Raw genomic sequence first — 71,889 nt, 5'->3', positions numbered from 1 at the left:
CTAGCGGATTCAACCTCTTCAGATTTTGAAAATCGAGCCACACTGATAGGAACAAAGGTAAGTCAGAGAGATCAAGGTCATTCATTTATCAAAGGATTGAAAATATAGATTGCTGAATCCTAATGTTTTTTGTATACAAATGTCTTAACATATCTACATAATATTCTAGCCTTCCTTTAATTTAATTCATGATGAACAACAAGCATTTTTGTGAGCTTCAATTAAGGGATTTCAGTGTTAACAACCATGGTATTACCTAATTACCGTATTACTTAATTATTATCACACTATTATGCCCCTATATTACCATATTACCATGTTGTTACTGAGCTGTAATGTAAAGTGCTACCCAGATTCCAATCCAGCTTGCAATATAGCGTGCACCCTCTGGGCTATATTGTTTGGCAAAAACTATTAGCGAGACATCTTCAATATATTCAGGTTTCCGAATGCCCTTTTTCCCCCACAGTCTAATTCCATTGTACCATTCTTATTATTGTAGGTAGTCTTAGACTTGATCTTTTCAGTATGTTTTAATGGGGCACTAGGGGTAGGCTACTTCACAATGCTGGATCATACAGTGGAATACCAGTGTATCATGGGATGACATTTATTTGATTCCAGTTGCTGGGGGTTCAAAGAAAAAATAAATAACAATCATTCCTCCATCAGTATAAGCATTGCATGCAGCTAATGGGGATTCTAATAAACTAAATTAAACTAAAAAGTAAACTAAATATAAAAGGACAAAGATACACTCTCAGTGCACTTTTACTGTGGTAATCAATAAAGAACTAAAGAAAATTACAGTATGAAAAGGAAATGAATAGTGTAATTCAACAATGTGAAAATTAAATGGTATAATTAGACTTGGAAATTAAAAAGACTAAGGTAAAAAACATTAAGATATAACCAATATGCTGCAACCTGCCTTTATTCCTGCAGCTTGAGCCTTTTTACAGAGCAGAGTTCCCCTCCTTCAGCTCCTTGACAGTGATATCATTCAGGTAATTTGTTTATGTTCAGCTTTGCTAGAATGAATGAATAATGGTCAGGAAGTCATGATGATTGAAGTAATTTTTTTTTCTGTAAATCCATTTGCAGTTCTGGATCGATCATCAATAACTTCGGAGTTAGTTTCGCGGACTCATCTATATCTACGACCCAGATTGGAAATGTTTTGATCAATGCAGCTTCAAGCATTACAACCTTTGACATTGACACCAGCACTGTTTCTGTGGATGGCACACTTGTCACTACAGCTGCTCCCAGTACAATTCCACCCCAAGGTATGCGACTCCTCAGGAGACTATACTTTTGATTCTCTTTTGGATTTTAGTTGGGCTATCTATCATTGATATACTTGGAAAACATAACAAGCCTTGCAAATGGGCGAAAGTAAGCCAAGAAAGTTCAACATAGTTTGGTCATGGGGTGTTTGTAGAGTGATTACTAGGGACATGTCACCATGTTGGACAACACTAAAAGGAAAATAGTGTTATCATGATGTTTTCCTCCCTGAACCTTTGCCCTCTTATGTGCCATCGCACAAAAATGTTGAATTTTATTTAGTCATGTATAATTTCATGGGGATGTTGTGTACAGCATGATGCAAGTCTGAGGCATCCTAGATTTGTGTTTAAAAAAGAATTCTCATAAGTTTTAGATGCTTGTTTTCTGCATTAGTGTGTGCATTAGCAACACGTTCTCACTCCGAGCACGTAGCATATTGACGCTTTGTCCCGTCCCTTATGCGCCACTTGTTACTAACATGGTACCCTTGAGCGACCCATGAAACGACTTGGGCTTTCCGACTAAACTCAATGCAAACCCATAGAAGTCATCTTTGACGCTTATGGCAACTGCTCCCCCATCAGCCTAACTGCTCGCCCATTAGTCAACTGCTCGCCCATTAGCGTCTGGGGGGAGGTTAGGTTTAGGCGTGGGGGGTGGGAGAGGTTAGGTTTAGGGTCTGGGGGAGGTTAGGTTTAGGCATGGGGGTGGGAGAGGTTAGGGTTAGGGTTAGGGTCTGGGGGAGGTTAGGTTTAGGCATGGGGGGTGGGAGAGGTTAGGTTTAGGGTTAGGGTCTGGGAGAGGTTAGTTCCTCCAGACCCTAATGGGGGAGCACTTGACTAACGGGGGAGCAGTTAGGCTAATGGGAGAGCAGTTAGGCTAATGGGGGAGCAGTTGCCATAAGCGTCAAAGATTACTTCCATGGGTTTGCATTGAGTTTAGTCGGAAAGCCCAAGTCGTTTCATGTGTCGCTCAAGGGTACCATGTTAGTAACAAGCGACGCACAAGGGACGGGACAAAGCGTCAATATGCTACGCGCTCGGAGTGAGAACGGGTTGCAGACAGCTGTTTATTGTAAAATTTTTATTTGAAACTTTTTTTCATCATTGTGTATGCGTGGCTTGTTCACAGATATGTTGCCTGATATCCAAATTGCTGCTATAAAAGTCTAATTGTTGAAGTTCCAAGTTGCTTGCTAAAACAGTAAAGTTCCAGAGCCAGTCCAAGAGGGCAAGGACAAAAAAATGATATATGTGTGTATGTATACCGTATGTATATATATGTATGTATATATATATATATATATATATATATATATATATATATCAATCATGAGAGACCGGTCGGTAAGGTTTAACAAGATACTTTATTTAGCAAGTGGCGTGCATGGCAAGTACTTTGGCGTATGACTCCATTGTAAGATGGCGCTCCTCTTTAGGTGAGAGGGCGGCATCTATTTGGGCTAGAGAGAACCCCCCCCCCCCCCCCCCCCCCGGGATTCTCCGGGAGTCAAGACTCGTTGGTGGTGGACTGGGGAGGTGGGTGGGGTGAAATGATGGCTTCAGAGGATGGTTTCAGGGGGAATGAGAAGCCGCGATGCCGGCTGCTGCTATGATCCGCCAGAGTGGGGGGTGATGTAGAACCCTCGCTATATATACTAGGGAGGACTGACGTCATGCTTGGGCTTGACTGACGTCACAGGCTGATCAGGTAATACAGATATGACGGCCTCTCTCTCAGCTTGAAATTTGGTATGGAAACCTCACATATATTTGTTTTCAACAACAGTAATGACCAATTTGGATTCAAACATCAAGTCTGGCATGATGGATGACTGATAAATCTCTGTGGGTTCAGATAATGACTGTAAACACAGCCATTCTTCTCATACACCTTGTTTAGTGCTTGTTTCCTTGTTTTACTAGGAAACTTGCCAAGTAAACTCTACTCCGCTCCAGGAGCAGAGTGAAGCATGTACTGTAACAGTTTTGTTTGAGCACACTAGAGATGGCAGCAAAATACCAGGAAATAAGTGTGATTAAGTGTTTTTTTTGCTATTTGTCTTGTTACTTATTGGCATTTGTAATGTTTTACTTTTAACCCTACAGGCCCGTCAGTTCTGGCATATCTACAGATCAAGATGACTTCTCATGGTGAGGTCAGCAATGGAACCATCATTGAGCTTATTGAACAGGTAAGTGAGAGAGACTGGTGTACAGGAAAGAGATGTTTGTGAGTGATCTTTATCTTCCATTTTCAAAGATAACTCAATGGAACATGCGAGGATACCGGATAACTCAATTTAACCTGATCTGCCTACTGCATATGTCTTCACACTGGGAGGCCGAACTGAGCTCATTGACTGATGCCCTCTGTGTGGTCTCTCTTTCCAGTTCATCAGAGACCAGCTCCTGAATGGAACAGTCCACACAGTGAAAGTGATCAGCATTCAAAGAGAGGTTCAAAAAGAGAGCGACCCCTAGAGGTGAACGAATAGAATGAACAGAAACATGTACTACAGTAGTCCGTTAAAGGATCAGGACTGCAGGTGAAGGGTAGTCATTTATGCTGGGGACATTGTTTTAACGGTTTAAACATGGAGGCCGATACAAGATCAGAATCTAAAGCTGACGTGGTCTGCTCTTTTGTCATATTAAATCCATAATAATCTGTAAATAGATCAAAAACAATAACTGATATTTCCAACATTACACTATGGGCTGTACCAGGAAGACGCTACATGCATTAGTCTGTCAAATCACTTCTACTATACAATGGGAAATTCCAGCCAATCTGATGGAATGAAGTGTTGTTCAAGCAATGCGGTTTATTTGTATGCTTATAATAACAGGATTAGCTGCTATGCTGGCAAATCTGGCAACCAGGAAGCTCTTTGTGCAAATCGCCTCATACCCAGATGAAGCGCCAAGGTTGCCAAGGATATCATTCCATGTGCAACTGTGCATGACTGCCACACCTTGAACATCCACCTACACTAAATGAGAATCTAGTTTCTCCCACAATATCAATATTGGATATATTCAGCTTGTATACTATCTAATTTATTGTCCTTGTGGACACTAGACTTTGTTAAATGGACGTTTAGTGTGTCAATTTGTCTGCAGTGTCTTTCAGTTGAGGTCGGGCCACTTCAGAACTGTCAAGGCCAACCTCCCACCTGTAAATAGTATAATCTGAATGTACATGAAGGATTTTCACATGCTGAAGGAGAGTAGCAGTCTGCATGGGATGCCCCTTACAGTATATCTAATATCTATAACAGGCTAGACAGTGACGTGTGTGTTTTATGTTTCCATGATGGAAGATGCACTGAACAACTGGGCATGTCTGTTTACTGCTCACTCTTGTGAACATTTAACATAATCAAAAAATAAGTAAATCAATAAAAAAAAGCTTTATTCAGTATGATTTCAAGGCATAATATGCAACGACAGGTAAAATTTTAAAATGTGATTCATTTTCTGCCTAAAAATTGTTTCATGAAAATACAAACAATGAAGATACAAAGTGAAATTGTTACTGTTAAATAATGCAAAACATTTCTTCAATAAATTAATGTAGGTGAACAGAAAGCCTGTTTGTGTGCGTGTGAATATTAAGCTTCAATAAACGCAAACACGGATCCAAACATTGATCAAGGTTCTCCAATCGTCACATGACCGTATGTAACTACACTCTTGACGTCAGAAACAAACCACTCACAGACCTGGTGGCACTTCAGCAGTCAGCTAGTTGGAACCAACTGTGATGTTGTCATCTTCTCTCAGTCACATTGTTAATATCCTGCAGGAACCACACAGTCCCCTTTAATGTCACTTCACTTCCGAGCAGCCGTCGTCTCCGTCTCCCTCGGTCTGGATGCGTGTGAAGCCCAGGGCCTCGTGCACGGCTCTGCTCAGCAGCGTGCACAGGCCCGCGGTGCTGCCCGCCCCCCTCGGCAGGTACAGCTCCAGAGTGCACGTGGAGGCGTGGGGCAGACGTGTACATGATGTGTTCCTGTCCTGGAAAAGCGGATTCAAGCCATTATTGCCCCCAGCATGGGAAGTGTTGCCATTTGACATAATTGTAGAGTTAGGGGGCGATCACACAAAACTACAGGTGCATCCGACTCAAAAATGCCTCGACAGATTGTGTTTGGACGAAACAGCTTGGTGCACATGTGGACAGGGCTGCATGTGCAAGCTGGTTAAACACCGTTAATATCAGCTTTTCATGTGTTTTCCTCTGTCCCTTCGATCCTACCACATCAAACGGCATCAAAACAGGAAGGAAAGCCCGCCTTCTGCTTGATTTGATTGGCTGCCCGGCCCAAGTGAGACATTGACAAGCGGTGCTACTCGGCTCATTGCGCTGAAAAGTTGAAACTATGTCAACTTTTATGCACGACTAAAACGGCCAGAAAATCACAACACGAGTTATAGTCCATGGGCCAGACCAGATATCAATCTGAGCGGGCAAAATTGTTTATAGGGTCAATATAAGTAAATTAATATGATTGCCTTCCGGTATCACTATAATGTTTAGTAGCAAGTAATTTATAAGCTATTAATGATTTTTTTCATTTACTAATGATTTGCTCATCATTTGTTCATGATTAACAAATGTGTATAGAGACAGGTTGGAATATAAAAACTTTGAATGACTTACAACTTAATAATCTACAAATGTTCCTTTCTTTTCCTGTGTCTGAGCTTGTTAGTTTGTTTTGTTCATATTGCTAAAACTGAAAATAAAAAAAATAATCTACAAATGTATATTAATGTTTTGTAAATGATTAGTCCATCATTAGTTCATCATTAACTAATAGCTTATAAATGACTTAGACCTACTACTGAACATTATAAAGTGTTACCAGCAAAGTGTTTTTTTGTTCATTTTCCCCTATTAACACCTGTAGGAGATTGTTGATGCTATTCTTGTCTCCTCCCCTATATAAATCTCAATATAATATAAAAGGGTAACTCGTTTTCATTATCCGGCAGTTATTACAGTATAACTTGCCACACGGCTCCACAAGGGGGAGCCAGAGACCGTATCTGACTGACCTGAGCAAAATCACAAGTGCCAAAAACGTGAGAAAGACACATCGCCCCTGCTTGCCCCATGCAGAGCTTATAGCAGTTTTCTCTCCTACTGGTGAAAAGATGGGGATGGCTCTCCCTGTACAGTAGTATTTTAAAGTGATGTGGCAACTTCAATTATTCCATTAGCCTCAAGTGAGAGGTCTGTGTCACATGACCTGAGTACAGACCTGGCAGTAGAAACGCAGAGTGATGGATCTGGGGAAGCCGAGAGGAGGAAGGTGATCGGCTCCGGTGATGAAGGCGAGGAGATCTTCAAAGGAAAAATCTGTCTGGCCGTCTGATTAAACAAGGAGGAAGATGTCGTTATTATTGGCATAAAACTTCTCACAGTAGGGGAAAGCAGGGCACATGGCATACTTCCATTATTCATTATTTACTTGCAGGTATGCAAATTGCTGACTGAATGTTTGAGTTGAGTGTTTTGACTTTTGTATTCAACATAGGTAACCTCTTAATAAGAACGGACACATTTTCGTGATTGGACCTTAGCCTCTAAAACAGTGGTCCTCAAAACTTTTCACATCACGGGCACTGAAGTACACAAATTAGACCCTGCACCCCAATTGAATCAAGATTGTGTCCCAGAGTCCCCCACAAGCTTTTTGCTGTTAAATGTTTATTACAGAAAGTGTATGAAGCCCATGACCAAAATACCGTAGTCATACATTCTGTCATTGTGTTACTTGGAATTATATTGAAAATAAATGATCCCCTTCTTTGCTGGGGACCCCCTGTAACCCCCTCAATGACCCCTGGGGGTCCCTGGACCCCACTTTCAGAACTACTGCTCTACAATAGTTTGTTTAAGAAATAAAGCCACAGACAAGTTACCCTATTCTCCCCTACCATTACTACTGGTGATAAGGACTAAAACATTTGCTGCGTCTCCATGTCACACAATCTTGAATCTTTCCTCTCCCTCCGGTGTATGTCGAGAGCTACAAGACTCTCTCTCTCTTCCTCCACCCCACCACCATCTCTTCTTACCATGGACTGAGATGAGGACTCGTTCCCAGTGTGCGGCTGTGGTCTCCTCGGCCTGTCTGAGCGGGCTGTCTGGGCCGCTGTAGCAGACGGTGAAGAGCTGCGTGAACTCTTCCAGGGTGAGAGGCCGCCGCCCAGCGCTCGTCATCACCGGCACAAACGCCTCCCAGTGGGACCGCACCGTATCCCACAACCCACCGCAGCTGTCCAGCCCCTGGGTGAACTGGGCCACCATACTGGCCACCCTGAAGGAGCGCAGACGGGCCGAGTGCATTGTATAGTACTTTTAGGTCGATTGCCTTTTTGTATGGTACTTTACTGCATGGCACACCCAACACATTGTCTTGTCATCATTACTTTTGCATCTGTGATTGATTGTTTTTGTCTTTGACCTTTGACCTATTTGTTCGTATCGTTACCCATTTGCTCACACAAAAATGCTGCACTGCCTTAACATATTCTGTATTCTAGTCTGAAGTATTGTGTTTATTTGTTTTTCAGTCAAAAAAAAAATCAATACTAAATTTTACAATTAAAAACCAACACAAAAGGCAACTCCAGCCTGCCACAGCTTTGATTTCCACTATAAGTGATAATGAGCAACAGTGTGTGAATGCGTGTGTGTGTGTGAGTGAGTGTGTGTGAGTGTGAGTGTGAGTGCGAGTGTGTGTGTGTGTGTGTGTGAGTGTGAGTGTGAGTGTGAGTGTGTGAGTGTGAGTGTGAGTGTGTGTGTGTGTGTGTGTGTGAGACCTGTGGTAGATGTAGTGTTTGACCAGGCGGGTGTAGATGGCTGGCAGGTCAGCAGAGCGGGCAGAGTAGACCGCAGGGATCCCACAGCTCGCCACCCAGTCACACAGACTGGGACTCAGCAGCCCAGCATTGGTGCACCTTTGCAGCTAAGAGGGGGCAAGAGTGTCATTTTTGTTAATCGTTTGTGTGTGTGTGTGTGTGTGCGTGCGTGTGCGTGCGTGTGCTATATAGGCTGGGGTCCGGTCAGATATATACAGCTAAATTGGGAGTGCATGTGTGTATGAGAGAGGACTGAGGAGTGAGAATGAGTCTGTATACAAGAGAGTGAAATTGTGGGCAAATTCTAAATATACATTTGTTGCCTTCTTTATTCAACATTTAAAAATGGAAGAAATAGACCTCTTACTAGCACTTTTAGTACAGGTGTGTGTGCACACGCGCGCATTTGTCACCTGTTTAAATCTGATCTGTGCATCAACACCAACCACGTCTCTCCAGCTGAAGTCTTCCAGAGAGGGACTCCGGCCACACATCAACTGTGACAATACAACAGAGCAGATTCATATCCAATTCTCCCCATACTGCTAAACCAGTCAAACCAAGTCTCAAACAGAAACTGTACCTGGTAGAGTGCAGGGTGCAGACACCGAGGGCCGGGCCCGCCCTGAGCCAGCGACCAGCCAATCAGAGCGCCCGCATAGTAGTACTTCCTGTCTTCCAGAGCTGTGAGGTCATAGGTCAAGAACAGCCGCCCTTGAGGACCCTCAAAGACAGAAGTCTGCTGCAGCTCCAGCAGAGCCAGCCTGGAGAAGGGGGAGGGGGGGGGGGGCGGGGGGGAGTGGAAACCCTTAGCTCAGTGACTCATAATTTATGGGTTGGGAGGCCAAGCGAGGGTTTGATCAACCCTGGCTGGGCCTAAGTACATATTTAGCACCTTTCAACAGTATTATATTATTTATTTAACATTTAATCATGTTAAATACTGTAGATACTGAGTTAGCTATACATGAGTAGAGTAGAATTTAGTTTATGCATTCAAAAATACAAAAAAATACAAGTCCAAACTGCTCGTTTAGAGGCTGGCTTTTCTAATATGGATTGTGTGGATTTAGTTGGGGACCGTGCGTTTTGATTTGTTTCACCATGTTTAGATAGACCATCCAACTCCATTAGAATCAAGGTGAGGGAAATGCTGTTTTACCCCATATGGGACCTTTAAGACACACAATTGAAATCACCTAAGGAACCAGGCTGCATGCTCTTCAGCTCTAAGACAAGGGATATAACTAACCTGAAGAACTCTCTTAGAGGTCCCTGGTGGCCGTCAGCCTGCTCTCCACTGAAGCAGAAGACGGGTGTGGTCCTGAAGCAGAAGCCGGGCCTCCTCAGTGCCTTCACAGCGCTGTGCAGTGGCTCCCTCCTCCTCACCTGGACCTGGGTCTCTGCCTCACCATCCACATTCTCTTGTCTGAACCCACGCAGAACCGTGTCCAGGTCCAGGGTGACCTACAGGGCAGAGAGAGACAAGAGTTGAAAATGCATTTCAGATGTTACTACAGGACTTCTTATCTTGAGAATAAGGGACTAAGCTGACCTCCTCGGTGGTCCTGCAGACACGAGCCTGGCTCTCTCCGCCCAGCTGGTTCTCCTCCTCGGAGCAGCTCTCTGTGCTGGCCTCCAGACAAAAGTCCTTCCTGAGAGCAGACAGCCTTTCAAATAGCCTTTAGAGTAGACCACATAATACTAGAACTCTCCATTAAGACAGATGCTCTTCAGAGAGATCTAGGAAGTCCGTACCTGCTGCGGTGAAGTTTTTAATGAACGTTGACGATCTGGTGTTGAGATTGTTGATATACCAAGGCCTTTTGTAAATGTTGCCATACATAATTATGTATAGCCTTGATGTTATATGGCATTGCTTCTTAAACTGGAGTCTGCAGATCACTTTTTACAGATAAGTTTTTTCATATACACATTAACCCTGAGGAGTAACCCGATTGTGCCAATTTTTGGAAATATCGCAATATTTGGGAAATATCAAAACATTTCTTTCAGAGGCTGCAGCAGGCTCAGTTTTAAGCCAGAGTGAAGTTGCTGGTATATGAAACGAGAAGAGCTAAGCTAGTAGCCTTACATTGTTATTGAACCTTTTTGCTGCTATTGCATAAATCCGAAATTAGTATTTTATGGGGAGGGGGGGGGGGTTGGTATACGCAGTGGAAGTGGTCCCTGGAAAATTTGGTTTGGTACATAGTGGTACTTGGTCGGAAAAGTTTGGGAACCCTTGTTATATGGGGGCTGTGCTCTCCCCTTATTCTGTGCAGAGCTACGCCTCCGGCATCTTGGCCCCCAAGGAGACTAGTTAAACCCGTCTTGTCTATGGTAAAAACAGCATCCAGTAAAACACCCCGCATACAAAAGCATCTCTGCCAGTTGAACAATGAATAAATATAATAAATATGCATACTATTCTAACTATTTATTCAATCTATGAAAGAATCAAAGCAGAAACATGTAGACTATAATGTGTTTGTAAACTTTTCATTCTGAATTTCATTTATTAAATAACAAATACAGCAATTTGAAATCATGGGTTCAGATTTACAAATTAAATTTACAGATTAATTTATTTATTTTGAAAGAAAACATACATTTATTGATGAAAGCTTGGATCCAAGTGTCCTTATATAAAGCTGCATTACAGTTGCTGTAAAAATTCACTCACTACAACAGTGTATCCAGACCATTTCTAGAATCGAAAAAACAAAAATATCAATGTAGAATTTGCAATCATGTATAATTCTACCCATAACAAACATTCAAGTAAATGTAAATTAATGTAAAAATGTAGCGGATACAGGCCTGGAGAAACTGAACCTGGATAGAAAGTTTTGTGATTCTAATTTGAGTTTAGTGGTTCTCAAACCTTTTTGGCTTCAGTAAGCCCTTTCCCCGATTTCTGAATCCAAGTAACCTGTTTACCCAACTACCAAATTGTGCTTAGAAAACTACAAGAAAAAACTATAGCATTATGATGCAATGAACCTTTTGAAGAATACAACATTAATAACATTACAAAATCAGAAATGGGAGTGAAAGAGTTGCAATTAGTGCCCCCTGACCAGATTCAACATTTCATTTATTTTCATGATTTCTTCTTACATTTTTCCATTTTCCAAGTACCCCCTGTACTACCGACATGTACCCATAGGGGTATAGTTTGGGAACCACTGATCTAGCCTATATATTTTATAGTCTGTTAAACAGTGAAATTCCTTGTGTCCTCTCAGTCTGCATTGTGCTGCTGTTGTTGACGGAAGGGAGGCTGATTTTAGGGGCCAATATGGCGGCGGGTCCGCTTTGGCGCTACCGTAGCGTCTCTATAGTGTCCGTTTCCAAAAATTAATCAAGAGTGTCGGCTTTTCCTACAAAATCTGACACTGGGACAACTGTCGCCAAGAGACTCATTCTGCAGGAATGGAAGTCCTCCTCTTCACCTTCTTTTCAAGTAAGACTGATGGACATGGTCTCCGTTCTACAGATGGAGAGACTCAGGTCCCTGAGAACCAACTCACTTAAAAGGTTCTCAACTATCTGGGACCCATTTTTGGCCTACTTTGATGAGATCAAGAATGACAAGTGACTGATGGCTCGCCTGGCTAGTGTCTCATGGACCCCTTACGTGGGATCCCATCCTATACAAACACGTTGTCTCTTGTGAACACATGGACACTTTGTGCGCCTGGTAGCACATGTATGTTTGTTTTTGGTTTCATTTTCATTTCCTGTGTCCGAGCTGGTTTGTCTGTTTGTATATTGTTCTGTGTTATGTAAAAAAATTAAAATTAAATATATATTTAAAAAAAAAAAAGTGTCAGCTTTTCCTCCCACGCTCTTTGGTATGCTAATGCACACAATAGGGAAACACTGCTGTACTGCTTGCTTACTTGTTCACCGCTGGTGTCTTGCTTGCTGACCAATCAGATTCTGCCTGCCAAGAGAAGATTTAGGTGTCAATGATCAAAGTTTCACAGACATTTTAACATCAACTAAAAATAAAGGCTACTGGATCATGATCTACCCCAGACAAGATCCACTGTAGAAGAAACCAGAACAAAAGAAAGGGCATAATGTACCAGTAAGACCAAAAAGGTAACATTCAATATTGGAGAGATGGAAAGGGAGTCCGACTAACTTCAACTCAAATTTACCTCGAAACCATTGTGTTTTGTTTTGCGTTTCTGGTCAATTTGTATAGTTGTAGATTCCTGAAGAGTGGGACTAGATGAAAAAAAGTTTATCCCAATGAAACTCTTGACAGTCATCATCCATGTGCTTTACATCCAAGTTGTACCTACTCCAAATACATACAACTCAATTTGTCAGCAAAAAAACACAGCAGAACCCCACATTGTGTTTGAAAGCCTAGCTCCTGCTGTTCACCTGGAGGTCATCCTGGTGGCTGAGGATATACAGCGGTCCGAGTCCGGCAATCCTGAGCACCTGTTCTCCAGTCCAGCCCTCAGCAGGGGGGTCTGGGACCAACAGCACCCTGGAGCCCACACACTGCACACCAAGACATGTACACAACATGCAAATAGAGACACAGAGTATTTTTATAATCACATCCTCTCAGCTCCTACAAGTGGTACAAGACATACAAAAGTAAAACACACACACACACACACACCTGTAGATACGTGAAGGAGAACCTTTGTCCCGGCTGTCTCAAGAACCGCTCCCGGAAGTGCACTGCCAGCCTGCTCTGCATCTGATTGGCTGACCAGCCATGGTCGATGCTGATCCGAGCAGTCATTCCCATGGCGACCAGAGCTACTCTATCGTTGCCTCGTGGAACATTATGTCTGGAGAGAGCGAGAGCACATTTTGTTTGTTTCTATACGTCTTATGTCATCAACTACAACTTCTAAAGACCACTGTCGTCACGGGAGGCCCATTGTGCTTACAATTAGTTCAGTAAAGTCTCAATTTACCTCGTTTATTGTAAGATAGGCAAAAGGTAACGAGAAAGTGAGTTACGTTGTTTACATCACTTTGGAAAATATAACATACAAACAGATTACTTTTCAGGTTGGACTGACATGGTTGAAAAAATTGGCTAATGGCTAACGTTATGGACAAACCATAAACAGGTTACCTACATCACACATACGCAAGATCAGCCAATATCCGATTGTGCCCGCAATCTCATGCTTTTAACCAGTAGATGTCAGTCAAACCTGAGAAGTAGTCCTTGTGTGGTTTCCCTTTAAAGTGAGAGAAATTCAACAACTGAAGACATCTCCAGTGGTTAAGTAGCATTTCATATACTCTAATCAGGTGGGAGACATAAACCAGCTGAAAACACACACAGGCATTGCATAGTTAGTTTCAAGGGGGTAGACTTGTCTCCCTGAGGTACATATATTATAATGTCAATTAAATCTTCAAAGACAGTTACCGACAGGCAAACACAGCTCCAAAACACACACACACACACACACACACACACACACACACACACACACACACACACACACACACACACACCCATCTAGCTGTGCCAGGTAGTATCCTCTGGGTAGACAGACAATGTCTTTGACCACCAGCCCTGTCCTCTGTGGAGCCAGCCTCCTCCACTTGAGACGCCCAGGTCTGCTTGGGGAATCCGCCTGAGACCGCTGCAGCACACAATACGACACGTTGGATTAGAGAGGATTCACTTGTAAAATCAGCTGATAAGACAGATCAGTAGATGTGGGGCTGTCCGATTCCTTGGGCCCAGCAGCCCTAGAGCACACACAGGAGAGACTGGTGGACTGATTGATTGGACTGCTCTTTGGGACAGACTGAAACACACACCATGGACAATAGAGGCAAACAGAAGGCAGAGAATGTGTCATGTGACAAGGCTAAACGGCAAATTCCAACACTTACTGGGGTCATTATGGAGGGATGTTCCGACTTTATCTCCACTAGCTCACTCTCCAACACCCTGAAGGGAGGAAACACCTGAAGGCACAGAGGGAGAGAAAGGAAAAAAGAAAAAAAAAAGGGGAAAAGGAAGTTAACCCACAAGGCACCAGAATAACATTTTTAATTTAGCCCCTTAGATTTTTCGGTTTTATTTTGGCACATTGGGTCTTCCACATCCACCTACCTGCATTTCGATCTGCATTTCCTCCATCCAGACTGGGACAGCAGGGTAGTCTGCGTGCTCTGCCCAGCTGTTGCAGGACACCGTGCTGGCCATGGCTTGCTTCCCGCGATGGTTCTGGACCTGCGGCTCTGGCTCCTCCTCCTCAGTGTCAGGGACCAGGTACCAGGTAGGTCCCAGGTACCTCTGGGTACACAGGGCACAGGGGGTTCAGTTCATGGACAAAGTGATATTTGGACTTTTACTAAAACACAAGCTACTGACTATTTCAAACATCTCTCCCAAACACACACACACCTGGCAAAAGCCATGCTCCTGCTCTATCTCCTGTGTTGATATTAGCATGCAGGACTCCTCTGAATTCAACAGTTCCATCTCAATGTTTTCTGTGAGGAAAAGCAACGCCGGCCTCCTCTCCCCAAACTTCATCTTCTCCACTATGATGAAAACCTTTTATTCTAACCCCAGCAATCCCAACAGCTGGGACTCTTATTAGCTCAAGCTGAGCTGTTTTGGGTTGTAAAGCTCCGATTGGTTCAGAGGCGGGTTCTAAAGCTCTGATTGGTTCAGAGGCGGGTTCTAAAGCTCTGATTGGTTCAGAGGTGTGTTCTAAAGCTCTCATTGGTTCAGCTGTGTTGACAGATTCTCATTGGTTGAGAGGTGATAAAACAGGAGCAGACTTACAGCCTCACATGCTACGGATTCATTCACAAGACTGAAAAGACAGACAATAGACAACTAACACCACTAATCATCCCTTCCCTCAGCCTTCTGATGATTATTATCTGATGGTTTGTAATTAATTGATCAGTGACCATTTCACTCTAAACAAAAACATAGTCCTCAAAAGAAGAATGATTTCATAAAATATTCTAAATTTCACCTATTCTGATGAAATTCAACATTATTCTAAAGTAAACACTAAAAACTGGAGAATGTGTAGTGAAGCTAGGTTACATAGTATGGAAATGTTCATTTATACAGTATTCATTTACGATTTCTTTCCCCAAGGCCCTTCAACATGCTGCTACCGTCAAGGGCCTTGGAAAAAAATCATCAGAACCACTGATTAAATAGGTTTTGACTTCTATTTTTACAGTCTTGTTGTATTTAGCTATCTACACCAGTGAACAGTTCCATCTCAATGTTTTCTGTGAGGAAAAGCCGGCCTCCTCTCCTCAAACTTTATCCTCTCTGGCATGATGAAAACCTTTTCTTTCTTTTTGTAGCTTGATCATTGCTGCCCTTTATCGCAACAATCTACTTTTCTTTTACCTTGGTCTCCTTCTTTCACTGTCCTGTGTCTCCTTGTTGCTTTTCCTTCGATTTCCTTTCTAGTTTATTAAAACAGTACATCCAATATTCCAAAAATGAGGGTGGCCCTCTAACCCCTAACCCCAGAAATCGAAACAGCTGGGACTCTTATTAGCTCAAGCTGAGCTCTTTTGGGTTCTAAAGCTCTGATTGGTTCAGAGGTGTGTTCTAAAGTTCTGATTGGCTCAGAAGTGCATTCTAAAGCTCTCATTGGTTCAGCTGTTTACTGATTCTCATTGGTTGAGAGGTGATAAAGCAGGAGCAGACATACATCCTCAAATGCTACTGATTGATTGATTCATTCACAAGACTGAAAAGACAGACAGACAACACCACTAATCATCCCTTCCCTCCCCTCAGCCATCTGATGATTATTATCTGATGGGTTTTAATTGACCAGTGACCACTTCACCCTAACCAAAAGCAGTCCTCAAAAGAACCCCTTGATTTGAGAAAATATTATAAATTTCCCCTATTCTGACATAATTCAACATTGATCCAAAGTAAAATTAGTGTCTTCATAGACCTAAGAAGCGATTGCTTACTTTTTAATAAAATGTTACATTTCCTCAAATCTAGGCATACTTTGTCTGCATTGCCGAAGATCACCAACCCGACACTAAAAACTGGAGAATGTATAAGTACTGAAGCTAGATAACATAGTATGGAAATATTCATTTATATTCATTTCCGATTATTCTATTCCCTTCAACATGCATGGCCCATGTTCCTTCAAGTCTCATATGACCTGCAAATACCCTCAAGAGTCGAAGCCATTGACTTTTGTGTCATTGTAAGCAAATAGGCTTTCAAAACTTCACAATTGACCAATTACTCAAGTTTGCAGACTTGAGTAGTAGCCCACATAGCAGATACTAGACAGATTAATCTATTAGGCCGATTATGTAATCAAGCTTTGTGCTGGACAGTCAGCAGAATGAAAAAAGTTTCAAGAGGCTGACGAAATAAGACCTAGATTACAGAGTAATGATCTAACAAAAGGAGATAATGAAAACACGCTATATTGATTACAAAGTTTCAAAGCAAATGCTTCAGTCAGAGAATGAATTAAGAACCATTAGGTGGCGATAAACACTGGTTGGACACCACAGGGGGAAAGAAACGTCAATCCAATTTCCCATCCCTGCCAAACAGCAAAAAAAGAAGAAGAAAAAAGGATCCGATTACCCACATTTAACTCTATCAAACCATTATACATTATACAGGTATAATGAAAAGGCTGTGTAGCTATATAAGTGAATGGATGCCGCTACTGAGAGATCTGAAAGTTGAGTTGTACTCTTTCATTTCTTTGGTTTTATTTCAGCAGAAAAAAACAGGATACATCATCAGAGCCACTGATTAAATACGTCATGTTTACAGTCTTGTTGTATTTAGCTATCTACACCAGTTTATCATTCCAATGGCGCTGTTAGAGGATAATGTGTCTTAATGTGGTTCTGTGCATCATAACACAGGCTTACTGTACTTTGGCTTTGCTGATCAGTAGTAAACTTGTCAGCTGAAATACTTGCAGGATTTCATGGGAACGGGTCACTTCCTCTCCCCATGATTCAAACAGAATGCGGCGCACATTCAATCAGAGCGCATGCATCCTAATTGTAAATGTAACATTTGTTTCATTCATCGCAAAAGGTAGGCAGGCTATATATAACATAAAAATAACTTAGCCTATTACAATTCAAATTGTGTTTAGAGGGAGATCATTTCACCGGACTTGGTGTCTGTGAGATTTTAATTTGAGGGACTTTGATTAATTGTAATGGTAAAAGTCCGGCAATCACTGGATAATGGAAATACTGGTGTGTGTGTGTGTGTGTGTGTGTCAGGCCAGTAGGTGTCTCTGGCTACAGGTCAACAGGTGAGGCAGGAAGTACAGCGCCGTGCCGTCGTCAGGCAAAAGCTCCAGGAACTCTGCAGGGCTCGTCTCCATGGCAACCACGACCAGAGTTTCTGTTGGCATGGACGTTTTTTCTCGTATATTAGAATTTCTTTGTGACACTTTTATTTTCAGTAGAGATAATGGTAACAGAATGTGTACCTTTGAGGGCAGCCAATAGGATGCTGTTGTCTGCAGCAGCTCTTATCCTGTTGCAGAGCTCTGGGAGCAGCTTCTGCCACCATAATGCCTAGAGAGGTGAGATAAGACAGACAGACAGACAGGCAGACAGACAGGCAGACAGATCATAATCCGGATCCTGAACAAAACCCAAAATATTCAGTAAGAAATTCAGCATGATCCAATACAATGTTTGACTTAAGCCAGAGTGTAGACTCATTTTATTTTCCTCTCAACCATTCACAGGCTCTACATTAACCAAGGAAACAGCTATAACTCTTTTCCTTCCAAGAAGAACAGAAAAAAGACAGACCATGTGCGTGTCTTGTAAGTGGTGATTGGCGTAGGGAATGATGGCCTGAGGGCATCGGTCCAGCAGCTTCTCCATGCTGCTGTCGTACTGCCCCCTCCTGGTGGCACAGAGGAGGTGCAGGCTGAAACCCCACAGCGTTTCCTCTGACAGGCGCTCCAACAGAGGCACGACAGAGCCCACGGAGAGGGACGGCCCACACAGGAGAGACTGGAGAGAGAGAGAGAGTTTGTCATGATGGGGGGTCACTGGGCCAAAACATGAAGTGATTTATACAGCGTAAGAGAGCGCCACCTGCAGTTTGTGTAGCGTCTCCTGATGTGGGGAGCTGGTGGTATGAGCTGGAGTCAGAACACTGAGCCAGGGGTACAGCACACCATAGTGGGAGCACGAGTTGATCTGAAACACAAACGCATCGATACAGTATACAATACGTGATACAATATCATATTAAAACCTCAGTGTTATGACTTGCCATAGTTCTCTGTCAAATGTATTCCATTTTAGGAGTTAGGAGTGATTTCTAGATCAATTTATTTCAGTATAGTGATATCTTTTGTATTTGTTCATGGAAAGATTTGTGTTGGAACATGCAGGCATGAGTAAGAAAACTGTGCATTTCACATTGTCGTTTATAATTTGTTCTAACTTACGCCTTCAGTCATGAAAGATTTCCTACATATATGGGTGGAAATAATAGCTATAGAAACAGTCAAGATTCCAGAAGAACAAAAGCAAAAACCAACCAATCAATTATTGTATGAACAACACTATCTACAGTCCTGGTCGCTGCACTAGCACCTCCTCTGGTCGGTCGGGGTGCCTGTTCGGGTGCGGAAGGGAACTAGTGGAATAGATAGGGTGATCCTCCCACATGCTACATCCTGCCGGTGAAGCTCCCCGCTGTCAGGTGAAAAGAAGCGGCTGGCAACTACGCATGTGTCGGAGGAAGCATGGTGCTAGTCTACGGCTCTCCCCAGATCGGCAGAGGGGGTGGAGCAACGAACGGGGTGGGCAGCAGGGGTAAATTTGCAAAGTATAACTGGGGAGAAAATGGGGGAAAATTCAGAAAAAAAGAAACACTATCTGCAACCGTACCAGGTCATCAGCGCTCTTAAGTGAGCTGCTGGCAGCATGTGTGTGTGGAGGCTCGGGCTGCTTGTGTGCCAGCCGGTCAATGTAGACCGAGGCCAATCGGAAGAGGAGTTCCTGGATGACAACTTCCTGTGACGAGGCCGTTAGCACGGCCTCCCAGAAATCCACCAGCAAGCCATCCTCACAGCCCAGCTCCTGGTGACACACACACACACACACACACACACACACACACACACACACACACACACACACACACACACACACACACACACACACACACACACACACACACACACACACACACACACACACACACACACAATGTCAAGTTCAGGTACATCTATTTTAAAGTCGAGCTGAAATGGCATTTCCAGAGTATTAGAGTATTGAGCTAGACTTTTAAGTTGATGCTGGCTCATCCCACCAACAAACACACACACACACCTTGAATACTTGATCAGCGTGGTCCAGCTGAACTTTGTTGTTCTCGTGCAGCGCCACCATGGCCGCCACCAGCAGCCCGGGCTGGCGGTGTGTGAGGTGGTGAGCCAACGCCGTGGGGTGTGTGTGTATGTCCTCGCCGCCGCTTATGCCATGCAGCAACAGTGTGGGCTCCTCTATGAACCCATACACCAGCATCATCTACACACATAAAGATTAATTTATCATTGTGTAACGCTAATATTCTTAAACATCAAATTCAAGGACTTGTCAAGAACCTCCCAGACATGGATCAAGTTTAATTACAACACTGAGATTTTTTTTTATAATTAGAAATAGCAGGTTTTACAGAAGCTCACAGACAACAATTAAAAAGAGAGAGAGGCTTGAATGTGTGAACACTTCTCAAGTGCTGTGTTACACGTTAAGTAAAAAATATCAAAATAACTTCAATTTCTATTCTTGCAAAAAAAACTATAAATTCAAGCACGTTCAATGAACCATGTCTATTCTATGTTCGAAAATTTCAAGGCCTTGATTTTTCTCTCTCTCAAATTCACAAACTTTGGAGGATTTATCCCTGACACACACATGACATCCCCTCCCCTCTCTAACCTCAGCGTGTCTGTCCATCAGCTGTGTGTACTGCTGCAAGTCATCCAAGCACAGGGCCATGGTTGCCATGGCGATGGTCAGGGGGACCGTCACACCGGTGGTGTCCTCTAGGTGGCGTAACCTCTGCCACGTCTGGGCGGGGCTGGCCTGAAGCATGCCGGGGCTGGCACACACACTGACCAGCTGGGAGGGCTCCGATTGGCTGAAAATTTCTATGACCTCATCAGCCGCTTCCTGCAAGGAGAACATTTCTTTTAGAAGGTTATTCTGAATGGATCTGAAGGGATGTGTCTGTGTGTGTGTGTGTGTGTGTGTGTGTGTGTGTGTGTGTGGGTTTGAAAGAGGATTTTACACAATGTATTAATCTCCCTCATGGTTTACTAGTTAATATTAAATGGCATAGTGTACTTTATTTAATCAAGTATTAAAGCTGCATTCAGCGATGTTTTTGTGTTAAAATAAGTGTTAAATTGCTCTATATTGTGACAGCAATCACTTAAATAGAGTGTTTGGTCAGTAACTTGGAACCCCCCACCCCCCGCTGTCCTCTATTGGCTAATTTCCACCACATATAACAGCATATATATCTCTCTCCTGGCCTGCAGGCAGGGCGGACGTATCTCGGCAACCGTAACTCGTAGAGACTCACGGATGGTGGCATTGGATTCGGGGTGAAAAAATACATGTAGTCCTTTATACAGGCATCTGTTTCCCAGAAAATGTCAACATTTCTCTGATTGGATAAAAACTTGGCGTCGACCTCCCGCTATCCAATCAGAGAAATGTTGACGTTTCTGGGAAACGGAAGGTCAGATCGCGATGCCACTAAAGAACTATATGTATTTAGCTAAACACTTTGAATGATTAACACATATTGGTAAATCCTTGTAAGTCCTTGTGTACCTGACTGAGGATCTGGTCCGTTTCCTCTAACAGGAAGTGCTTCAGGTAAAACAGGAAGCCGTGGCCGTAGGAGTGTGGACTGCTGGGAAAGGGGCGGTTCCTGGCGATGACGTCGTTGACTGACAGACCGGACATCCTGTAGTACGGCAGAGCGAGGTGGCAGTCCCTCTGGATACCCCTTATAGAACAGAACAGAACACAACAGAACACAACAGAACAGAACAAAACAGAACAGAACAGATCAAAACATACAGTCGAAGAGAGCAAGATTCAAGGACTTGGTGATTAAAGAGAAATGGAAGTATGAGTGTGTGTGTGTGTGTGTGTGTGTGTGTGTGTCACCTGCTGAAAATGTCTCCCAGCTGGGCGCAGTTCTCTCTCAAGGCCTCCTCTAGTTCCTGTCTGTCTGCCTCTCTGTCTGTGCAGGTATCTGTCTGTCTCTCCGCCTCTCCGTCTGCGTTTGTCTGTAGTGGAATACCGGGTTTGGTGCTGCCGGTCCGTTGCCGTTCCGCCGGCCGGAGTAAGGAGGCGCGGAGGAGGAGGTGGGCTTCGCTGAGGAGGTGGCGACAGCTGTGGGCCTGCGGGTTGGTCTCCGCGTAGCGCTGGCTGTATTCAACCTGACACAGACACGCACACATTCCTGCTACAGTACATTTCTTCCCATTTGCATGTTCTTGTTTCCTTTGTTTCTCTTTTCTGCATGTGCAATGTGTGAGATTCCTGTGTGGTTTTTGTGCTGGTTGTACTTTTTTCCCTGCTCATCGTTCATCATTGTGTATATGAAGAGGGTTCGGTTCAAACAAACAATTCCATACTTTTTCCAGACGTTTCGAAGAGTTTGTCTGGTGCTCAATATGATTTGATTTGATGAAGACTGTTCTTCTTCACAGCGACAAATACACGGTTTCCATTTTAAAATTCAATATTTTTCCCAGATCCTATATTCTTGACTGGATTTGATTTTGGTGGGTATTTGATAATGCATGCTGGGTAATAAGGGCATCCCTCGATCTAAACATTATTCTTCACATCAACAAAAATTGTGGACTCAAAGTGGGTCTACAACAACATAACCACAACATTTTCCATACTTTTCCAGGCAATTTTTCTAATTCTTAAACTATTCAAGAGCTGGAAATGATCAAATTAATTTTTTATACTTTTCCTTTACTTTTCCAGACCTGCGTAGGAACCCTGTATGAAAACAATATAAAAGAAGAAAGAAAGAAATACACAAGCCAACAACCCAGAGACATTCAAACACACACAGATGAATGAGAGCGTGAGTGTGTGTGTTACCATCTCGTAGTAGAGTGTGATGGGGGAGACGGTGCCGACCACGTAGAGGTTCCACCCGTGTCCCACCACGCTGGACTCTCTGGGACGAGAACCTGTCCACTTCCTACTGCTGGGGCCGGAGGTCATGCCGAGAGTCAAACACAGAGAGGTTAGGTGAATCCAAACGTCCGGTTTTGCGGACTTTGAAGTGACAAAGTCCACAAAGGCTTAGGGCTGTCTCGCTGCAAAATCAGGAAGTGTGAACCTTGGGAACGGCCCATAATTCCCGGCATCGGTGATGTGAAAATTCAGCCGTTCATAATGAAGACCTGCTATGAAACAGGACGCAGTAGCAGTACACAGAACACACCGTTACATTAATGCAACATCAGCAGTTATCAACAATCAGTTCACTATTAACTAGTTCTGAGCTATAGCTTACTATACTATGGTATACTGTAGTATTCTAAAGACATTTGTAATTTAGCAGGCACATGAATGTATATATAGACTACAAACAGCACACTAGGGTTTCCTTTAGGTGTCTCACAAAAATAAATCATCTCTAATTTTCCTTTTCTGCAGTAATTGTGTTTCTACATAGACGTCTACAGGACAATAAGGCACATACACACAAAGTACACTGCACATTATACAACGGGTTTTCTGATTGGCCAGATAGGGGTTCCTTCCAACCAGGTTGCTAGTTGCTAGGCTAGCTAGTTGCTAGTGGAGAACAGGCAGCTAACAGCAGTTAGCTGCATTTTACCATTTTCTACTCATATGTAAACAACACAATTTTGAGGAGAACTTTTCTGACAGCGCACATGTGTTGGTATCCGTTGTATAAAAGCTACTATACCAGAGAGGGGGGTTCTTTATCACAGTAAAGAACATACTCGTCGTGGGTATTGTTGACATGTATTAATACATTATACATGACGAGACAAACAGTTACTGAGCCTGAGGCCTGCTGAGGGTAGCATGCTGCTCCTTAAGCGGTTTATTGGTACAAACATGTCATGTGATGGTCCCTGCACAAAGAAAAGCCTATGAGTGTGCGTGTTTGTCATCATGTTTGTATCTGTGTTAGAACAAACTAAATTCGATTAGTTTGTGAGCACAAGACACACGCACACTGCACACAGTTAGGCAGGTTATGATTGGCTGAGCGTAGGGACTAGACACAGGAAGTGTTCTCACTATTAGACCAAGCTGCAAAGTCAAACCGTATCTTAGAAAATCTCCGATCGCACACAGAAATCGTTGGCTGTTTTGGGGCAGCTGTTTAAGATCCTACTGTATGTGCAGGAATTGAGATACATGGCTATCGTGGTTTCCTTGCTGAGGGTTTTGCACCTAGACAGTGAGCAGGCGCAAGAGCCTTTATGTCAAAACCTAAGGTATTATTCAGAAGCCTTATGCAAGGAAGAGATACAATACATTTGTCATAGCATTAATGGGTTATGGATGTTTTTTTTAAATCCTCCTTTAATCAGAAAAAAGTTGCCATACAATTTATTGTACATTTTAAGATCATTCTCAGTAGACTATAGATTTATTTGATGTAGTATGGCTTTCCCCATAATATATTGTGGTTATATCAACTGTCATGATGCATTGTAATCGTTGGATAAGTGGCACTATGGCAAATCCATGATTTAATTACTTTGTAATTTCACTGGAGGTGTTGGAATTGCTATCAACTGGCCTGGCAAGTGACAAATCTAAAGTACCCAAGAAAATATTTTTGCTGATGGGAGGCAGCTCACAGGAGCTATAGGGGTCCGAAAATCTTCACATTTCTTAGCGGTGCGTTCAGAAGTCCTACACGTAATAAATACCGTTACTGCATTTAAGGTTAGACTGCAGGTCTCAAGTGAGGCCAAAGAGATACCTTGATATTTTGAAGTACCTCTCATTTTTCTTCACCAGACATTTTGTCATGTGGGGAAAACTTTCTTCCTTGGTATTCCAGTTCAAGTTAATTACCTCTGTTATACCGCGGCTAGTGTTGTCGATTTCAATGACAAATGCAAGGCAGAAGCCTTTTGCTTGGTGACGTGCGTGTGCGTGGTGAAGAAAATCCAAAGTGTCAGGGTATCCCTTTAAATTGACGGTTTATTTAAGTTAATAATCATCTGCTATGGATAGTTCTGGCGTTGCAGCTTGGCCAGCAGGTGATAACCCGAGATGGAGGGGATGGGAGGTGGGTGGGTTCTCTTACAGGAAGGGGCGGGACAGAAGGCTCTCCAGAGCCGGCGTGGTTGAGGGATCGATTCCCACCGCCAAGAAAATACCAGTCAGCATGGTGTGCTCTTTGAACTCACTACAATAATAACACACAAACATGCACGGTCAACAAATTCATAAATGCATGCATGCATGTACACTCGCACACACATCTCCAGTTGCTTGGTAAATCCCTCTGCAGTGTATTCCGACGCTCACTGCGAGATGTTTGATGATGTATCCGACGAAACTTTGAGGGACAAAACGTGTGTGCGATCAATTCGGTGTTGTAGTCATAAGTGTGTTTATGTACAGTATGTATCTGTGTCTGAAATGTGTGTATGAGAGACGTACACGGTGCGGCGCTGCGCGTTGCGCTCGCCTTCCTCGGGCGTCTCCGTGTCGGCGGTGGAGAGCAGGACCACGTGACGGCCGTGGACACACAGCGACCGCAGGCCGATGAACAGCTGCATCCTCAGAGCACACACCTCCAGGCTGCAGGGAGGGCACGCCTACACACACACACACACACACACACACACACACACACACACACACACACACACACACACACACACACACACACACACACACAAATAAATAAATACGCAGAGATACTATATTTAGAGACACACCCATGTATACATGCACACATAGATACTCAAATATTTCAAATCCCTGTTGGAAATAGCACCAACATACACATCTAATGATAAATCAGGAGTTAAGATTGTATGTGGGTTAGGTGTCGGGGTTAAAGGTCAGGCTCCTACCCTCATGGTGGTGTCAATGTAGGGGTCTTCAACTCTGGCTGCTACCGCCGCACAGCGCACCGAGAAGCACTGCAAGGCACTCCTAACACACACACACACACACACACACACACACACACACAGCGTCAGACTAAACGACTATTAAGATGGGTATTTTTGGAAGTGAAGATACAAGTAAGGAAATGTGATGACAGACGCACTTGGTGATGACGTGTAGCAGGTGGTCGGTTAGCACAGCCGCCAGGGCCTTCTCTGGATACTGATAGGTCGAGAGCAGCTCGACCCCGCCCCTCAGGGTGTAGAGGTAGCCGGCGTTGGGGAGGGAGAAGAAGCAGAACACACACGCTGGCTCGTCAACACACACCGATTGGCTACCTGGAGAGAGAGAGACACAGAAACATAACATTGAAACATATTAAACTTTACCTGGAGACAGAAACATAACATTGAAACATTAAACTTTTTTTGTGAGCAGATGCACAAGTATGTACACACACCCGCACACACAATAGCTACTACGATGCCCGATATACCCTTACTTGAATGGTTTGTAGAACTACAGTGTACGTTCTCAATTTTGGAAGTGTGCTATGGTTTTATAGATATTGACGCTGTGCTATAATATGGCTATCGTATAATAGAAAACCAGATAATGAATCGTTGTCGTCTCATGTCGTACTCACTGGTGAACAGTGGGTGGAGCTGTAGGGAGTGGAGTTGAGTCTCCTCCACAGTGCAGCCCTGGAAGAAGTCTGGAGCAAAACGCCTGCAGAAAGGAAATTACACAGGCTCCTACTCATATACAACAACACACAGACAAAATTGGTCAATTTGATATACTGATGCTCATTCAGATACTTTACCAGGCAGACTGAAAGCTAGGGGACGGAGAAAACTCCTTTGGCTTTACATGTATACTGTACATGCCATTTACCTTTCTGTAACAGAATTTTCCAATAAAAAAGATTATAGAAAATTGTTAAGAATTCGACCAAACTACACTCTCGAGCTGCTAGAAGCAGCAGCAGCTACAGTAGCGGGTGTAGTTTGGTCAAAAGAAAATAGCTCCTACAGTACATGAAACTGCTCACAGATCTGTAGATTATCTTGAGTAACCGGGTCATGATTTCTGGGAAGAGACACTGCCGTTGAGTTTTTCAAATGTATATATTTGGCGCTTTGAGCACCGCAGGCCGAGTGCCATCCAGTTCCATTGTATTGGAGAGAAAGCAGACATCTAGAGACGATGTATACAAAACTCTGAAACTCACAACAAAACAATTTAGATGGATAAATAGCTCTAGTACAGGTAAGATTTTACAGGTTGGTTTTGTCCCTTAGTTTAAGAATCCCTCCAGCTTTAACACAGATATAGCAACAGACAAACACACACACACACCTGTAGAGAACATAGGACACTGTGTATTGTCCTCTGTCCTCCAGCCCCGTCTTTTCCATGGTAACAGATAAGCCGCAGTCTTTGGCTCGGTGGCCTAGCAACTCCTGGTGTCTTGGAAGGAGGAGAAAGTCAGTCGCGTCTTCAACAGGATCTGCTGCGTACACACACACACACACACACACACACACACACACACACACACACACACACACACACACACACACACACACACACACACACACACACACACACACACACACACACACACACACACACACACACACACACACACACACACACACACACACACACACACACAGTTAATTCACAAATAAAAAGTCCGGAAGAAAGGAAGAAAACGACTGGTAGATTTATCCAATGCAGGTCAAAGTGTCGGTTATGTATTTGATATCATTATACAGTACATTTCCTATTCCATTTCCTTTCCTATAGGTTGTACATGGAATATTTTTGTGTAATCTCATCTCATGTCATTTTGTTTATATGTTTTGTATTTGTACTTTCTTTGATTATTTTCAATTTGTTTGACCTATGTGAATCCCTATTATTGGATGCTGCTGATAGGTGAGACCACCCCCGGGTTGTCAGTGTTTTAAGCCCGGAAGAAGACCCATTGATGTCAAAACATGCTGGCATTTTAATTATGTAGCCACTAGTAGTCCCTCCCACACAGTATTTCTCCCTCTGCATTATTTTTCAATTTTGAATGCCTGGATTGTCCTTCTGTTTTTAGTTAAAAAAAAAACAGTCCTTATTGGTTAACTAAGCCTCAGCCAGAGGTCTGCTGGTTCTCCAATAGTGGCGAGTGTGTTATTACCATTGACTGTATATTATTATGTTATTACCAGTTTGAGGTGTGTCTGGGGCTTCTTCCTGCTTCTTAGGATCAGAGGTCGCATCCAGTTTCAGCACCAACACTTCCAGCTCTGCCTGCACTGCCACATATCCCCCACACAGCGCCACCTAGGGGGCCAGACAGGTGCCAAAGTCCTTGATGTGTGAACTCATCAAGGACTATCTAGGATTTTCGCTGTCCCTCCGATCAACAATTTCAATAAACAAATGAAACTTGGTGAACAACAAGTGAATGGTAAACATGGTGTCCCCCATCAGTGATGTAGATCCACCCTTGGGTCAGTCCCATTCATTTGACAATGAATGGGACTAGCGGCACAAAGTCAACACTTTACAGTGTGACTAACTAAGTTGGTGGGGGACAAAAATGGTGTAGCAGGCTGATGTGTCTCTAGACAAGACAAGAGGAAGGAAAAGACACAAAGAGAAGAGAAGACAAGAAAAGAGAAGCTGTTGAAAGTACCTGTTTAGGTGTAATTCCTGGTAGATGCAGGATGACGGAGCGCTCAAAGTCCAGGATGGAGAGGTTCTGGTTTGAAGCCGGGTTCTGACCTAGGAGCAGAAAACCCATCATGGCCTCTTAATCCCCATCCCTCACCCCTCCCACACAGTACATGCATCAGTATTTAGACCCTCCCACACAGTACATGCATCAGTATTTAGCCCCTCCCACACAGTACATGCATCAGTATTTAGCCCCTCCCACACAGTACAAGTACAAGCATCAGTATTTAGCCCCTCCCACACAGTACAAGTACAAGCATCAGTATTTAGCCCCTCCCACACAGTACAAGTACAAGCATCAGTATTTAGCCCCTCCCACGCAGTGCATGCATCAGTATTTAGCCCCTCCCATGCAGTACATGCATCAGTATTTAGCCCCTCCCACACAGTACAGTACAAGTACCGGTACAAGCATCAGTATTTAGACCCTCCCACACAGTACATGCATCAGTATTTAGCCCCTCCCACACAGTACATGTATCAGTATTTAGCCCCTCCCACACAGTACAAGTACAAGCATCAGTATTTAGCCCCTCCCACACAGTACAAGTACAAGCATCAGTATTTAGCCCCTCCCACACAGTACAAGTACAAGCATCAGTATTTAGCCCCTCCCATGCAGTGCATGCATCAGTATTTAGCCCCTCCCATGCAGTACATGCATCAGTATTTAGCCCCTTCCACACAGTACAGTACAAGTACAAGCATCAGTATTTAGACCCTCCCACACAGTACATGCATCAGTATTTAGCCCCTCCCACACAGTACATGCATCAGTATTTAGCCCCTATCCCCTAAAGAGGTTGCATCTAGTTTCAGCACCAACACTTCCAGCTCTGCCTGCCTAGTTAGTTGCAGCACTACAATTTACAATGCGCCACCCCTATTTCTAGGAGTAGATTGAGGTTTTGGCACAAAATGATCATGTGCCAGAAGACATTTTCATATTATGTGTGTATAACTCCTCATACTGAGTTACCTTGATTCTGACTGGAGCTCTGCTGAGTGTTCTGCCAAGGGCTCTGAAGGGTCTGCTGACTCTGTATATTTTTTAAGAGAGATGTGTCATTGCATCATTGATCAAAAACAAGTGAAACAAACAATACGGTATTTACATAAAACATTGCAAAGGATACAGTCATGAAATGTGATACAAAATAGGCCAGATATGCCTTTTCTTTTCTGTTGCTAAGTGTAGGGAAGACACCACGTTGAAGTATGAAGACGTGGTATTTGGAAGGAAATTAATTGTTAAGGTACATGACGTAATTGTGTTTGTGTAGAAAACATGAAAAGAAAAAGCCAAGACCTCTAATAAATAAGATATTTTAATACTTTTTAAACCGTGGATAATTTACCAGGTTCTGCTGGTTCTGCCTCCTCAAAGTGAACAGCACCAGAGTTTTGTCGCAGCCGACCAGCAGGTCTCCCGTTACCGAGCAGCACGCCACGGCGACGGGCCGCTCCGACAGAGGGATCTCGATGATCTCCGTCTGAGCTGCGCCCCGCAGGGACGCCCCGCGCAGCAGGTGGCCCAACAAGCGCACCCCGACACGCGCCTTCTCCTCCGCCTGGAATGAAGACAGAATAGGAAAACCAAAAGAGGAGGGTCATCCTTCTCAGAGCCTGGCTGGACAGTGGTGGTGGCACTTGATTAATTCAAGGTGTCCATGAGAAGGGTATTTACTGTAAATATTGTATTTGTCTATGATATGTCACTCGTTAGACAACATAATGTGAGCCCAAAATAAGGTTATTTGTGCGCAAAATACACTGACGAACACTGTGGCTAATCAGTAGACCAGGGCAAAAGACACCAAGACATGAAATATCTTAAAAATTACAAAATACGCTGGAGGGGGGGCTTTAACATGTTTTGACCAACTTTCCCCCTCCAGGAAGTACAGATGTGTACGCGGGAGCATTTGTAAATTGCAGGAGTCTCTGTTTTAAGAGACTAGTGAGAAAAGAGTCATAGTCTGAGCGCTAACCTGGTAACGCCAGTTGGTGTAGGCTCGCAGGTAGGTGGCGTTGTTCTTCTCCTCAATGGTCACCAGGTAGTCTCCTGGAGGTGTGGAGGGATCATAGAAAGGAAAGCCAGGGAATTCAAATGATCACTCTTACCCTTTCTCTAACACGCACGCCACACACATGCACGAGCATGCGCTCACTCACTCACTCTCTTCTGTGGCTGCTACTGTGCTGACTTTCTGCCAGAAAGCAAACAAGCTAAAAGAAGTGTAGATCAACACCTATACTTGTTTTTCTGTTTTTAATTTTATTATTTGATTTTCTTCATGTGTTCTATAATCTATGCTCAGTGTCTGTCTTTAACTCCTTTAATGTTGTTTTATTGTTGTCAAGTGTATTGAAACACCCTGGTGTGATTTTGCACTTTAAATCAACTTTGACTTGATTATCCTTGCAGTTACAGAGAAGCAGAGCTGTACCTATGTTGCTGTGCTGGATGCTCCTCACGGTGCCCATGGTGGCGAAGCGGCAGAGGAGAGGGCAGCCCTCCTGCTCCAGACTGTAGGCCTCCACCTGGGTTCAGTCCAACACAACACTGTCAGCGTTTCTCCAAAAGGGCACATCTTTAAAGCCCGTGGCACACCAATCAAACATGCTACAACAAACACAGATGTTTGTTTGGTGCCATGGCTGTCTGTCCTTGTTTGGAGATATTTGTTCAAATCTTGTTTGTCCATGTTTGCCAATGGCCGACCAATCAAACATTCTCCAACAACTGCCAACAAGAATGTTGGGTGGAGCAGCGACCAGGGCTGCAGAGGGGAAAAATTGGCCAAGTACAATTGGAGAGAAAATGGGGGGGTAAATCAGAAAAAAACATAATAATAAATAAAAAAAATAGCTTCTAACCCTAAGAGAATTTCACTAGTCTGGGTTTCAATGGAGAGTTGACCCTGCCTGATGAGGATACAATGGGGCGAACACTTAATACTTGTCATTCTTTGGCATGAAAATGGTCAGAAAATATGGCTTAAAGATATAGAATATCAGCACAAAGTAACTGCTAGCAGGGACATCAGTCTAAAAATATCCAAATCGACCATTGAAAACCCATATTGGCCTGGTTCCAGTTTATAGTTGGGGTGTTTTTCTGTGTGTCAATGCGACACGATATCTTACAAGACAGCGAAATGACAAACAAAACAGAATGCTCAGGTTTTAAACAGACTTAGAAATGAAATAGGGACCATATTAAGTGTGAAAATATACAATATGAATATAACCTTGCATCCTCCAACAGCCACCACAAACAGAGCTCCGCCGCCACAGCAGAACAGTCCAGGCTCCTGCTCCACCTGAAGCCACACAGAAGGAAAGTGGTAGATAGACTATCACAATATCAAAGTTGATAAACATTGAAAACTTTAACAGTGAGGCTCCATCACACTGACCTGCACGATCTGCTGCGACCTGAATGGATGGCAGTTGTACACATGCACCATGTTGAGTCCACGGCTTGGGAGAGCCAGGTTTGATTGGCTCCAGGTTGGAAATATAATATTTACTGGTGTGTTCTCCTCTTTTGCTGGCGTTACAGTATATTCACCCCCGCTGGGCGGTGTTTCTTGGAGGCTTCATCCAGCAGGAGACTGCCACCACTGCTGTAAAAAACAAATGTCAACTGTTATTTTAAATTGAGTCCAATTTCTCCCCCCATAAACAACAATGTTTACAATGAGCTTTTATTACATTACAGCATATTCATGAGACGGAATAGAAGTAAAAAGGCAGCACATGTGTGCAACTGTTACTGTAACAAAAGGGGGGGGGGTCGACACCTCTAGTTTGGAGAAAGTTAGCTTGTCTAGCTTAATCTCTCTGCTAGCTGTGTGTTTCTCTAATCAATATCACATGCCTCACTGTCTTGTGAGCAGCATCAGAGATAAGCTAAAGAATGTGGGTTGTTCCCATTCAACTCAATCAACAAACCTCCATTTTCTCGCGTTCTACGAGTGAATTCACGGAGTTTTTGTGTGAAAACTGTTAAAAAAAGAGACAGTTTTACCGAGTGGCTGCCAGCTCTGTTTCTTCTTCTCCTTTTCTGTGCTCTAGATAGTCGCTGCTGCAGTTCATCGATTCACGCTGTAAAGCAGGAAGTGGGACGTCAACCACAACAACAAACGGCCCTCCTCCTCCCGACGCCCATTGGTTTACTTTCCTGTCTGTATTGCGCTTGGCATTCCCATTGGCTGTCGAGCTGTCATAAGTAAAAGCTCATAAGTTAAATGGTTAAAACGTTATTTTATATTATTATTATTATTATTATTATTATTATTATTATTATTATTATTATTATTATTATTATTATTATTATTATTATTATTATTACGGCCACCTACTGGACTGGCGTATCAAGGGGTCTCTGATTTCATATTGAATGGGGGGCAATGTTGATACAACAACTAAAAACAGGGACAGGAAGGATCAAGCAATACTTTCTAGGTGAAAGATAATCCATCCACCTGTCAGGTGTGGCATATCAAGATGGTGGCAACAATAAAAGGTACACTCTAAAATGTGCAGTTTCATCACATAACACAATGACACAGATTTCGCAAGACAGCATGCAATTGGCATGCTGACTGCAGGAATGTCCATCAGAGCTGTTGCCTGTGAATTGAATGTTCATTTCACTACCATAAACCGTCTCCAATTATTATTATTATATTATTATTGTTATGCTTCATTTTAAAAAGCGTACAGAGCCTGCCTCTCTAATAGGCTATTCTTTGGCAGTAAGGAGCAGAGTTAGAAGAGGCTGTAGCCCCTAACTTTTTGTTGTTGTTGTGCGCTTTTGTCCTAAAGTCAACAAAACAGCAGTAGACGTACAGTAGGGCTCTTGATGGAATGTAGAACAGCAGGGATTCTGTAATGCAGGCTGGTCCTAAACCATTAAAGGGTCACTTTGCTGATTTTCAACTAGCTTTGTATCATTAAAAAAGCAGTAGTATCCTGTAATCACAATGCAAAGTGTCTGTCTGTGAGTGACTGAGCAGAATTGTGTTCAGCCCCAGCTGTCATTTTACGTGCTATCTCGTTGAATCTTTCGGGAAGTGTAGCGCCCCTGTGGGTGACCTAACAGAGCCATATTTTTGAATTAGGTCATTAGGGCCGGCTAATTGGGCAAAAATGGCTAAATAGTGGCCAAGATTACTCAAGACGGTTTCAGCACCATGGAGAGCTGCAGAGTGGAGGAGCCCACAGGTGCTTTTAACCCATCCAGGCTTGTCCTTCCTCCAGGGGGCAGGCCAGGAGCAGTGAGCGGCTTTCTTGTGTACAGCACCTGGGGACCCACTTCAGATGTTGGCGTCACTGGTCAGATGACAATCTTCTGCATGTTTTTAGTGGGTATATGGATGTTGTATGGAGGAACCCCAGGGGAGCACATGCAAACGCCACAGAAAGGCCCTTTTGATGAGATGGCCCGTGGATGCTGGGGGCATGGGGGGGAAGGCACACCCTTGACGTCCCAGGTGGGAAACCCAGGGCCTTCTAGCTGTGAGGCAACAGCGCAGCCACTGCACCCCCAACAACACACACACACACACACACACACACACACACACACACACACACACACACACACACACACACACACACACACACACACACACACACACACACACACACACACACACACACACACGTCCCCTTCCCACTGTTCATTCACAGCACAACATCATCATGGTGCAGGAAGTACTGTGAATGAAGGTAGAGAGCAATGATAGTGATGATACTAAAACAATACATGTACTGATGGAGGGGTTGTCAAGGAGTGCATGAAAACGTACTTGAGCAAAAACAAAGAGGAGAGTTTTGTGAAAAAATAAAGCAAATACCTGTCAGCATCATAAGCATGTATATTTTACAGAGAAGCAGCCATGTTCTCAATGATGACTGAATACTTGAGCAGAGGGAGGGAGTATTCCATCACCGTTATTATGTATAAGTATTTGTTCTTGACAGCCTGGAGGGAAATACAAGGAATTAGGTCATGCTAAAAACCAATTGAATCTTTATTGAGACTGCACTGTTGGCAACCTGTTTTCCCCTCATTCAGTGTCTTCACATTTTTAATCCTCCCTGCCTGTAGGGGCAGACTGCAGACTAGTCATTCCCGCCAAGCTGCAGAGTGAACAGGAAGTACGATTAGTGTCCTAAAAAACGTCAACAAACAAGCTGCTTTACCTCTCGGCAAAGAGAACCGAATCACCGAATCTGATACAACATACCAAGCCGTAATATTCAATGCCAACGCCTTAAAGCAGCAACATATGTAACGCTAACTATGGGGCGAAGACTTCCACGCGCGTTGTGGTTGAAGTGATTTGCTTTGGTACTCAAACTCAGCGGCTACTTTAGCTAAGTTTGCTAACTTTTGGTCCGCTGATTCGTGTGAAGTCGTTTAGACAGCACCTTAAGCGAATCTCCATTAATATGCGTAGATATTGCTCTGTGTTTAGGTTCAGGAAGGTTGTGGATGTAGTCTTAACTCGCTGTCGTTGACGCGTCGTGTAGTGTTGATAGGATCCAGGCCAGATAGGGTTTGCTCGCCATGGTGTTGCAGCTGCTCTCACCTGTCAACTAGCTGGCTCCTCTCCTCTCCTCTCCCTGGCTGTCTCCCCCTCTGTGACGCCTCCATGGCCCACTGCGGCCCCGACCCCGACCCCAGCGGAGAGGTACTACCATGCACAATGAAACAGTCTCAGAAAGGGAAAACATGATTTAGCTATTAGCTAATTTACCATCTGCAGTCCCACTCCCTGGGCATGTAGACACGGAACAAGCAAATCACTAAAAACATTCATTTATTGACATGCAACACCAAGCCATAACACGTAGTCTCTATACTAATAGTCTATCACACTAACAAATGTACAGACGAATCTAAGATCATGCAACATAAATGCACAGCACATTCATCCAACTGCTACTGTTACAACTGCCAATGAAGTTACAATTCATTACAATTAAAAAAAATCTAGGTCTTGGTAGAAATTAATGTTGACATGACTGGTTGTGCAGTAACCATCTTTTTTTTCACAAGGTGTCAGTGATCATAGCTTCTCAGGGCGGCGTAGACCAGAGCATGAAACCGGTGCTGTTTGAGATCTTCGGGGAGATCTGGACCGTGCAGTCGCGGCTCGGCCAGGGAGTGTCGGCCTCGGTGTACCAGGTCAGCTCTGGCAGAGCCACTACCACCGCCGCTGTCAAGGAGTTCCAGGCCGACACTCAGGGAGGAGACTACGGCTACCTCAAAGAGAGGTCTGTGCTGGAGGACATCCAGGGACATAAGAACATAGGTATCTATCAGCATTCATTTCATCTTGGGAAGCATGCAGGCCTGTAACGTTACCGGACAGGTGTTGTGCTGAAAAGCGATCGATGCATGCAAATACACATACCGGTAACTATGTTCGTGGTAATAGCAAATGTATTTCTTTGTTGTGAAACTTTAACATCTCGTAACCGAATAATCATAATTGTGGCCAAGCAAGGAAGTATTTGCAGTTTATAGGCATGACATTTAAGTTGCATGATTATAGGCAAATTGTATTGTTTCTGATGTTTATGTGTGTTTGGTATGTCTAATATCCTTCTTTAGGCCTATATTTTTAAACTAGACTAACTACGTTTTACAGATGCGTTATATATAAAATAAATAAATAATCTATTTTGCAATTATCCTTATGACTGCATTATTTTTACTTGGTCTGTCTGTGCCTTTGATTATAACCAATCCAGTCCTTTTTTACCAGTTTAAATATCTGCACTCTGACAGCAATCACTTTTTCAGACAACCCCTGTCATATAATGTAGCTTAACATCAAAGTTAGTGAATAGCAATTGGTTTATGTTGAGGTGGATATTGAGTGGCATTTCTAAGTTTTCTTATTACTATGGGGACCAAGAAGATTTCAGCAGATTCTATCTATCATCTATTGGTATTGGATTGGTTTATATCAAGGTGTCTTTCAAGCCTACCTCCACCTTTGTATCTACTAGGTCCAGTACATTATTTTTTCCTTTTGTATTGAGAGCACCTCAAGCCAAACAACATTCAAAAATATGAGAATTCAGCTAAGCCTTACAGTATCTTCAAAAGTAAACACATGGAGAACACGATGCAACACCTTGCAAATAGATTTGTCAGTATGGTGTTTGACTGCACTTGTATTCCATATTAGTTTTATGCTGGCGTCTGTGTTTGTTATTTATTGCAAGATGCTGCAAAACATGGTGTTCCCAGCATTGCTAATAGGCAAGTTCAGGGACCCTAGTTGAGAATGTTTTTTTAGAGGAGACCAAGTCTAATGAAAAATAACAGTATTCTTGTCTTGTGGCGACTCAGGGATCATAAACAGGCAGAGATAACCTGATGCTCCCAGATGGATAGTTTTGTTTTCTGATCTCATAATCTCGCGCAAATCCAGCCTGGTTAAGACAGAGATGCTTTGGAGCAGCAAACACACAGTTGTGTGTTACATTCACATCATATTAGGAGAGTAGCCTAACCATCGGAACGACTTCACATTCAAACTTGTCTGAAGCTGTCAATGTCATGTTTCTTTCACAATAATCAACACACATGCCCTTAGTGGGTGATATATTTGGATTGATGTTTCACAGCAAACCCCATTTTTCATTTATGCTTTATTTATTCAGGTAGTGTCATTTACATAAGAGCAAACATGTGAAAGCTGAGCTGAGAACAGTATGTTTTCTTCTAACTACTTGACAGCTGAGGCAAACAGTATTTCTAGTAGGATGTGCTTATCTGCTGTCTTTCCCACATCACGTGAATACAGCGACAGTAATAGGCATCGCTGTTCCTAATGCCAGACTCGCTCTCCTCCTGTTTCCCAGTGACGCTGTACGGAGTGTTCACCAATCATAGCTGTATGGGCGTGTCCACCCGCTGTCTCCTGCTGGAGCTCTTGGATGTCAGTGTGTCCGAGCTGCTGGTGAGAGGCAGCATCCAGACGGCCAGCACTGGTACCCAGGGTGGGAGGTAAGCCATGTGATGTCACTGTTGCACATACATCGGCCTGAAGGTGGCGGGCGGCCTGCCACAATATCATGACACTCCACTATACAGTACATTAGGGCTGCACAATTTATCGAATCGCAATCGAAATCGCAATATGTACCTACAGTACAGAGATTCCCCAAAGTGATAAAGTATCATACAGGAGCTTATTGTGTTACTCTCCACTGGAACCAATACTGATGAAATAATTGTAGGGTTACTAGCTCGTTAAAGCAGGGCTACTCACTGCACCTATTCAATGGCAGGGAAACTCTGTGATACACATTACAGCATTTAAATGAAGAATTAACTTACAAAAAAACAAAAACATATTTGAACTATTGAATGAATCTATATAAATTTGGCAACGTGGGCAGTGTTTGTTTCAGTTTTGTGTCCCGGTTGTCCCGGAAGTGATATCACACACACCCCCACACCTACACACAAGAAGGCATTGTGACATGCCAATAGTGCAGGCGAGGCCATGCAGCAGCTGAGCTGCGGGCAAGGATGCGCAGCGGCCGAGCTGCATATGCGAGCTGCAGGGCGGGCAAGCGAGCCCGTAGCAATCGAGCCTAGTAAAATGTGCAAAGAAAATTCATTGAAGGTTTTCCAAACTATTTTTAAGTAGCTGTGGGCAGAGTAGAACCTCTACCATAATGGATGTGGACAACACTGGCTCCCCAATATTGAATATTCATGATAAAAGGCCAATATCAACCAACATATTGGTCTAACCGTGCTATGTTGTTTACTGATTGTCTGCCATGAGAGGACAGTGTACCTAATGGCACTGCTCATACACGTAAAGCCTCTTTGAGCCTGTTATGGCCATGCATATGTCAATTCAATTTCATTTTACCCACATAATAGTGATTTGAGCGCTAAGGCATTGGTGGGAACTGGGAATGTTGTTTTATTCTACTTCATGACCTCCTTTTCAGCAGACCCCAGCAAGGCCACTCCATGTGGCTGGTCCAGCACTGTGGCCGAGACGTCCTGGAGGCCCTGGCCTTCCTCCACAGGGAAGGCTACGTCCACGCCGACCTGAAGCCGCGCAACGTCCTCTGGAGTGCCGACGACCAGTGCTTCAAACTCATCGACTTCGGCCTCAGCTTCAAAGAGGGAAACCAGGTGGGCGTTTGTGGCTTACCAAAAGAGGAACGAGGGCGCTCATGGGAGTCTAACCAGGGTTCCCACTGGTCCTTGAAATATTTGAACGTTTGTGAATTTGAGGGGCGGGAAATCAAGGCCTTGGAACGTTTTTGAAAATAGACATAAATACACATGGATCATTGAAAGAGCTTGAATTTATATATTTCATCGTAGAAAGGAAATTGAAGTTAATGTTTTTTTTACTAAACATTAATTGGGTCTGGAAAGTCCTTGAACTTGATGTTTAAGAAGGTGTGGGAACCCTGTGTAACAAGCATGAGCAAATCCAGGGTGTTTCTATTCCCTGCTCCTTCCCCTCCGAGTCCTTCTCTCCTTTCATTCTTTCACCCTCCATCCTCACCCTCTTTCCCTCTCTCTTTATCACCACCACTCCCTCCTCCCATTCAATCATGAGAGACTCATTCTTTGGTTAACAATTATTTATTACGTGTGCTAGAGAACGATTATTTACATGTGAATAATGATTATGAAATGTACAAAGTCTTTGGCGATTGGACTCCATCATGACGTCGCCCTGACGTCATCGTGATTATGAAGGGTGTAGTGAAGCTGAGAGTAGAACAGGATATCCCCCTATGGAGTCTAGACCTGGTCGTGGTGAGGAGGACTCTAGAGATCTTGATCGATGAGAAGATGAGCGGGCTTCTGGAAATCTCCGACCTGGGAGCCTGAGTGATGAACTGGAGGTGAATGGGGGTGGAGGAGGGTCTGAAATGACAGCAGGCGCACGAGAGAGGAGAACAGATTTCAAAGTTGACAGCAGCATTGGCTGAATTAGGAAATATGGCTGGCTCTGATTGGTTAATCAACTGGGGCCGGTTGCACCAACTGGTCTTAACTATGCCTGGTCGTAACTCCTACGTCGGTCTTAGTTAAGACCATGGACTTACGCCTGTTGCACCAACACGGCTTATGTCTGGTCTTAACTATGCTGGTCGTAGCAATGCGCGTCCATGTGAATTGTCGGGGAATGCCCTCTGATTGGCCCACAAATGTGCCTCGCGCCGTCACCCACTACTGTATGTGCGTCACTACACCCTCCCTCCTCCCACCCCCTCCTCCTGTAGAAGCCCCTGGGGAAAATGGCGGCGCCCATTAGTATCAGGCAGTCTGAATGAAATTGAATGTAACGTTCCCAATTCTATGTATTAACTTCTAAAAAACGAACGGCAACATTTTGGAAGGCGGGTTAGGTTAACTACCGGTAGTTAGTTATAATCTAACGTCGTGCTTTCAAAGACGGCGAACTGGCGATGTTACGACGATGACGGTCAAAAAGGTCTCCGCGGAGATCTCTGTTACAGGCAGGCTCTACGCCTCCTCCTGACGAGGCGTAGGAGTTACGCCTGGTCTTAGTGAAAATAAGGCTTAAGTCGTCTTGGTGCAACCGGCGTAGCTGTTAGGTCGTAAAGTTACGACCAACTTAGCTTAAGACCAGTGTAAGACCAGTTGGTGCAACCGGCCCCTGGAGTGTTACACCATCTAATCAGCTGGTACAGTACAATCACTGATACTAAACAGTAGGGGTGGGGGGAAAAATCGATTCACCTAAGTATCGCGATTTTTAATGTCACGATTTTTTGGATCGATCTTTTATTCCAGAATCGATAATCGCAAATTTAAAAAAATTTTTTTTTTTTTTTTTTTTGGGTGCTTGCAGTCAGGCCACTCACTGAACAGCAGACCAGGCGCCGCCTACTGGTTTACAAGTGGTTTTATTACTTTATTAGTTAGTCTGAAGTAATAATTACACTTCAGGGTTAAAGTGGGTGCATCTCATTGTAAAATTGGACTTCAAACGGCCCAAATCTGGCTTCAAACGGCCCAAATTTCACGCGCGTTGGCCCATATCACCCTGGCCTGCTTGGTATCTAATGCCCGGCCTGAATTATGATCCCAGTCCGCCCCTGTTTTTAACTATATCGCCCAGCCCTACTCATGATATATAATATACAGTCTCTAGTGTATGATTCAACTTTTCCCATGTTCTAATCTAGTGTAAAAAAGCAAACAAACTGAAAAAAGAAAAGAAAAAAATAAACAAAAATCGCAATAAATCGTAATATCGAATCGCAATAATCGTAGAATCGCAATACTTAAGAATCGCAATATAAATCGAATCGGCACCCAAGAATCGTGATAGTATCGAATCGGGAGATAAGTGAATCGCCACAGCCCTACTAAACAGCCGATACCAGCAGGGGAGAGAGAGTGGAATGATGAATGAATGACATAGGTCTTCCTGTTTGAACTATAAGCGACATTTCTAACCCCCTCCCTGCCTCGCCCTCCTCCCCGCAGGACGTCAAGTACATCCAGACGGACGGGTACCGCGCCCCGGAGGCTGAGCTCCAGAACAGCCTGGCCCAGGCCGGGGTGGAGCTGGAGGGGGACTCGGGCTGCACGGCCGCCGTGGACCTGTGGAGCCTGGGAATCATCCTGCTGGAGATGTACTCAGGAATCAAACTCAAAGAAACCGTCCGCTCCAAGGAGTGGAAGGTACGCCAACGCCCCGGCTCTGGGTGTGATACAGACACACATTATGTTCCAAAGTTCGATGGAATAAGAAATAATAAGAATCATATGCAAGTAAATAGCAAGTCAATCTTCATGGAAATTAGGGTAACACTTTCTATGAAGGTCATGTTTATAATGCATTATGAGCACATTCATAATACTTAATAAAGCGTTATAAATGCATTATAGTTATTATATATTTTTTTATGGTCTATCCAGTAATGCTTAAACCCTTGTTGCAATGGCAAAACATCATGCTATCTGTCTACTTCCCTCTCCCTCAGGACAACAGCGCTGCCATAGTAGACCACATCTTTGCCAGCGACAGCCTGGTGTGCCCTGCCATCCCCGTCTATCACCTCAGAGACCTTCTCAAAAGGTAATTCATCACAGCGAAAGTTGCAATCCAGCCCAATGTGTTGGGGTTCAGAACCTCTACAGTCATAGGTTTACATTGACCTTTGACCCAGCCAATGTGTTGGGGTTCAGAACCTCTACAGTCGTAGGTTTACATTGACCTTTTGCCTCTTTGTACCTGTAGCATGCTTCACAACAATCCCAAGCACAGATGCACAGCTGAAACTGCCCTGCTGAGCCCATTCTTTAGCATTCCCTTTGGTATGTGTCAATATTTGAGACATAACACCCAGATTAAGGCATAGCTCTCCAGTTCGCCACGTTTACTTATCTGTGTGTGTGTGTGTGTGTGTGTGTGTGTGTGTGTGTGTGTGTGTGTGTGTGTGTGTGTGTGTGTGTGTGTGTGTGTGTGTGTGTGTGTGTGTGCGTCTGTGTGCGTCTGTGTGCGTGCGTGTGCGTGTGTGTGTCTCTGACAGCTCCTCACATTGAGGACCTAGTTCTGCTACCCTCTCCTGTCCTGCGTCTGCTCAACCTGATTGACGACAGCCATCTGCACAATGAAGAGGAGTATGAAGGTACAGCCACCAAAATAATGCATTTGATGTGGGGAGACTGCCAGACTTAGCCATGTATCATTTGAGCTTATTTACCATTTAACTATATGTTCTATTTACTCACTGTTAGATCATTCTAGTCACCTATTATCACAAAATAAATGAATTGTCAAGCTTTGTCAAAAGATGTCAGCGGCACCAGCAGTAGTGTGTTGGTTTTATTTTCTCATGACAGTACTTGCACTTGCAAACAGGTTGAACATCAGAGCTGTCATTAGCTGTGTTCAGTTGCAAATGAGTCATAATAAGTACTAACGTAAAATAATAATAAGTGCTAAAGTCATATTGTCTGTCTTTGTTGTTCACAGATATCCTGGAGGACATGAAAGAGGAGTGCCAGAAGTATGGCTCTGTGGTTTCTCTGCTCATCCCCAAGGAGAACCCAGGGAAAGGACAGGTTAGACTAAACCCTCCCCATCTAAAAGAGGAGAACCCAGGGAAAGGACAGGTTAGACTAAACCCTCCCCATCTAAAAGAGGAGAACCCAGGGAAAGGACAGGTTAGACTAAACCCTCCCCATCTAAAAGAGGAGAACCAAATCTGCACCACTTCAACACCTGGGTGTGATTTTTCATTCTTGGTGTGAAATTTGAACAAAAATTCCTCTTTTCTATCTAAGTGGAGTGGCACTTTATAGAAGCTTTAACACCGGCCTTGAAAGCCGTAAAATGCACGTAAAATGAGATCCGCGCCTCCGATGTGAAAGTTGTGAAGGCGGGTTGGTGGGTAATTGTTGTACGCCTTTCGTTCTGCCAGTGGACCTAGTCACAACACCGGGTTACCCTGCAACCAGCCTCCACCTGAAAGCGTAGGAGCGGCAAGCCGGAACGGTGCGAATGGTCAGCTCATTCATAAAAAAAGGAGGAATACTCCGTGCCTAGTAAGTAGGTTAGGCTTTATGCTCAAACGATGTTGACATTAGTAGGTAAAATTAACGGATACAATACAAACACAATCGGTTCCGATTGTGTTTACACTTCCTGTTACTAACAGTCTCTCAAGACAAACTGTCTCTTCTACATAAGGTGAATACAATCAGTGTGTTCCCTGTCCTTTCCTCTTTCTTTCTTTCTTTCTCTCTCTCTCTCTCACTCGTTCATCCCCATGCTGTCTGTGTGTCCGCCAGGTGTTTGTGGAGTACGCCAACTCCAGCGACTCCAAAGAGGCTCAGAGGCTGCTGACCGGCCGCACCTTCGACGGGAAGTTTGTGGTGGCCACCTTCTACCCCCTCAGCGCTTATAAGAGAGGTTACCTGTACCAGACCGTGCAGTGAGCGCCCCCTCAGCCCCAAGCTCCAACTACACCTCTGCAACACAAACCATCTGCGTAGGGGCAGCACAAAGGAGCATCCATGTTTCTTTTCAAGGCGTCTTTTTCCCACAAACGTAACTGGCCTACGGATATAGACTCAGTTATACATACATTACATATATAGTATAGTTAAAATCAAACGTAATACCTGCAATACTTGCATGTTCTCATAATGCTGTTTGCTACGATCAAATTGTGGTTAATGCAGAGAGTAGAACTCAAACGCACAAAGTCACTCCTGCCATCTTCGCTCTGTGCGCTGCTCTATCGCTGCCCATCCATCCAATGCTTCAACGTGACCTGTATCTCTCTCCTCTAGGACAGAGGTTCCCAAACTAAGCCCCAGGGCACCCCGGGGGGGTCGTGGAAAGGGTCCCAGGGCATCCCGGGGTGGGGTCGTTGAAAGGGTCCCAGGGCATCCCGGGGTGGGGTCGTTGAAAGGGTCCCAGGGCATCCCTAGCCAATGTATAAGAATAGACTGACAAGAACAGTCTGTGGGTTTATGGCCTTAAGTGCATTTATCCAGGGCCTCCTTGACATGACCACGTTTGGGAATCCCTGTTCTACGTCACGTCTGAATCGGTCTGTCCGGAGTAATTAATTTGTGAAACGTTCCATCTCGTCAGCGAACTCAGGGATGTGATCAGGAATGTTAAAACAAGGCAGGAAAAAACACACACGCCTAAAATCCTGAAAACAAAAATCGCCCTGAAAATCACCTCCCTGTGAACTGATGGTATTCTGTGGTGAACGTTGTTGTCCTTCACTGCCGCTGAAAATGCCGATGTGATTATGTTATCCTTGCCTATTTATATTGAAACTTCATAGAGGGGAGGCGGCGCGGTACAAGGGGTATATCGTCTGCCTGCTCCTGCTACAGTTTTCAGGGAGGAATGGTTTGGAGTGACCATCCACTAGCGGTTATCACTCACTCACTGTCATTGTCTGAGCATACCAAGGGATCCTAGTGCCCCCTGCTGTAGCCTTATGCTTTGTAGCTTATTTACAAAAGTCTATACTCAAGAGTGTATTTATACAATCCATTGTCTATGCTCTCCTTTGATGATTACATACAGAGAGCTTTGTGTTTCAACACCAACACTTTCTACAATATTTTGGCTCCATAGTCATGTGACTTAAGTGGAATAATATAATGCAGTGACAGACTGGTGACGTTAAGCCTGTCTGCTTTCATTTGTGGCAAATTGATAAATTGTTGAACTTCACCATTATTTAATTTACAAGAAGTTATTATGATTATTATTATTATTGCTCAGTTAGATTTAGCTAGACGTATTCTCTGTAAAGCCCTCTGAGACATGTCTGTGAATTAGGGCTATATACAAATACATGTGACTTGACACACTTTTGAGAATGTAGAATAATGGCTATTTTGACCATAGTTTCACTGTTATCTCTCTACCTACAATACAGATAGTCATGGAATTCTGGACAAAATCATATCTAACAATACAAAAATATTCTTGTATTGTCTGAGAGACAAAAAAATCACCAAATGGGGGTCCTTGGCATTAATATGGACTAAATTAGGGATCCCTTAATATGAAAAGGCTTGAGAATCACTGATTTCTATGATGTCGGTGGTGTGGTCATATCCATTAATTGCAGACGTGTAGAGCGCATTGCACAATTGCCTCCACATTGAAAATGACTACTTTATGAACATGATATTAACCTGCCCAAATTGGAGAAGGTGTGCATTGTATAATGGGTCCAGCATTCATTTATGTAACTGTAGTTTCACCTGTTAGAAAATGTCCTCTAAATACAGCCAGTAGTCTGTACTGTGACCTCGGAGTCATTGTGTCATTCCACATCTAAAGTAACAGTATGGAGCCAAAGCATAGCAAGGTGTTGCTGTTCGTGTTCTCATGGAGCTGATTGAGAAGGCAGACACAGCCATTGTGTAACTCCAGCTTGTAGGTGCTTTTTCTAACTGCTGCTCCACCCTGAGAGGAAGAGTTTTTAAAGATCCTGCAGCACGAATACAGGATGTGAGGCGGAGATACTTCTGAAACGGCTTCCCTCAGCTGGAAGGTGTGAACTTCAATTCTGAAACTGAACAGTATAACGTTCTGACGTGTTCAAATGCTACTGTCAGTATTTCTGTTAGTTTGTGGGTAGATGGCTACAGCTTGACTTAAAATGTCCATAAACATGCTTGATAAGTCTGAGTAGAAGACGAGATGAGTTAGTAGCATGTTTTTTTTTCTTTCTGTTTTCCTCCCCCCCCCCCCCTCAGTGTAGTATGCTCCTAGGAGTAGAATCAGAACTGCTTTCATTCTGCTGTGGATCGAGTCCATCTTGTTGTAACAGTGGGGGTGCAGCACTCGTCAAGCCCACCAACGGCCTGACATCTGCATAAGTGCCCTGTGAGATTCACAAGCTGGCTAACTAACCAAACCGCTGCTAACGCAACAGGTGGCACTATAGCTAACGAACCAAACTGCTGCTAACACAACGGGTGGCGCTACACTTTGTATGCATCGATTCATTATGTAGCCTGAGCCTCTGCCTTAGAAAATCATTCCCTCCCACCTGATGTAGTCCGGCCCAGTGACAAAAAAACAAAAGTCTTCTCGTTTCTTTTAGAATACAGTAAAAACTGAGTAGTCCTCTATTTCAAGTTCTTCCTAAAATGGCACATTGCCAGTTTGTACTGTAACTGCTGTTGTTGAAGTGAAGAGCTCACATAGGTTCCCCTATCTTGTAGAGCACAAACAGAGAACCAAGGTCAGGCCCTATTCAGTCAAAATGGGCGACAAGATTTCAGCATATGAGTAGAAGCAGCAGCATATCTAAAGTTGTTCTGAGACTGCTGTGGAAACCTATTTCATTTGAATAACGTTCCGTTTCTCCTTCCCATTTGTCCAGAGCAGAATATGTTGGAATTATACACCTACATATCCCCTTCAGTTCGGGTAACGGGCCGCTAACCCAGAGCGGGTGTTGAGAAATCTGAAAAAGCTGCACTGATGTGTTGTCCAAAGCATATTTTTCTACAATGCTTTTATTTCCATAATCTTGAAAATGTGAATTCCAAAGGCGCCACTAGAGAGCAGCGGTGGCCTACTCTGAGAATCCTGGTTTGATTCTGAACATGAATTGGATCTGAATTAGACTGCAACCACTCGACTACAGCACTTTGTTTTTATTAGCCACCTGTGGTACATCAAAATCCACCTATTTTTGTACTTCCTCGCATATTTCTGTAGTGTGTTCGCCTACCTGCAGTCTCAGCGACCCCCTGTATTTATTCCTGAATGAACTGACGGATGTAGAAGCTAGCTTGATTTCAATGTTTGAATTATTTCTCTTTACCAGACACTTGTGAGTAGTCTCCATGTTGTTGTTGTTTGGGGGGTGGGTGACGAGCAACTCTCCTCCCACAGTGTCTGGTGAATTCTACTTTGAAAATGCCAAGATATTCCTTTAAGGCATTTGAGTTTTGATTTTGTCTTCGGTTTGAATTTGTGATATAGCTCCATATCTAGTGACGAGTCTCCTTATAAATATGTGACTCCGCTTCAGAAGTGCTCTCCTAAAGACAAGCGTTATGGTTAAGATCTGTAGGTGTCTGCAGCAGTGCTGATCTGTCGTAGCTGTCCAGGTCCACTGAAAAGAGAAACTGATCATAGATCAGCCTTCTCACGTGACATCTGGGTCTTGATCTCTATGGCTTATTATTGTACTGTAGTGCATCGGTATGTGAGGTTGTCTGGCGACTTGGCTAAGTTTGGGAATGCCTAACAAATCAGTGTGCAACAGGATGGGAATTACACGGAGACCATGGCCTCTGTTGCCCACTGAGATCCCTAAGGCCACCTTGGCCTCTTTTTTTTTAACACACAATTCAGAAGAATCGCTCTTCACGATGTCAATAGAGCAATGGCCTTTGTGCCCTGTCGTGTGGCCTTGTGCCCCCCAAATAAAGAAATAAAAAGTCAAAAATTTCGACGCCGAAGGCCAGATGGCCTTGCCCCTAAAATGATCAAATTCCCACCCTGGTGGGCAAGTTGTGCTATTTATCAGGCGATGGTGAGAGTGTACACTTGGATAACCCTTAAGAGGCAGTGAGTTTGTGGCTGCGTTACGATGGCATGAACATGAGGGGTCTGATGCACTGGGATGTTTGAGCAGTATTACCCAGCACTTCTGCTGTTTGTGGAATCACAAATACGTGTTGTGAAAGTGATGATGCATGAAACCGGGCCAGGCAGAGGCCCCTGATATCCATACTACCTACTAATGGCTGAACACTGACAGCTAGAGGTGATAATGTAAAGGTGCACAGAGACAAACTAAGAGTCTGATTCATAAAAGATAGAAATAAATATGACAGTTATCTTTTAGTCATTTTGTAATTTTTGTGACACGAGCATCCATTGAAGAGCCACTATTGAAAGCGTACTGTCGTCATTGTGAATGCGCTGCAACATGACTGGTTTATATTGTTGGTCAACTTCTGCCACGCCCACATACTTGATGGTAGCACTGATAGTGGTCAAGATGATCTTCTGCCTCAATATGAATCCGTTAAAAATAGCATCTCTGTTTGGTGTGTGTTAATGTCAACAATGGGGCTATTCTTGGTTGTTGATTGAGTTTTCGGTCTCTACAGGAAAGGGCATAGCGGGTTTTCTATGAACGGGTTCTACCTTAGCGTTGTTTCGTGTTATTGCTCTGCCTGCGTGAATGGAAATTATTGACGAGAACGCAAACCACTTGATCTAACTACTGGTAATAAGTGTTATATGCGAGTCTGTTGCCGCTCACACCTGCTTAATCCAGCTTTGTCCACCAGGCGGCAGTTGACCTGAATGATTTAATATTAAGTTGTTTTCTGCATGTCAGGTCCTTGTATGCGCTCAGTGTAGCTGAATCCTGAAAGTATCCTACCCTAGCAAAGCTCTAGAATATGCACAAGCAACTGCTTTTTTCTATTTTGTTTACAGAATTATGGTCATTTCTGTTCATGTAGAGTGTGGCTGACCAATTTGGGGCCTATGGGCCAAACGTTGCCCTCGCTCAGTTTGTTTTGGCCCTCCATGCTTTGGCCAATATGTGGCTGTAGCTTGATGACACTTTTACCAGATTAAACTAAAAGACCTATCTTAGATTTAGAATGAAAAATTGTCTATAAAATAATATAATTGAATGTAATTTCACATAACATCATTTATTCTCGGCCCAGGCCCATCATCCAGATAAATTTTGGCCCTTCAAACGAAGGAATGTGGGCACCTCTGATGTAGAGGATAGATGTAGTTTGTTTTATTGTCTTTTTCTTCAGCTAAAATTATGAATAGATCGATCTCACATTCTTATCCTTCTTGGCTTGGCGCCTTAGACATTTTCCATTGTTGCCCCTTGCTAATGATGTGCTGGCACAGGTCTCTTGTAAAGACTCCTGGGGCCAGACGGATAAAACTGTGTAGATTCCAGACTAAAAATCTGCGTGCGCAAAATTGTTAACGTGCAGCATACAGTGTTTTCTTCAAGTCTATGAACCCGACTTATGTGTGGTGTTCATGTATTGACTTATCAATCTCAATCATTGTCAATCTGTGTGCTTGTGCACGAGCCTAATGCCCACTGCCACACGTCCAGTATTTCACCTGCTTTGGACTTTTAACACCAATCCTCGTTACGGGCCAGAACATGTGACTTCTCAATAGTGTTGCATCAGTTGGCTAACGGCGCCACAGCAGCCATTACACACACGGCTATAATACTGTGTGAGCCATAACGGCCTATTGATTGATCACACATGAGAAGGTCTGATTTATGACCTGTCATTTGCTTATTCTTATTCCCACATTACTATATAGGTGACAAGATGTAAGTCTACTTACTCATACTAGAATCAAAAATCGTATATTAGAAATAAGGATGTTAATCATGTTCAGACATGATAGACTACTGTGGTGTGCTGAAAAGATGAATTCTTTTACATTTTTTATTTGCCACATTGCGACATCACACTCGTCGGACTCGTGAAAGTGTGGATAAAGCGTGGAGCTACGCACGTTCTCACAGTGCTTTCAACAAAATGCATTTCTGTGTGGAAAGTGGTGCTGATGTACAGATGTATCGGTTGAATATCGGAAATGGACCATTTTTGCATTGTTGACTAAAATCGGCTCATTGGCTGATCAGATTAAATCCACCGATGGCGATACTCTGTAATATATATATTGCGTCACTAATCTGTTCCAAAGAGGTTAAATTTTGAATGGAAGGACGGCGTTTGTTTATTTGAATAAAAAATGTATTTTTTGTGATGTGAATTAATGTTACACAATGCCGACCCTTAAATTTATATTTATGGCAAAGAATATCGATTATTTTGGCAGGCCACAAATGGGGTCGAGATGAAACAAAATATGGAGGTGACGACACACAATGTTGGTCAGGAGATACTGAGTTGAGTGAGATGCCTTTGAGAGCGGTGTCATGCTGCACGGGGCCCGAGGCCATCCTGAGGCAACAATGATTCTCCTCTAGTCATTATTTCATATTGAGAATCCTCCCGAAGAGCGAGGTCAACCTTCAGAGTCTGCTCTTTCTCCTTCTGACCTCGGCTCAGTCTCCCTCACCAGCCTCTTACCTTACCAGCCTGACTGGACATGGTCTGGCCCTGTGCCCTGTTATAGTTTATGCGTCAGGCCTGCGCCTCTGTTTGCCTCCTCCGGACTCTGAGGTCTCCTGCCGATGAACGGGTGATGACTGCCGATGGCGAGAGCCACTGTTACACGTTCAGGCTTTAGTCGGCCGTTTTTTTCGCATCTTTTCCCCCCGGTGTCCGATTCCTCCAACTCCCCTCGTTCTGCACCTTTCTCTCTCTGACTCGAGCACTACTTTTCTCTCTCTGACTCGAGCACTACTTTTCTCTCTCTGACTCGAGCAGTACTTTGCAGCGCTTGAACTCAATGACAGCCCAAAGCTTTATTTGCTCTCTGGGCTTTTAAGGCTGCACTAAGCAAGATCTCTATATGGAATGACACCCGTCTTATCAGGAAGTGGGTCTTCAACAGAGAACAGCCTTCCAGCCCAGCTAATTGAGAGACAATGTAGATTCACCTTAGCCTGCATGAACCCAGCCTCCACGTGACCTACAGGCATAGCCTGTGACGTCACGTTGAAGGCTGGGTTCACCCAGGCTAGATTCACCTGATGCGAACTTGCCTAGTGCAGCTACAAATCCATCTCGGCGATCTAAGACGAGATGTTTTTCTTTCCCGTTGTGCTGTTGTTGCTCAACATGTTTCCTTTGTGCACTGACAGAGATTCAGGGCCGTACTTAAATTCGTAGCGCCTGACCTCTTTACACCCAACTTTAATAAGCTCTCTTAGTGTGTGTCTAGATGGTGTGTGTGTGTGTGTGTGTGTGTGTGTGTGTGTGTGACAGATATGTGACTTTCTGTATAGAGCTCAACAGTCACGTGACATTTCTTGCCCCGGAAGTGAGTTTTTCCCATTCATTTTCTCCATAGACATTTCAGAAAACCTTAATGAGTTTTAAGGCTGGAACCAAGCCAACCCGTGACCTACTGAATCGTCACTTGGAGCAAAAAACAAAAAATAAAGACGGGGAAATAAATCGAAAATTAGATTTCTTTCCCCGATGTTATTTTTTTAAATTTTTGCTCCAACTGAAATGTTTTATGGTCACTCACCTTAAAACTCGTTATAATAAGGATTTTTCGAAATGTCTATGGAGAAAATGTCTATTTTTCCCCTCCATGCAATACTCTTGTGTGTGTGTGTGTGTGTGTGTGTGTGTGTGTGTGTGTGTGTGTGCGCACGCGCATATGCGTGTGCCATGCGTGTGTGTGTGTTATTGTTGAAGTTGTTTGCAATGCTAAATTCTAAGGATGTTGTGAGACTCCAGACTCATGTGAACAAAACAGAGGCATGAGGCATGTCCAAGCTGTTTACACACTAATGTATTCCTTTTTGACAAAAGCACACATTACTTGGGCTAAGATTACTTGGGCTAACCTTGACATTACTTGGGCTAAGCTTGACATTACTTGGGCTAACCTTGACATTACTTGGGCTAACCTTGACATTACTTGGGCTAACCTTGACATTACTTGGGCTAACCTTGACATTACTTGGGCTAAGCTTGACATTACTTGGGCTAACCTTGACATTACTTGGGCTAAGCTTGACATTACTTGGGCTAACCTTGACATTACTTGGGCTAACCTTGACATTATTTACAGCACAAACGACAAAAACTCAAGCGAAACGCCATCTGTGAAGAACTACTGAGTCATTCCCATTGATCAGCTGTTTTGTTCTGATTGGCAAACGTTGACTTTAACTATTTTGCCGAAGGCACCTGACCGCAGTCGAACTGACAGTATGTCAGTAGCAGTACATGAAATCAGATAAATGAGTATGTCACTAGTGCTCTTACTTCCAATACAGTCTAGTGGCCCAGCTTTGCATGGTTCTAGCTATTACTGTAAAAGTCCCCAACGCTTCTGGATGGTCCCTTATTGGAGGTACAAAAGTACTGTTGTAATGTGAATGACAGATCTCATTTTGCTCATTCATCACGACTAAAGTGAAACTTATTCAATGAAATGCTGAAGTAAGTTTCTCAAGTTGAGAAAAGTTTGACAAGTGCTGAAGAACCTAGCTCTCCTCAGTAGCTCTTCTCAAGCACAGTCACTTGAGTAGTTGTTGGAGAGTTCCCTCTGCTGAGTCAGAAAATCCATGGTCTCCTTCAGGAAGAAGTGAACATTGATTTTAATTCTGTTCAAATCCAAACAATGTCCAAGTGAAGAACTTCTTATCCGTTCTTGAGCACAAACCTGGAGAAACCATGACATTTCTCAAATAGCCGTTTTAAATCTGACCCAACCCAAGAATGGAAGAATCCGGTCAGAACCAGCGAGACCCGAACCTGGAGTCTGATCGGGTTTGGGTGTCAAGCCTTCATGAAAAGCCAAACTTGGCTGAGCTGTGCGACAACCAAAAACCCAAATGAATTATTCATTGTTATAATTTCTTTTTTCTTTTACACTCTGACCAACTCCAAACCAAAAGGTCAAATCTTTATTTTGTAGTCATGAGACAATCTTAATGTCCATCGCTGCCTTTGTTTAAAGTCTTCCTTTTGGTTTTATTTGAAGTCAGCTTGGTTGTTGACCCGTTTGTGTGCAGTCACAGTGTTCAGATTTGACTTGTATCAGAAGATGTTAGATCACTGCGATATTTGAAGAAGCAGGATGATTCATTTGGCCAGATAGACCCCCTAAAGTTATATTTGAAGATGTATGTAAAATACTTTTTCCTACAGAAAAAGGGTAAATTATCTTGTTAAAATCCTTAAAATGACATCCCCTTCTGCCTTATTGAAAATTCCATAGCAACCAATCAGGGTTACCTAGAACAGGTAGCCAACCACAGCATACAAACAAGGGCTTTAACTGCTGAATACTGGACAGGGATTGGCTCCAGTATTCGTGAGGTCATGCATCATGCTCGTAGAAAATGGCCTTTTCAGTGAGCCCAGAGAAACATTCCAGTTTCAGCAGATGATTGTGAAAACAGCCTTCTGGTGTCAAACTCTGCACAGAGATCATTCTGCACAGTGAAGTTCAAACAGTAGGAACAAGAAGAAAAACATATTTTCGACTTTAGGGGGTCTTTAAACGGCACAACTTGATGAGAGTTATTCATAATCATCACGGTGCGGTATTGCTACTAGAAAGTAAGAACAAGCTATCCATAAAAACCACTGTGCAAACAAGTTGAATTTCAGCGGTTATGTAAAACAAGAATTCCATGTGATGTATAAATACAAATTAAAATTCCATATGAACGCTTATTCCCACATATCTGGCTAACTGGGCGGCCCTGCTTCTTGAAACGCCCCCCCCGCAGCTCAAACTGAACTGAAGAAACATGAATGTTAGCATTGCTTGAAGGAAGCACGATGTGGGAGATTCACTGGATGCGAGGTACATCCTGTACGAGTCAATCCGTGCTCGACCGCTTCCCAACCAAAGTGGGAGACATGGCACTCGTGCTGTTGTGTTTGAAAATCTCACAATAAACTGCTTTACTTGAATGGATGCCAGTCTCCGTTTATTTCAGGGTGCATTAAAAGAGTGATCTATAGACTTACAGAGAAATAGATGGACAGACAAATAGATAACTGGGAATATCTAAGATGTAGGTAGGAATAATTTAATTTCAATAGAATTTAACTAGAAATTGGAGAATGTCTAAGAATGGCTCGACATCCAATGTTATTGGGTGCTCCTTTGTTAAGAGCACAGAGTATATAGGCAAGCGGTGGGCAATTATTTTTCCTGGGGGCCACATGAGAAACCCAGATTGTTGCCGGGAGGCAAAAAAATATTGTCATGCCGTAACCTCTAATTTTATCACTAGATTAAATTATAGAAAACATACTGGGCACTTTTATTATAGTGAAAATCACTCCAAACAGCAAGTTTAGGTCATCTCATTAGATTTTTCTAGCCTCCTAAGTAAAATAGTGTGGTTTCTCTTAGACCTCCCGGGCCAGACAGAACAATCATGAGGGCCAGGTCTGATATAGACGGTTCAATACCAGATCGATCTTCCCATATGGAGACGATGTGATGTGGGCGTCTGAGACAGGTCCTCCAGGATTTATGCAGTTTAAGAAGATCTATTACAGAAATTCAAATATCTCTCTAGTCATGTACATAATGGTCAAAGACGTTTAGTGAGGACATTGTTCAAATTTGTCTTTGACTTGTTACATTTAAATTGATTGCATTTAACTAACTATAGTAAACACATCACAACTGGACTTGGTCTTGATTGGCCTCCCTCACTAAATTGCTAAAACCCTTCCGATCAGACCAGTTTGCAGCATTTTGCAACATTATCCTCCCGAGTCACAGTGATGAAAACCAAATAATATAAGCTAGAATAATAGCAGAGAACATGTGAGCAGTGTAATGTGCTGTTCTGACCTACAGGGAGCAGCGTAGCCCTGCAACAAGCTCATTCCAAACTCCAGCCCAAATCCTCTCAGAGCTCTTCTCTTAGCCTAAAATTCCTTAGCAAGGAGTCCTAGCTTAGGAGGGATTTAGGAAAGTTCTCAGAGAAGCTCTGAGCAAGGAACGGACAGAACTTTGATCTCAGTGAGGAGGTGTGGTTGGCCCGTTGCCAGGTGTGATGCTCTCTTTGGACGCTGTCATTGGTTGATCAAGGAAAATCAACACGCCTCTTTTTGTCATCCAGAATGAACCTAAGGAATCACGCAAGATAAAACAGTTTATTCAATATTAACGCATGGTTTGCTTGTACTAGAAAAAGAAAAATAGAGCTATTGACCAAAATCTTTCAAAACCATATGGACCTAATACTTGTGTGGTTCTCGCAGGTTGATGCATTATGCCTTTATTTGGGCAAATGCAGTATGTTATTGATTGTACTTTACTGATGTTAAGATTGTGATGAAAATGGCTCAAGACTCAGTAGCATTAATATAATCCAATCCATAGACTATATTGGCAAGCCTATTATGAATAATGAATAGGATTTTTGACCCCCAAGAGTGTTTTAGAATTTCACCAGTAGGACCAACTCTAGGAAGCTTTGTGGATACGGCCCTGGCATTCCTTCACATCCTCTGGGTTGCTGTTGGAGCCATTGATCTGCCTCTGTTCTCTCCTCCTGCAGGAAAAGTGAGCCTCAAACACATCGAATAAATCCATCATCTAACAAGGAGGCCATTGATATCAGCCCCGGTCTGAAATGGATTGGATTGTTTTTTTACCAAGTCCTCAAACTCTCTCTGTCAGTCTATCCATCTCTTTTCTCTCCGCCTTCCACAAAAAGGGCTCCAGAAAGAGGGTTCATATAGCTTGAATCCTCTCTTCTTCTACTTGGGCAGAGTTAAACTGTGGGCAAGATATGATTGTGGGAATATTGTAGTACCGTAGAGCTACAGTAGGGCGGGGGGGGGGTCCTTTTTTCCTCAGTGTCCTGGGAAAAGATGAGAGTACAGGCACAGTCAGTCAACATCAATGTAAGCATTGTGTCGGTTTGCACCATTGATTGAATAATTGCATTGTAAAGGGAGAGTTAGTACAGTCGATAATACAGTAACATACATTACAGATTTGACCTTTTCTTTTCTGTGTAATTTGATTTGTGAGTCAGAGTCGTAGCCTAAATGTCATATTTATCTGGATGTCAGATATAAAAAAAAATGTAAACAGGGTAAAAGTAGGACCTAAGTTATGAGAAGTCTCATTTCCTTATGCCCAACACATTCTCTCTGAAGGACAGTAATAATAATTCTAGTTATAATAATCTGTCCAGTACATGCAAACTCTTGGTTTTAAAGTAAGCCTGATTGGAGATGATCAAGACATTATCCTACCCGGTGCACACAGCCGGGCTATTTATCTAGATCTCTCCTTCCCTTTTTCTGCTTAACGAGGCAGTTTTAGAGCAAGGAACTGACATTTCCAAATGGGCAGATATAAATCAGGCTTACCTTGGCTGCAAACTGAACATAACCTTCACATTTTATTGACTGGAAGATGACATCCAAGTGTGGGCTGCATTTCTCTGAATGAAGCCCACACTCAATATGCTGCAGTCTGATCCAGCTTGTAAAGTGCACCACCTTGTGGTTTTTACATTGTTGCTGAACCAAATCTACACATCTAGGTTATTTTATTAGCCTGTCCTGCTGACTGACAAAGGCTTAATAACTTTGCAACACTAACAGGCATAAAGAGACTGTTGGCATCAGTAGTTGCTATGGGCTGTGTGCTCTAGGCCCTAACAGGGTTTAAAGGGATAGTTGTGATTTTTTTTATTTTATTTTTACGTGGGGTTGTATGAGGTAGGGCCTACTTGCCGACAGTCGATGTACTAACTACACGCAGTAGAATGGAGCTGCCGTGGTCCCAGTTGGGAGAAATGGGGATTGGCCGTGTCAGGGAAGTAGAGCCGTCTGCTGTTGTGAACAGGCTCACGACAAGCAAAAAAATTAAAACTGAAATGCTTCCATACTGCTCACCTGACATAGCCTACTCCAAGTCTCCACAAGCTCGGAGATGCTACGGTGACATGAAAAAACAAAAAACATAATTTACACCCTGTTTCGGCCACCATTGTGTAGCACCTGGCTACAGCATTGTGTAGCACCTGGCTACAGTGAAGATTCCAGCTAAAAACGGTGTCAAATAAATGATGTCTTTTCACGACAACGCCAGGTGCAGTTTGGAGTTGTTGTTTTTTTTACTATGTTTTTGCTTGTGACCCTGTTGACAGCAGCAGACAGTTCCACTTCCCTGACGCGGCTGGTCTCCGTTTCTCCAAACTGAGACTGCGGCTGCATTCTACTGCATGTAGTAGGCTACACTGACTGCCGGCAAGTACCTCATACTAGCCCACATCAAAAAAAATCCAAACTATCCCTGCAATCCATTTTGCACGCATGGCGACCAAGAAGCTCCTTTGGTCCTTTCTGTAAAAGTTGACAGTCGGTTTACACAAGCTAGTTAACGGGTTCACATAAAAATGTCTGCCGCTCCGACCCATGGATATATAAAAGAACCTCCGACCTGCCAAGAATGTTGATTTGAATGGAAATGACTGTTCTATCAAGTTCACAAGTTTTCTCGAACCAATTGTCAGTCTAAAAAATACATCATTTTAAGACCGATCACTCAGCTGGTATCAGGAAAGTGACGCTTGAGTCCAAGAATGAGTCTTGAAACAAGGCGTTGCATTGAAACAAGAAGTAGAACTGTCTCACTTCATTGGCAATTGTTTCACTTACTTTAAGAAAAATCAGATTTTAATTAAAGCTATGCTACACTTATTGTTACGATGTTGCTTGTTACGAGGGCTATTCTTATGACAGTGAAACCCCTATGGCCTGTTAAGCCTCTACAGACTGGCCTCAGTGGCCTGCTGCTGCTTCCCACTGAACAGCCTGTGTGTGTCTGTGTCACGGTACCTCTCCCAGCCTGTCTGTAAAGAGGCTTTTACTTTACAGCCTTCCCCCAACAAAAGGAGGCCTTGTGTGGGCTGGGAGAGGCTCTGATAGCCTCCCCTGGGTGAACGCAGGAAGGATGGAAGGAAGGAGAGAGACATGAATGGATAGGTGGTTGGATGAGGTAAGGAATGAGGAGATGGTGGAAAAAAAAGGAGCTCAGACTCTCACATCTTTGTTTTGTGCACCAGAAAGAGAGAAATAAAAACAGTTGGGCATGCTGGAGCACTTGTCGGCATAGCAGGGCTTTGAGAGACGGCCGGGGGCAATTACTGTCTCACACGTCGGGCCCTAGAGAGGCAGGGAGGGGAGAGGTGTGTGGAGAGCAGGAGCATTAACCAGAGAGGCAGGGAGGGGAGAGGTGTGGAGAGCAGGAGCAGAAACCAGAGAAGCAGGGAGCGGAGAGGTGTGGAGAGCAGGAGCATTAACCAGAGAAGCAGGGAGGGGAGAGGTGTGGAGAGCAGGAGCAGAAACCAGAGAGGCAGGGAGGGGAGAGGTGTGGAGAGCAGGAGAAGAAACCAGAGAGGCAGGGAGGGGAGAGGTGTGGAGAGCAGGAGCATTAACCAGAGAAGCAGGGAGGGGAGAGGTGTGGAGAGCAGGAGAAGAAACCAGAAAGGCAGGGAGGGGAGAGGTGTGGAGAGCAGGAGCATTAACCAGAGAAGCAGGGAGGGGAGAGGTGTGGAGAGCAGGAGAAGAAACCAGAGAGGCAGGGAGGGGAGAGGTGTGGAGAGCAGGAGAAGAAACCAGAGAGGCAGGGAGGGGAGAGGTGTGGAGAGCAGGAGAAGAAACCAGAGAGGCAGGGAGGGGAGAGGTGTGGAGAGCAGGAGAAGAAACCAGAGAGGCAGGGAGGGGAGAAGTGTGGAGAGCAGGAGAAGAAACCAGAGAGGCAGGGAGGGGAGAGGTGTGGAGAGCAGGAGAAGAAACCAGAGAGGCAGGGAGGGGAGAGGTGTGGAGAGCAGGAGCAGAAACCAGAGAGGCAGGGAGGGGAGAGGTGTGGAGAGCAGGAGAAGAAACCAGAGAGGCAGGGAGGGGAGAGGTGTGGAGAGTAGGAGCAGAAACCAGAGAGGCAGGTAGGGGCAAATGCCGAGGCGAGGGAGGACCCAAGAGACTCTACTGCGAGGTGAAAGAGGGAAGAAAGGACTAACAACATAACATACAGGGTTCCTACGCAAGTATGGGAAAGTATGGAATTTTCTTAGATGTTGATATGGTAATATGGTGATATGAGAGTATGGTTGGATATGGTAATAATACAGTGATATGAGACTAGATGTGGTCTTTGATGTTGGAGGTGGTAATATTGTGATATGCGACTAGATATGGTCTTCAATGTTGGATATGGTAATATGAGACTAGATATGGGGCCCTATCTTGGTACAGGCGCTATCCACTTTTTGTGCTTGCGCACCTGTTTACGTGCCTTAACGCCTGCCTTATGCCGTGCGCAAGTATCCAGGTGTTATGCCGAGTTTTGCACCCCCGCCGTCAAACGCATCCCTACCTCATGGGAGCGGGCGACAAATGAAAAGATGGGAGAATTTAGAGTGGACTCAATTAAATCTTGGCGAAACCGAGAGCTGCCGTGCCGAGGACAGAGAGAGATGGAGAGAGCTTGTCGACAGATCGTCTGTGGTGCCCAAACGACCCTCCGGGTTATGGGATAGGTGAAGGTGAAGGTGGTGCACTGCAAGTAGGCTACAATGTCCAAGTTTCCTCAATTCATTTGCCATTATAACCCCTCTTTGCGATGGGCTAAAAGTTTCTCAGTGCTTAAGAGGTGCTTTTCAAAGCTCTTAGCGCAAAGTAATTGCATGCATGCTGACAATAGGAGAATGCCATCTGTGTCCCCGCATTTTGCGCGGCACGCCTGGTTTGGCATGTGGCACGCCTACCCCATGCATGTCCAGTACAGTTATAACGGGCATAGAGGCAATAGCGCAGCAGGGAGAATACAAATGCGCATGTATTGTACACGCCCCCAATTTGCATTGCACATGGCATTAAACCAGCGCAAACGCAAAATTACTGCTTTTGCGACGATAGGGCCCATGGTCTTAGATGGTATCACTACTGAGAATGTGTTGAAAAGTATGCTGTGATTGGCTAGTTATGTTCTAGATAACCATGATTGGTTGCTTTGGATTTTTAAATGAGGGAGGAGGAGGGAAAGTCATTTTAAGGATTTTAACAAGATAATCTAACCTTTTTTGTGGGGAAAACCATCAGACACAAATTCTTATTCAAAGTAGAGTATTTTATACATGTCTTGAAACATGACTTTAGGCCTTTAGTCTTTTTTTTTTGCTAAATTCATGGCGGGCCACTTAAAAACGGGCAGCGGGCTGCCAGTTGGCCACCCCTGCTTTAGGGGGTCTTTTAATAAATGTGTTTAGTGTGGGAGGCGCAAGGCCATGCAACTCCTTATACATGAGACAGGCCATTTTGAAACATTTAAAATGATCAAAGCTTAAAAAGTTATGTTTTGCAAGTATACCACAATGGTGAAACGATTTTTTTTTTTTTTTTTAATATATTTTATTTTCAGTTTTTCAGAACAACATATGAACAAGACAAACAGGCTCAGACACAGAACGGAAAAAACAAAAACAAACAAACATAAAAATAAATACACATTTTCAACATTCAGTGCTACCAGTCATGTAAGGTGCTTATATTTTTACAAGAGGTACATTATTGTGCTCATCCGTCTCCCACAACCTCAACAAGGTAGGCTAGAAACGGGCCCCAAATGGCAAAGAAGTTCTTTAGTGAGTCGGTCCTCAGGAACCTAATCCTCTCCATCCGTATAACAGAGGTCATTTCCACCAGCCACAGTTGAAAAGAAGGCGAAGTAGAAGACTTCCATTCTTTCAAGATTAGTTTTTTGGCAACAATTGTCCCTTGCGTCAGAGATTGCTGCACAGTTGTGGGGAAGTCCAGAGAGAGTTCCGAGCAGCCGAAGATGGCAAGTTCTGCTTCGGGCTGAAGGGTTATTTTATAAGCCTTCGAGTACCAGTCAAATATCTTAGCCCAGAATCCGGACAGTGAAGCGCAGAACCAAAAAGCATGTGACAATGTGCCCTCCGACCCCTGACACCTATCACATAGCGGTGAGACAGAGGGATATATCGTATGTAGCCTATGCTTGGAGTAATGGAGACGGTGAGTGACTTTAAACTGGATCAGCTGATGTCTGCTATTAACTGAGCAGAGTTGTACAACCGACAGGCTCCTTTCCCATATAATGTCAGATAATTCAGTACCAAGTTCTTCCTGCCATGCCTCTCTGATCCTCTCAGTAGAGGCCATGGTACAATCATCAAATAGACACACAAATCTAGAGATGAGGTGCCTGGAGTGAGGAGGGCTCAGCAAAACATAAAAAATAGCATGTTCCCTTGGGAGCGCTTCAAAGGTCTGAATGCTGGATCGAACATAGTTTCTGATTTGTAGGAATCTGAGCCAGTCCGTGCCGGGCAACTCAAACTTCCTTTTCAGCAAGTCAAAGGATGCAAAATGATCATCTATATATAGGTCTCTGATGGAAGCCAGACCCCTCTCACTCCAGGCATGGTAGTTTCTATCTGAGGCAAAAAGAAACGATTTTCTTTTAATCAAAAATTGACCAATATGAAAGACCAGCTGGACTTAGATCTAGCTGGTCATTTACAACCAACTAGGGATGGCAAGACTTCACACTCTTCTGAACCTGAGACTGAAGACAGTGATGATGACCGGATGGAAACTGGTGAACCTCAGTCAGGTTTACACTCACAGAAACACTGAGGTTCTTTTACATTTCATTACATTTCGTCATTTGGCAGACGCTTTTATCCAAAGCGACTTACAATAACACACTTTTTGTCAGCAATAGAGCAATCAACTATGGAGCACAGTCTATGACAACTACAAATCCTGAAGGAACAGTGGTACGAGTTTAGTTTAGGATTTTCTTGTTTCTTTAGTTTAGGGCGTTCTTGGGAAGAAAAGTTGCACAATTGTTGCAAAATGGTACGTGGTAATCCAGCACACTTGAGAGACACATGAGAGTCCACACAGGCATGAAACCATTTACTTGCTCAGTTATAAAGGCTTCGCGTCAATGCCTATAGGCTGGCCGGCCCCCGGTGCAGATTCTGGGCTTCTGGGTCCAGCTAGGTCCCTGGAAACTATACCCGGATGACATTCTGGTGATGACATCATCATCGCGTCGATGACATCACAATACTGCCTGTGACATAATGTGAGATGTGATGTTTTGTTAGATGATGTCATAGACAATCATGACATCACAATGTTGCCTGTGACCTCAGAGAGCATTGGCGTTCATGAGCAATGATGTCATAATCAGCTAGACATCGATGACATCACAGTGCAAGCTGTGACATCATCGAGGCCAAAGTCATCAAGGATATAAATATGAGCACAAAACAGAGTTCTAGGTTCTGGTCTATGGCTTCGATATCCAGGATTAAAGAAGGGGACAACCAGGATGAATGGAACAGGAATCCAATGTGGGCTTCAGCCCAAGACAACTTAGGAGTTGCTGGTCAACACCCAGTTGGCCAGCAGGTTATGGGAGAGAGGGGCCTCCATCACACTCTGGCCAGTGTGCCTGCGAAATTGCGAGCTTCAAGAACTGAGCCAGGCTCAAACTTAAGGATAGAACAGACGAGTTTGCTGAACTCGCGAACCCCTGAGAGGGAAAGCCTGATCGCCACAGGTGAAGAAAGACTCTACGCTGTGGGATCCACTGATGGTTCCCTGGTTGCCTTTCAACCAACCAGGTCCTGCCGAGCCTCTCACCTTGAATGTGAACGAGAGTCTGGGTCTTTCAAACCCGTAATTAACTCTCGTAGAGTCCACACAGGAGAGAAACCATTTACTTGCTCACTCTGTGGTAAAGTTTTTAGTCGAAATTCCATCTTGAAGAACCACATGACAGTCCACACAGGAGAGAAGCCATTTACTTGCTCAGTCTGTGGCAAAAGTTGCAGTCAGAAAGGAGATTTGAAGACACACATGAGAGTCCACACAGGAGAGAAGCCATTTACTTGCTCAGTCTGTGGCAAAGGTTGCAGTCAGAGAGGAGAGTTGAAGATACACATGAGAGTCCACACAGGAGAGAAACCATTTACTTGCTCACTCTGTGGCAAAGGTTGCAGTCAGAGAGGAGAGTTGAAGATACACATGAGAGTCCACACAGGAGAGAAGCCATTTACTTGCTCAGTCTGTGGCAAAAGTTGCAGTCAGAAAGGAGATTTGAAGATACACATGAGAGTCCACACAGGAGAGAAACCATTTACTTGCTCACTCTGTGGTAAAGGTTTTAGTCGAAATTCCCTCTTGAAGGACCATATGAGAGTCCACACAGGAGTGAAACCATTTCTTTGCTCAGTCTGTGGCAAAAGTTGCAGTCTGAAAGTAAACCTGGACATGCACATGAGAGTCCACACAGGAGAGAAGCCATTTACTTGCTCAGTCTGTGGCAAAGGTTGCAGTCAGAGAGGAGAGTTGAAGATACACATGATAGTCCACACAGGAGAGAAACCATTTACTTGCTCACTCTGTGGTAAAGGTTTTAGTCAAAATTACATCTTGAAGGACCATATGAGAGTCCACACAGGAGTGAAACCATTTCTTTGCTCAGTCTGTGGCAAAAGTTGCAGTCTGAAAGTAAACCTGGACATGCACATGAGAGTCCACACAGGAGAGAAGCCATTTACTTGCTCAGTCTGTGGCAAAGGTTGCAGTCAGAGAGGAGAGTTGAAGATACACATGAGAGTCCACACAGGAGAGAAACCATTTACTTGCTCACTCTGTGGTAAAGGTTTTAGTCGAAATTCCCTCTTGAAGGACCACATGAGAGTCCACACAGGAGAGAAGCCATTTACTTGTTCAGTCTGTGGTAAAAGTTGCAGTCGAGCGGCACACCTGAAGAGACACATGAGAGTCCACACAGGAGAGAAGCCATTTACTTGCTCAGTCTGTGGCAGACGTTGCAGTCAGAAAGGAGAATTGAAGGCACACATGAGAGTCCACACAGGAGAGAAGCCATTTACTTGCTCAGTCTGTGGCAGACGTTGCAGTCAGAAAGGAGAATTGAAGGCACACATGAGAGTCCACACAGGAGAGAAACCATTTCTTTGCTCAGTCTGTGGCAAAAGTTTCAGTCAGAAAGTACACCTGAACATACACCAGGAGGCTGAGGTGAGGAGGCTCTTCAAAAAACAAGACAAGAGGAAAGCAGGAGGGAAGCCGGCCGCCAGCTCTCCGGCCCCGTCATCAGCCACTGTGCCGACCAACTGGCCCCAGTCTTCACCGACATTCTCAACTCCTCCTTACAACAGTGTACAGTCCCACAATGTCTCAAAAAATCCACCATCATCCTGGTCCCCAAGTCAGCCAAAACAACTGCCTCAACGACTTCAGGCCAATTGCCCTCACCTCACTGGCCATGAAAGTGTTCGAGCTCTTAGTCCTCTTCCACCTCAAGTCCTGTCTACCCCCCCTGATGGACCCACAACAATTTGCATACCGGGCTAACAGATCAGTCAAGGATGCAATAAATCTGGCTCTTCACTTCACCCTGCAACATCTGGAATCCACCAACACCTATGCCCGCATCCTGTTTATAGACTTTAGTTCAGCTTTCAACACCATCAACCCTCTCACACTCTACACCAGGCTTCACAACTTGAACATCAACCCAGCTCTATGTCACTGGATACTGGACTTTCTCACCAATAGAACCCAAACTGTCAAAGTCAACAACACCACATCACACCCCCTCACCCTGAGTACCGGCGCCCTTCAAATCCCCTCCGTTCTTCTCCATCTACACACACCTGCTCATATCCCACCACAACTCAGTCAAACTCTTCAAATATGCGGACGACACCACCATCATAGGACTCATCAAGGACAATAACGAAACCCACTACCGCCAAGAGATAAACCAGATTACACACTGGTGCAAGGACAATAACCTAATACTCAACACATTGAACAACTTTACCATAGAGCCATCAAGGTATTTGCTAGAAAACCATTGTCATACCACCACTGTAACATTCTGGAACAACACCGCTTTCTGACCTTTGAGAATATCAAGGTCTTAAAGAGTGCGTGTTTTTTCTACAAATGCCTTCATGGATTAGCTAGCTCCCCCGCCTATAAATGAATTCATTCACAGAAACAGAACTAGTGGACTTGGCACCAGGTCTGAAACTCGAGGTGACTGTAAGGTCCAGCGCAGACTGACCACGTTTGGTCAGAACGTCCTCTCAGTTAAAGGCAGCCAAACGTGGAACAGTCTGCCAGTCCCCATAAGGGAAAGTCCCACACTTGCCACTTTTAAGGGTTCACTGAAGGAATGGCTGAAAAGCCACCAGTCTTGTGGCCACAGGTAATAAGGTCAACTTCTGAACTGATTTTCTTTTCTTTTCTTTTTTTCCTTTTTTTTATTGAATCTCTGTAGATGTTATACTGCTGTGTTTTTTGAGTGTATTACTGCTGTTTGTGTTTTGCTGTTTTGCACATGTATACTTTGATGCCTATGTTTTGTTGTTTTATATATTCTGTTTTTATGTTTTTGTGTTTTATGTTTCGGGGACAATGGATGGAAACTAGCCTTGTGCTAAATCTGGCGATTTTTACACTTTTATTATGTTCCAGATGTTTTTATCTGTTCCATGGTTATTATAGTAGTAATATAGTATTCATCAATTTTGCATTGTCCCGTCTAAATAAATAAATCAAATCAAATCAAATCAAATTAAAAACAATGGAAATAGCTGTCGACTTCAGGAAAAACCCAAACAACAAAGCCCCGGTCCACATCTCAGACCAGCCCATAACCATCACAGACTCCTTCAAGTTCCTTGGCACCTACATCAATAACACACTCAAATGGACAAGCAACACCACCCACATCATCAAAAAGTCCCAACAAAGACTGTACTTCCTCAGACAACTGAAAAAATATCACGTTAAAAAAGAACTACTGGTCCACTTCTACACAGCCATCATCCAAAGCATCCTCACATCCTCTCTCACTGTCTGGTACGGGAACTCAAACACCCACACCAAAAAGAAACTGGACCGGATCGTCACCAAGGCCTCCAAAATCATCGGCCGTGACCTCCCCCCAATCAGCTCACTATTCACAACACGCACCTCCAACCGGGCAGCAAATATCATCAGAGACCCCTCCCATCCAGCTCACCACCTCTTCCAACTCCTTCCATCTGGAAAACAGATTGTAGAAGCAGGTAGAGGCCGTCAATCTTGTAATGGTCTTGTTTGTTTACAGTGATGATATGATAATGATTTATTGGTGGTAAAATGCTACACATGGCACCTTGAATCATTTGATTTGGACATAACTGTGTGGCTGGAGCTGTCTACAGGCTCCGTAGTGTTGGGATTCATTGGGTTGACAGAGTCTGGTTTTCTCTCAGGTTAAGCTCTCTCTCGATCTCTCTGATCTCTCTCGCGCGCGCGCACGCGCGCACACACACACACACACACACACACACACACACACACACACACACACACACACACACACACACACACACACACACACACACACACACACACAGGCAGCCAGCCAGCCAGCCATAAAGTTTCCTCACAATGATCAATAAGCCTGATAAGAAGTCCATTGTGCCAGCAGGCAGTGACTAATGCTTTGGCAGACAGGCGGCTTCTCCTGGAGGTCAGTGTGTGCCGGCTGCCAGTCGAGAGTCAGCAAGCAGCCTGCGGAGAGAGAGGTATGGGCGACAACCTTGGATAGGAGTGGAGGTGTGTGTGTGTGTGTGTAGGCTGTTTACTGGCAAAAGCAAGAATGAACACTCAACAAAAATATGATCACAAATCAGGAGTCTGAGAAGTCATTCACCGGCTTTCTCCACTTCTGCCTGTTTGCATGAATCCTAGGTGTTTTGGCTGACTACTCTTCATTGGCTACATAATAACTGACACACACATCATCAGACACTTGACACAGCTCATGTTTTCTCATGTCTTCTCGGATTTCCCGCTCGTGCTCCACCCCCTCTGCCGATCTGGGGAGAGGTGTAGACACATGCTTCCTCCGATGCATGTGCAGTCGCCAGCTGCTGCTTTTCACCTGACAGCGAGGAGTTTCACCGGACAGGCCCCCCGACCGCCCGAACAGAGGAGGCACGAGTGCAGCGACCAGGACACAGCCTTAATCTGGCTTCCCCCGGAGACTGCACGGCCAATTGTGTCTGTATGTACACCACCGGCCAAGCCGAGGGTAGTCTCGCTGGCCAGCCTCCCCTCCCTTCAGTGAGAGTCGTCTGGCTCCACGGAAACAGGCTACTGGGATAAGCCCTCCCCTGTTCTACAGCTGCTCCCCATTGGAGCGACTGTTTCAGTCGCTGCCAGATGTCTGCTCCCCGCTTATTACAAGCTCTGTCATTGGCTCCGACCATGTAAATCAGAGCGGCTTCTGCTCCCTCCTCCCTGTGTGTCGCTGTGGGGGGACAAGGGGGCGTGGCTACGGAAAAGGGGTCGTACCGAGGGATAGGAAGGTCGTAAAGGTCACCGTTTTTGTACAGGTAAACAACACATCAAAGATAATGTGATAGCTTGCTTCTATTACATTTTCTCAGATGATTGCTCCTAACCCTGCAACGCTTACTTCAACACCTGCGTGTGAGTTCTTTTTAAATAGTAGCCTAACTAAATGCCAAACATCTATTAAATGGTGTCAAGTAGGGTACAGAAATGATGATCTGCTGTTGGCTGGAATTTGGGTGATGACATCACCTGTAGGCTACTCTATACTGTAGGTGATGACATCACCTGTAGGCTACTCTATACTGTAGGTGATGACATCACCTGTAGGCTACTCTATACTGTAGGTGATGACATCACCTGTAGGCTACTCTATACTGTAGGTGAGGTCATCACCTGTAGGCTACTCTATACTGTAGGTGAGGTCATCACCTGTAGGCTACTCTATACTGTAGGTGATGACATCACCTGTAGGCTACTCTATACTGTAGGTGATGACATCACCTGTAGGCTACTCTATACTGTAGGTGAGGTCATCACCTGTAGGCTACTCTATACTGTAGGTGATGACATCACCACAAGGCACCAAAGAGCAGCAGATGGTTGCAGCACTCACCTTCATGTTTGAGGCTGTGGAAATATAAAAAACATTACTGGGTCAAGGCTATTATTGTAAACCAAAAGTAAGACAAACTATAGGTGTGAAACTGACAAAATAATATGAGCCTGACAAATTTAAATGGAACTAAATCCATCTTGGTATATCTCAGTAAAATAAAATAAATCGTTGCAATGTTGTTGTTGTTGTTAGTTTTTTGTTTATGTGTAGCAGCAAGGAAAGAATGAATTCTGGGTAAGGATGATCTGGCTATTTTTACGGAACACTAAACACAAAATGTGTTGTATTAATAACCTGTTCTATCATAGAAACTCCAACACTTCAGGACTCGCCTGTGTTTTCACTCACAACTTTGTGTGTGTGTGTGTGTGTGTGTGTGTGTGTGTGTGTGTCAAACTAACCCGTTCAGCTGCTCACCACCTTGTTGATCCTGGTCAGAACCTTCCATGTGTCCGTTACATTGACACCAGCCTATTCATTAAGCTCAACACTAATTAAGAGCCTCTTTCATTGATTTGACTCTCAACTGCCCAATTAAGATGAGTCTGAGGAGGGAGGGAGTGAGTGTGTGTGTTCCCCATGGGATGAGAAGCTGCAGCTGGATAATCTGCAGGTCAAGAGGACCTGAGAGAGCGAGCCATGGGAACAAAAGGAAATGTTTGTACCCAGGAAAATACACTGCATGTACAAAACAGCAGGATCATGGCCTAGGTAGTAAAAAAACCAAAAAAACAACAAAAAAAACAACAGTAGCTTTGCATGATTCAAGAAACGAAATGGTCATCTGCTATGCTGGTCTTTGGTACCAGGTGATGTCGAAACGAAACAAACGCATACCGCATACACGCACGTGTCGGCGGCACACACACACACACACACACACACACACACACACACACACACACACACACACACACACACACACACACACACACACACACACACACACACACACACACACACACACACACACACACACACACACACACACACACACACACACACACACACACACACACACACACAGGCACCATGAAATGAATTTATCCCATTGAGGCATGTCCTACCTCCGGGGGGCAGTCAGGAGCAGCTGGGCAGCGTGCAGCGCCCCGGGACCAACTTAATTTCTTTGTCAGGTCAGGTGAAGATCTTCTGCATGTTTTTAGGTGGGGTCCGTACTAGAGCTGGGTATTGGTTCAAATTTCAAGAATCGATTCGATTCCGATTCACAAGGTTGCGAATCGATTAATCCCGATTCGATTCGATTCCGATTCGATTAATTTCAATATCAATTTGGTTAGTGATACCAAAACGTGTTTTTTGATCTGTAACCTGAATTACATGACTGTCCAGTTATGTAACACAGTGGTTCCCAACCTTTTTTGTGCCAAGTAGATACATGGGGAAAAAAGTTGCGGACAATTTTAATGGTTTTAGTTACACATATATTTACTCACCAGGTGGTGACAAAGGGTAAATAACAGCCTTTTCATCTGTCAATAAAGACACTTTCACAATTATGCACAGTGATTTGATTTCAGCCTATATAATTTCTAAAAGTAGATATTAATGATCAAACATTTCCATTTATGTAGCCTACAGTATTTATGTTTTTGTTTCAACTACAAACATAAATAAACGTCAACTTGAAACTATGTTTCAACTACCACACACAGCATAATATTTTATCCTGTTTATTTAAAAAAAATTAATTCAAAAAATCGATCTCTGGACATGTGAATCGATATCAAAGGATTAAAATAAAAATCGATTAAAAATCGGAGAATCGATTTTTTGATCCCAGCCCTAGTCCATACCGATGATGTATGGAGGAAACCCCAGGGGAGCACGGGGAGAACATGCAAACTACACACAGAAAGGCTCTTTTGACGAGATAGCCCACCTGGGCAGTGGGCACTGAGGACATGGGGGGGATGGGGGGGCACACCCTCAGCACCCCAGGCGGGAATCGAGCCCAGGACCTTCTAGCTGTGAGGCAACAGCGCTACCGCTACGCCGCTGTGTCACCACCTGTTGTATTCTAAAGAAGGTGACACCACCTCGCACCAAAGATTAGCATGGCAAGTAGAGTTTGGTTTCTCTTCTAAAACACCCAGAAGACAGAAAGTTTTTAAGTTTGACATTTAATTGTGGAGAATGTTTTGAAAAACCGGGGAAGTGCTGGAGCGAAGACAGAAAGGCCGTCAGAAGGTCATCATGGGGATAAAAAAAAAAAAAACGTCCTTCTCTTCATGAAAGAAAAGCGCTACATGTAAATGTTTCAAAAGCAAAATGGCGGCGCATTCACACCATAATCCCGCTGTTCCCGTCGTCTCTTTTCTTTGTTTTTATTATCAGATTGACATTCACCTTTCGTCTGGCGCATCACAGCGTGGAGCGACGAGCAGCCTTCAATAATCCCCGGCTCTGTTTGAAACTGACAGAGGAAATGTGATGTGTGCGCCGGCTGCCATTTTCAAATAATAGAAGGGATTAAATATACATTGCATTCTTATTACCCGCCTCGGCAACGACGTCCCGCTCACCAGAATATCACATTTATTCATTTTCACGTCGTTCCCAAAAAGAGCTCATTTAACGGCGGCTCCGATCGCTCCGAGGGGCCAATATCTCTGACCGCCGTGCCAACGTTCCTTCTCAGATCTCTCTCTCTCTCTCCGCCTGGTACGCATACAAATATACTGTTGTTATGAAAATGTAATCGCGCCTCTCAGTGGATCCAATTTCACTTTTTAGGCCGCATTTAACGCCGCATACCAAATTTTGTGCAGTTTGACTAACTAGCAGATTGTCTCCCAGCAAACCTTTCGAACTTGCTTAGAGAATCCCGTTTACGGTTCTGGGGAAAACAGGATCGACAAGAGGAGCGAGGAGAGGGAGCGATTATATGAGGACCTCCTTGAGGACACTTCCATGTCTTGATCCTCTATTTAATGTTCCTAACAGTTGGATGTCTGAGATTCACTGTGCAGAATGATGTCTGTGCAGAGTTTGACACTAGAAGTTATATCTACAATCATCTGCTGAAAGTGGAAAGTTACCTCAGAACTCACTGAAAAGGTCGTTTTCAACAAGCAAGATTTGTGACATCAGGAATCTTGCAGCCAATCCCTGTCCAGTATTCAGCAGTTAAAGCCTCAACACATTCTCACTCCCAACTCATCATACTGTATACTGCAGATGGGTCAGGAACCCTTGTCGTCACTTTGTCACCAGTGAGAATGTGTTGAAAGCCCGTGTTGTATGCTGTGATTGGCTAGTTATGTTTTAGATAACTCTGATTGGTTGCTTTGGATTTTTAAATGAGGGAGAAGGAGGGGAAGTCAATTTAAGGATTTTAACAAGATAATTTAACCTTTTTTCACTGTTGGTATGCACGGTTGCATTGACTGATATAGGTTTGAGAAATATTATTGACGTGCAAAGTAATCGCACGAAAAGAACACTCCCGGTGTGTAAGGACCTTAAGGCTGTGTCCTGGTCGCTGCACTAGTGCCTCCTCTGGTTGGTCGGTCGGGGCGCCTGTCCGGGGCTTGGGGAGGGAGGGGGAATAGCCTGGTCCTCCCACGTGCTACGTCCTGCCAGTGAAACCCTTCGCTGTCAGGTGAAAAGCAGCAGCTGGCGACTGCACATGTATCGGAGGAATATAGTCAGATAGTCACAATAGACAATAGTCTGGAAACAAATATTTTTCCATACTTTTCCAGACCTGGAAAATCCTCAAATCAAATTCCATACTTTTCCATACTTGCGTAGGAATCCTGTAGGCTACATTGAGATTGTACGTATCCCAGGTTTGCAGAAACGAAAAATGCCATTGTTCTGGCATCACCCCCCCACCCCCGCCCGCCAGGTGTCAAAACAGGAAGTTTAGGGGGCAGGCTAGAGCGGGACAGCCGGTTGCCATGGTCGCAGGAATGAGACGAGAAAAAAAAGAGACATAAAATACAGACAGGATATGAACAGAATGAATGAGACTTGTCTGTTCCAGGGAAGAGAGAAACAGGGTGACTTTCAGACACAAAACACAAGAAGTCATCATCGGGTCCATTTCCAGATTCTTTAAGTTTACAATAGTTACAGGAGTTAATACATCCCCGCTTCAAAAACAAAAACAAAACAGGGAAAAAAATCAATTAAAAGGTTAAATCAAAATGCGATAAACTATTTGAATCAATTTGATGTAGTTTTTCATTACATAGAAAATTACAGTGATTTCAATTAATAATAGAGCTGCTATAGTATAAAGACATCTTCGATAATTATAAGTCCCAGGTTTAAGTCCTTCATGAGTTATCCATCAAAATAGCTGAAATGACGTCGACCGGCTTCAGCAAACACACACAAAAAAAGATCCAACAACATAGAAAATACTAGATTATCTCTCATCATCTCTCTCTGACCGCTATCTAAAACATCATTGCTATTCTATGAGCGTATATCAAAATAAATCACTTTTTTTCCTTCATTCATTCGTTAGAGTGAGAACCCAAATG

At 43.9% G+C, this 71,889-nt stretch overlaps 3 protein-coding genes across 6 annotated transcripts in view; 2 read left to right on the top strand and 1 right to left on the bottom strand.

Moving 5' to 3' along the window:
• LOC310786022 (uncharacterized protein) overlaps positions 1–4,866 on the top strand; it is a gene marked incomplete at its 5' end in the record, with an annotated part of 6,720 nt that extends 1,854 nt beyond the window's left edge. The window contains 5 exons of the mRNA XM_083647207.1: positions 1–57; positions 946–1,007; positions 1,105–1,289; positions 3,402–3,487; positions 3,687–4,866. The exon at positions 1–57 is cut by the window's left edge and continues 1,718 nt beyond it. The remainder of the gene's footprint in view (positions 58–945; positions 1,008–1,104; positions 1,290–3,401; positions 3,488–3,686) is intronic.
• An 11,983-nt stretch (positions 4,867–16,849) lies between these two features.
• Positions 16,850–32,218, bottom strand: hps3 (HPS3 biogenesis of lysosomal organelles complex 2 subunit 1). 4 transcript variants are annotated; one of them, XM_083647685.1, is made up of 24 exons: positions 32,149–32,218; positions 31,535–31,744; positions 31,367–31,438; positions 30,563–30,656; positions 30,104–30,177; positions 29,471–29,683; positions 29,092–29,152; positions 28,072–28,160; positions 27,599–27,716; positions 26,733–26,883; positions 26,017–26,099; positions 25,534–25,708; positions 25,334–25,415; positions 24,915–25,072; positions 22,350–22,458; positions 21,393–21,667; positions 21,051–21,228; positions 20,148–20,381; positions 19,536–19,733; positions 19,092–19,283; positions 18,288–18,392; positions 17,997–18,203; positions 17,666–17,753; positions 16,850–17,577 (listed from the first exon to the last, which is right to left on the bottom strand). In XM_083647685.1, exons 2-24 carry the CDS (start codon positions 31,583–31,585, stop codon positions 17,450–17,452), a joined length of 3,135 nt encoding a protein of 1,044 aa, XP_083503811.1. In that variant the 5' UTR covers positions 31,586–31,744; positions 32,149–32,218; the 3' UTR covers positions 16,850–17,449. The 4 variants fall into 4 exon arrangements, with proteins under 4 accessions (XP_083503811.1, XP_083503808.1, XP_083503810.1 ...); XM_083647682.1 differs by having other exon boundaries at positions 16,851–17,577; positions 26,733–26,886; XM_083647684.1 differs by having other exon boundaries at positions 16,851–17,577; positions 22,350–22,455; positions 26,733–26,886.
• Positions 32,219–34,774: 2,556 nt separating this feature from the next.
• uhmk1 (U2AF homology motif (UHM) kinase 1) lies at positions 34,775–44,341 on the top strand. Its single transcript, XM_083647559.1, has 11 exons — positions 34,775–34,822; positions 35,191–35,446; positions 37,011–37,155; positions 38,121–38,307; positions 40,651–40,848; positions 41,151–41,245; positions 41,408–41,484; positions 41,700–41,798; positions 42,146–42,234; positions 42,964–43,538; positions 43,609–44,341. The coding sequence occupies exons 1-10, from the start codon at positions 34,784–34,786 to the stop codon at positions 43,108–43,110; spliced, it is 1,332 nt and encodes a 443-aa protein (XP_083503685.1). The 5' UTR covers positions 34,775–34,783; the 3' UTR covers positions 43,111–43,538; positions 43,609–44,341.
• The last annotated feature ends 27,548 nt before the right edge of the window (positions 44,342–71,889 follow it).

Source organism: Poromitra crassiceps (assembly GCF_964638095.1).
Source record: "Poromitra crassiceps genome assembly, chromosome: 12".
In the NCBI taxonomy this organism is placed as follows: domain Eukaryota; kingdom Metazoa; phylum Chordata; class Actinopteri; order Beryciformes; family Melamphaidae; genus Poromitra; species Poromitra crassiceps.
Note: the sequence above shows the minus strand (reverse complement) of the source record. Positions and strands in the feature narration are given on the sequence as shown.

What these genes read in the sequence shown, in the direction of transcription:
- uhmk1 (XM_083647559.1), top strand. Translation starts at nt 34,784, where the DNA reads ATGGCCCACTGCGGCCCCGACCCCGACCCCAGCGGAGAG. An exon ending in TCCGCTCCAAGGAGTGGAAG is followed by an intron (nt 40,849 to 41,150) that starts GTACGCCAACGC and finishes CCTCTCCCTCAG; the next exon opens with GACAACAGCGCTGCCATAGT. An exon ending in CTCAGAGACCTTCTCAAAAG is followed by an intron (nt 41,246 to 41,407) that starts GTAATTCATCAC and finishes TTGTACCTGTAG; the next exon opens with CATGCTTCACAACAATCCCA.
- hps3 (XM_083647682.1), bottom strand. Translation starts at nt 31,585, where the DNA reads ATGGTGCATGTGTACAACTGCCATCCATTCAGGTCGCAGCAGATCGTG. An exon ending in GAGCTCCAGTCAGAATCAAG is followed by an intron (nt 28,161 to 29,091) that starts GTAACTCAGTAT and finishes TTCTGCTCCTAG; the next exon opens with GTCAGAACCCGGCTTCAAAC. An exon ending in CCCAGACACACCTCAAACTG is followed by an intron (nt 26,887 to 27,598) that starts GTAATAACATAA and finishes GTGTGTACGCAG; the next exon opens with CAGATCCTGTTGAAGACGCG.